The 60,948-nt window shown below is 52.8% G+C and overlaps 1 protein-coding gene across 2 annotated transcripts; it reads left to right on the forward strand.

Moving 5' to 3' along the window:
- Window positions 1–12,186: 12,186 nt before the first annotated feature.
- MASP1 (MBL associated serine protease 1) lies at window positions 12,187–58,810 on the forward strand. Of its 2 annotated transcripts, XM_067561079.1 has the most exons (11): window positions 12,187–12,300; window positions 15,337–15,562; window positions 31,359–31,536; window positions 33,454–33,585; window positions 34,420–34,616; window positions 35,434–35,581; window positions 37,154–37,272; window positions 38,495–38,573; window positions 45,834–45,971; window positions 48,876–48,950; window positions 57,649–58,810. In XM_067561079.1, the coding sequence occupies exons 1-11, from the start codon at window positions 12,296–12,298 to the stop codon at window positions 58,542–58,544; spliced, it is 2,193 nt and encodes a 730-aa protein (XP_067417180.1). In that variant the 5' UTR covers window positions 12,187–12,295; the 3' UTR covers window positions 58,545–58,810. The 2 variants fall into 2 exon arrangements, with proteins under 2 accessions (XP_067417180.1, XP_067417179.1); XM_067561078.1 differs by lacking the exons at window positions 45,834–45,971; window positions 48,876–48,950; window positions 57,649–58,810 and adding an exon at window positions 40,380–40,756.
- Window positions 58,811–60,948: the final 2,138 nt, after the last annotated feature.

The following is a 60,948-nucleotide window of genomic DNA, read 5'->3' on the forward strand; positions in this document are numbered from 1 at the left end:
GATTTGACTGAGTGACGAGGAGGAAATCAGCAGAATTCATTCGTTCTTTCAGTTGTCACTTACATCCCCTGCCAGGGCTGGCTCCTAGGAGAGGAAGACCAGTGACGGGCAAAACGGGGGAGCCAGCGCTACTGCGGCTGATGCCAGGGTTCGAAGCCAGGCAGCCTTTCAGGCCAGGCACGCGCTGACTGGCTTCGTGATCCCCCCCCTTCGCACGCGCCGTGACGCTTGAGCTGTGCTGCTGATGCGAACATGGGCATGTGCAAGGCCGCAAACCTCGTTAAGTCCCGCCAACGGCAGAGCCTCCATGAAAACGCCCCCGCTCTCACCAGCCTCCACTGCGCTTCTGCCCAGGCAGGAAACAGACACGGCACAAGAGAGTTGGGTTTAGGGTCCTTCCAGCTCAGCCACGTGCCGATGCCTACTGAAGTCATTCTGAGCTCTCGGGGTCCTCAGTGGGCATCATCCCGTCTCCTGGCAGCTGGTTTCAGCTCCAGTGCGCTTGTGCTGTTGGGTTGGGAGACCCGGGGTCAGTCCCTGTCGACGTTTGCATGCATGTGGCCGTAGCATGCAGCAAAAGAGAGGCCTGAAATGCAGCGGCGTGGGAGTAGGTTGCCAAGCCGAGGGCGTGTGTGATACGCAGCTGAGGGGTGTGGGATCCTATCCCCCTCTTGCGGCTGGCCCGAGGGAGGCGAAGAGCCGGCTAGTTGCTGACAGCTGACGGCATTACTCCTGCAGCTCTGCTGGTGGGCGCTCAGAAGGAGCGCGGGAGTGCAGGGGGTCGGTTCCGCTGCGTTAGAGGGCACTAAAGTGCTCACAAGCGACCCAGCTGAATTTCTAGGCCGGAGACGTTTTGGACACGTACCTGAACAGTGAGAACCTCTGAACCCCCGGAGGGTCTCCCATCACTGACTCAGCAGCTCCCCAAGTCAGCCCGGAGCCAGGCTCTGAGGCTAAGGGGCTGGGCTGTGCTCTCCAAGGGGCAGCCTTTCCCGTCAGACATGAAACCAAGGTCTTGCCCACGTGTGGCCACTCCTGACCCCCGGGTATTGGGATATACTGACACTGGCGGGCGTAGGGCTGGTGCTAGCGACTTGGCTGAGCTACGTTCTCCCCCTGCCGTTTCAACAGGACACCGTATTCTTATTAGCCTCCTGTCTTAAGGTCGCATTGCAGTTAAACAGCAGCCACGTTCCACCCCAGAAGGGGCTGCATTCCAGTAGCAAGCGTGACGTGATTACTCCAAGTAAAGCACTTAGGAATGAAAGGTCCTGCACACATGGAGGTCATGACTGTCGCTGTGGCCCAGGGTTTTTCCTTCCCAGTCTCCATGAAGAGTAACATGCTGACAGAGATGCTCACATCCCTAGAGAGGGAGTCAAAGGCTGGGCTGATTGAACACTGAACCATTCAGCTGCCATGAGTCTGCCTCCAAGTTCCATCTCCTGAGTCTGAAGCCACGTGTCACGGTCACCCCTCGCCATGCGCCCGACTCCCTTTACGTCTGTTTCCAGACTTTTGCTCAGAGGGGCGTACAACATGAGGTGATGCCATCCATCATTTAATACGCTTCCCATCAAAACCGCGGACAGGGGCCTGCGCCAAAGCTAGCCTTGTCAGAGCGGGTTGTTTATTTACTGGTGATCAGTTCACAGGTGCGTGACTAACTGCCAGTGAGCCACTAATGCCAACGTTGAAGCCACACAGACCAACCCAGCAGTGGTGTAACCCTTTTGATTTCAATGGAGGTGAATTTCTCCCCTCGTGTTTCTGAGACCAGACCTTACAGCTGGATCATAATCTTTCACTGTGATGTTTTCCCTGCATGTCTCCCCACCTGGAGAGCTCTCCCAAGCAGCCTGGTATCACAGACCTGGAGAGGGAACGAATTTAGCTATGCAGCGCGTCCCATCCCAAGCTCTCCACACTCCACGCGGGATTCTGCTATGTATTCTCCAGTGTCTAGTCCAGTTACGGTTCAAGCGTCCCAATGGATGGGGCTGCCGGCACTTTCCAGTCCACAGTCTCTTAGCTCACACTGTTAGCGGCCATCCCGCTGCACACGGACCAGATGGGAGGAGTCCCTCCTTTGTTAGCTTCCCGGCTGCCACGAAGTCTCTCTAAGACTCTGCAGGCATAACGCGCAGTAGAAAGGACGTCTCTCTAGTGGCTGCAGCATTTAGAAGATAAAAGTCTACTACAGCCGCCAACCACGCAAGTTACTCCTTCAGTTCAAGCGTCAGCAGAGACCTGTTCTTTCCGTCCTGAAGGGCCAGGGTTCAAGCCCCAGCGACGACACAGGCGGTGCTGGTTATGCATACCAGCAGCTTCAGAAGGGCAAGCCCTTCCCAGGTGGGGAGCTGACCCGGTCCCCCTAGAAGCCCTGGCTTAGCCAAAGGAAAGACATTGCAAACAAACTGTTGATCCAACTAGCAGAGGGGTTCGACTGGAGCTGAGAGTCCCTCCCTAGCAAATGCTACAGCTTTGCTCTCATCCCCCGACACCCGCGTAATCGCGTCAGTCATGCCAAGCTCTTCCACTGCTGCAATTTCACGGCTCCTCAACCGGGGGAAATCGCTGTGATTTGAGCTTGTCTCAAAGCATTAAGGTGCTTTGTGCTTCCCTTTAAAGGGATGTGGGTGCGGGGGTGGAAGTAGGGATGTGCGGGGAGGGAGCGTCTTGCTCCGGCCCCTGGCAGAACCCAGCAATACACTTTCAGCGCGGACAAGGCAACATTAATCCGAGTGCAGGGCGGGGAAGAACAAGCTGTTGGGTTGGAAATCAGCCCCAAAGCGTTGAGCCGGCCCTGTGTATTGCGTTAGACGGGAGGGAGGGAGGTTGTGTGGCCTAGTGGTTAGAGCAGTAGCCTCTGACTTAGGAAATCTGGGTTCAACTCCCTACTCCCCCAGAGACTTCCTGGATGACCTGGGGCAAGTCACATAGCTGCTCTGTGCCTCAGTTTCCCCATCTGTACAATGGGGTTGATAGTATGTTGAAGTCTCTGAGATGTGCCAATACCATGGTGATAAGGACCATATGGGTACCATAGATAGATGGGGGTGTTGGCCTGGTGTTTGGCCAAATTCTACTAAGAATTGCCTCTTTCCTCCCTGAATGCCATGCTCTTGTTCACTTCCTGGCCTAACCCATCATGTGGCATGGTGCTGTTAAGCCGCTACCACTCTCCACCCCAGAATTAGCTCCATTTCCATGATCAAAGATTCTTCTTGGTAAGTAAAACCATGACAAATCTTTGGCACCCAGGACCCAGCAGCCGGTGCTTCTGCTACCCCCCGCCCCCCAGCCATGGGGAATTGCACAACCACAGCAGGAATAGAATTCAGCCCCCTTCCCCCCAGCTCCAAATCACAGGTTGCCACCATGTGCGGTGAAGGAGAATCCCTTTGAACACTTACGAGTGCAGGGCCTATAACACACCTAGCTGCACCACTCGTGAATAACAGAGTCATCCAGGATTCTTGGAGAGAAAAGCTCTTTGCCACCCCTCACCCCACCAACGTGCTTTTGCCGTAGATGGTATTTTACAAAGCACACATTTAGAAAACTCCCATGGGCATCAGTAAGAGGTCTCATGCGCAGGAGGGTTTAAATCTGGAGAGGATAGGGCCTGGAGCTGGGGTCCTCTATAATTGTAAGGCCTGGTTGTCATCATCATCCTTCCAGAAGAGGGATAACACTGGGTTTAAATGTCGGCACAGAAGTTCTGTACCGTCAGTGGCAGGTTGCAGGCTGATGGACTCTCCGGGCTCAGCTGCTAGAGGGAGACATGGCCACGGGTGCTAGCGCATTACATCTGAGCCTCTGCTTTCTGTGATGTTATCAAAAATTGCACTCCACTTTCCCAAAGCCTCCTTTCAGGCAGCCTCTTCCCCCTCCCGATCCTCAGCCAATCCAGAAGTTCACACTGATGAACTAGCAGGCAGGGCCAGGTGGACAAAGACAGCTGGGGTTTCCGCATGGCTCACTCATGAGTGTCCTCTGCCGGTTCCGAAAAGCAAGCGTGTCTGCTGGGATGTCACTTCTCTGCTAGCCAAGAAAGACCAGAGTGGGGCAAAGGGGGAAAGGAAGGATTGCAGATTTACACCCGCATCATAACAGATCTAACGATCTTTGACAGCCAAACGAAGCCTAGATTTGTTGGGAATAACTCCTGGGTCCTGTGGACAGTGAGCTAGATATAAAAAAGGGGCCATTGGATCAGTGCTGCATGTCGCCTCAAAGTGTCCCCTGTTTAAAGGGGATTGGGCAGCGTCTCGTCATGGTGCTATTTGCATGGGAGATGCAGAGATGTGTTACTGAAGCATCACCCTTGGCTTGTCTCTGTGGTTTGTGAGGTTATGGGGTGGGAGGCGGGCAGCACGCAGCTTGCGGGTCCCTAACAATCAGTCCTGCTTTAAAACTCCAAGCAGATGCGTCCACCTGGCGGAATTATTCTTGGGAACTCTTTGCACCGAGCCAAAACCCACCCAGGCGCCACCCACTGCCTTGGCATCACAATCAGAGAAAGCAGGCGCTCGGCCTCACACGGCGGCACTCAGCAATCGGGCCCTGCTTGTCTGCCCAACATCCGTCACTAGAAAGCGTGTTTTCACACCTACCGGTTTGTGGGAACCGCTTTCCCCAAAGCTTCAGGTGTTTTGCTCTTGACTTGGTAACGCCAATCTGACCTCAAAAGTCCCACAGTGAGCACGTAAGCCCAGTCTGTTATGTCAGCCAGGGCACAATCCCATCCATCAGGTTGGTAATGAATGCCACCTTTCGCCCCCAAGGATCCCACATGACTTTGCAAACCACAGATGTAAGAACCATTAGGCCCACCACGGGAATGCAGCCACCTCTGGGGTGGAGAGTGGCAGCTGTTAACAGCGGCCCAGTAACTCTGCGCAACCCTTTAGGACTGGAAGTGAGGGATGCAAACTTCAGCTGAGACCACAGGGGAACTGAGGGAGGCAGAATGTAATGAATCATACGGAAACGCAGCCAGGACACCCTGGCCAACACCCCCCCACTCTTACCCAATGATCGCCGGTGCTTTGACCCTCAGCTTTACATCACCCCAGCCACCCCCAGCCCCATATTAGGGTGTTTGTCCACCAGCCGCACCTCTTTTCCTACAGGTCTCCCGTCCAATTCTGCTTAGCCTGTGAAATTTGACCAGAGCACAGCCCAAGGTGGGATGACATTGTACCATGAGTTTTGGCCTGGAGACTGTTTTCATAATCTGATTAGAAAGTACAGGAAAGGGGGTAACCTGGGGCAGCCCTTAGCCGGGATGGGTCAGGGTGAGACGCTCACTTTCCTAGTGTGTAGGGAGAGTGAAAAGACAGGCTGGCTTCGCTAAAGAGAGATTAAAGTGCCATCTAGTGAGAAGAAGAAGCCCCTGCACCCCTGCAAGATTCACTGCCTCGTATCAATAGCTGACTCATAGACTCTACGGTCAGGAGAGACCTTTACGATCATCTAGTCTGACCTCCTGCACAACGCAGGCCACAGAAACTCACCCACCCACTCCGGTAAGAGACCCCTAACCTCTGGTTGAGTTATTGAAGTCCTCAAATCATGGTTTAAAGACTTCCAGGGACAGAGAATCCACCAGCAAACAACCCATGCCCCATGCTGCAGAGAAAGGCAAAAAAAAACCCAAAAAAACCTCCCCAGGGTCTCTGCCAATCTGCTCTTGTTCCTGATATTTCTAAATCTAGAGCCCGCAGCAATGACAAAGAAATAATCCCTGAGTGCTGGAGGCTGTAGCGAGAGTTCAGTGAAGGGAGACGTGTGCCGAGAAGGTCGCTTGTCATTTTTATCTGGCCCCCCTTTGCTGTAGTGTCTGAGCCCCTCACAATCTCTAATGCGTCTAGCCTCACGCACCCCCTCTGAGGTCGGCCGGTATCCCCGCCGCACTGCAGGCCACAGGCCTTGTCTTTCCTGCTGAAACAGGTGCATTTTTGTGCCCCAGGGTAATGCGCGCGGGAGCTACCCTGAGGTTAAAAACACGCAAGACCCTTTCGTTGTCCCATGAGGTAAACGAGGCGAGGGCAGGGCTGTTTGCCCACCTCTGGTGCATTTTCTTCCCTGTGGTTTCGCTCGTTGATTACCCCGCGGCACGAAACACACAGCATTTAGCAATGCAGACGAGGCCTAAGTGGCCTGCCCCCACAGTGCTTCAATGAAAGAGGTGCTGGGACTATGACCTGCCAGGCCCAGAGGTGCCAGGGGTAGGACATGCCAGGCCCGGAGGAAAGGCCAGGCCCTGGCACAGATTAAGCCCTGCTGCCCCAGCTCGCACGAGAAGCCTGTGACAGAGCGAGGAGTTGAGCCCAGTTCCTACCCTGGTGCCCTAACCCCTAGGCCACCCTCCCTCTCTTCACTCTCATAATACAAGACAAGGAAGCTAGGACAGGAACGTCCTGCCCCCCGCCCCCGTGACCTTGACCCGAGCTACCCGTGTTCACCCGCGTCACAGCGCAGAGGCTGCGCGAGACGTCCCAATGGAGGGCTCCAGATGGAGGTCAAACGCTCATGCTGCTATTGTTAGATCTGCCGGCCGCCTTCGATGCGGTTAGCGCTGAGGCCCCTTGGGAGGCCTGACCAGGACTTTGGACCCAGCAGCACCTGGGGAGGGACAGCACCTCCCCAACCCACCCATAGCGGGTTGTGTCCTAGCCCAGCGTATGCCGGGTGTTTGGGAACTGAGTCAGCGCTCGCTGCAGGCAGGATCAGTGCTGCTCATAGTGGTGCTAGGGCCTCAATGCCTTGGGAGTCACGGTGGCTGGCTTGGCTGGCTCCTCCGGCCGACCCAAGGGCTGTGATGTGCAGATGCCCCTCCGGCCCCGCCCCAGCGCCGTCCTGCAGAGAGCTGCGGGCAGCAGCTGGGAGAAATCACGAGCTCCTCCCGGCAACGTGCCGATGACCCTGCTCTGTGGCGCCGGAGCCTGCTGGGTCAGTGCCATGGAAGTGAGGACCAGGGTGGAAAACATCTGGCTCAGGCTCAGCCCTGGAGAAGAGACGAGGAGGCCAGCGGGCAGAGGGGAACTCGCCCCACGCAGCGGGCACGTGCTGCCCAGGGCAGGCCATGGCCAAGCTTCCACTGCACGTAGACACACAGAGGGTATCACACTCATACTCTGGACCAGCTGCCAATCCCAGACAGGGCCTGCCTCTTCCTGGGGTCCCAGGTCCCCGTGGCATCCCGCTTGGGCTAGGATCGCAAAGCAGGGTCTCCTGGGGGTGGAGCCGGGCCCTGGAGCATTAGTGAGACAGAAAATGGCCAAGCGCTGGGGGACCCCCAGACTTTGGTAGCCTCTTCAGTGATGTAGGACTCAGAGACTTTAAGGTCAAACGGGACCATTATGATCATCTCGTCTGACCTCCTGCCCAACGCAGCCACAGACCCTCACCCACCCACTCCTGTAATAGACCCCTGACCTATGACTGAGTTACTGAAGTCCTCAAATCATGGTTTAAAGACTTCAAGGTACAGAGAATCCACCAGCAAGTGACCCCATGCCCCATGCTGCAGAGGAAGGCAAAAAAAAGCCCCAATCTGCCTGGGGGGAAAATTCCTTCCTGACCCCAAAGATGGCGATAAGTTAAACCCTAAGCATGTGGGCAAGACTCACCAGCCAGACACTGGAAAGAATTCTCTGTAGTAATTCAGAGCCCACCACATCTAACATCCCATCACAGGCCATTGGGCATATTTACCACTAGTCATCAAAGATCAGTTAATTGCCAGGTTAGGCTGTCCCATCAAACCATCCCCTCCAGAAACGTATGCCAGGCTCAGTCTTGGAGCAAGCTGGGTTTTTTTTTTATCAACATCCTGCTGACACCGAAGTCATGCCCAGATTCCCTGGACGAGTCTATTATGGAGCCCGTACTGGTGCAGGGAAATCAGCAGCAGTTTTGGGTATCCATGCAGGGGCTGGATAAGGAATGTTTTGCCCAGTTTGGTTCTGGGGCCTAGTTAGCCCGCAGCTCTCTACCTGTGCCACCCGGGGGGCTCCTTGACCAGGTTACACCTTAGGAGAGACTCCAGCAGGGCCCAGCCACACCTTGCCCAGAGCTCACCCAAAGCCAGGCTAACCGAGGGTGCTGTGCGCCCTCAACCGCCGCCCAGCTCAGTGCCAGCTTTTCATGCCAAGTACAACACCGGTGCCTAACGTTAACCCCCACGTGACTCAGTTTCCCCCTCTGAAAAATCAGAAGAACTTTACCCTCTCCTCCCTGCCAAGCTGCGGCAGGGAACAGGCAGAGGGAAAGGGGCAGAGCTGTAGCTGGCATTGGTTGAAGTCAGCTGAGGCTCTGCCCCAAAGCTCTTCTTGGCAGGACGACCGTCTTCTCCTCGCGCAGCAGGTTTGCCCAGCACCCTCAGTGACGTTACTCCTGATTTACACCATTGTCAGGGCGGGAAAAACCGGGCCCCAGAAGTTAAAGAAATGCCTGATGAAGAGCAGCTGGGTTTGCACCATCATTTGCACTCGTGGTTGTGATTTGCTGCAAATGCTGGTGCCCTTTTAATGAATCTAGCACCGCAGGGCAGACTCGTGGGATAATGACTTTTCAAGACACACAGGAGTGACACATCATCGGAGCTTTTAGACAGTGGAACAGCTGAGTCCATTCAAAAGCTTGCATGCAACTTGGAACTTTTTGCAGGCATGTGAGTTGCAGAGGGAATCTCAAGAACATCTGCTCTGAGACGTGATGCTTAAACAGCCATTGGAGAAGGCTCTCGCCATAACCGGAGACCTGCAAAGGGATTGGCCCTTGTGCATTTTTACAGTGGGTGAGAAAGGCCTGGACAGTTTAAAAACTAAGCATGAAAGAATCTAGATGTTTTGACACTAGACATGCAAGTCTCCCTCTATCTTTTTTATTCTAGATGAGTCGATTGGGAGGCTTATGACATCCCAGATGCCAAGGAAGTTAAATATGAGCTGACTGAAAAGGGAAGCGATTTATATTCAGGCTGTTCCAAGTTCTCCTGTTTGATTACTATCATTTAACTCAAATGTCATATCAACACTTAGGAGAAAAGCTCTCCTTGTTACAGATTCATCCAGGCCATTATGGCTTAGGGCTGAGACAGCTGCTAAAATACATCTATGTCCACCGGCAGGACAGGGCCAGTAAGACTCAGTATTACTGGTATTTCTAAGATTAAAAAGCAATTTAAGAAAAAAATGGCCAATTTAAGAACATAAGAATTGCCTGACTGGACCTGACCTAAGGTCTATCTGTCCCAATATCCTGTTTCTGACAGTGCCTAGCACCAGATAATTCAGAGGAATCATAGAAATGTAGGACTGGAAGGGGCCTCAATACGTCATCTAGTCCAGTCCCTTGTGCTGAGGCAGGAATAAGCAATATCTAGACCATCCTTGCCGGGTGTTTGTCTAACCTGCTCTTAAAATCCTCCAGCGATCCTCCAGCCTCCCTAGGTCATTTGTTCCAGTGCTTAACTGCCCTGACCATTAGGAAATTTTTCCTGATGTCTAACCTAAATCTTCCTTGCTACAATTTAAGCCCATTGCTTCTTGTCCTGTCCTCAGTGGTTAAGGAGAGCAATTTATCACCCTCCTCTTTATAACTTGAAAACCATCATCATGTCCCCCCTTGGGCCTTGTCTACACTAGCACTTATGTCAGCAAAACTTTTGTCACTCAGGGGTGTGAAAAAATACAACCCCAAGCAACGTACGTTTTGCCAGCATGATCGCTTGTGTGGACAGCGCTATGTCGGTGGGAGAGGCTTTCCTGCCGTCACAGCTAGCACCGCTTGTTTAGGTGGTCTTATGATGTCGGTGGGGAGCTCTCTCCCATCGATATAATGTGGTTACACACGCGCTCTGACAGCGGCACAGCTGTACCGATACAGCTGTGCCGCTGTAAGTGTAGACTGGTCCTCCGTCTTCTCTTTGCCAGACTAAACAACCCCACTTTTTTCAATCTTTCCTCGTTGGCCATGTTTACCAGACTAGTCTGGGAATGGGGAAAACCTGTTCCTCAAAGACAAAGGACGAGTTGACACCTCTAGCCAAGTGGCCGTTCACCTGTCAAGTGGCCGTTCTTTAGCAAAGAAGGAGGGCAGGAACACACGGAACTGTGTCTGAGCAAAACCTCTTTTACCACAAGACTCCATGTCTCCTTCCTCACAGCTGGAATGAACTTTACCCGGGGCAGTTCCCGGGCAGCCAAGAGTCTAGTGGGCTGAACTACTGGCTTTTCACACCGCAGAGCAAACCGCCCTCCCCACGGGTGTGAAGAGCAGGGGATTCAGAGCATTTCAACCTGCAGCGTCCCCATATGGTGTGGATCACAGGACTGTTTGCACTTCCATGTAGTGACCCGGGAAAGGGTTCATATTCATTCTTCCCTGCCTCACAGGTCAGACAATGGGCTAGCTCCTCAGCTGTTACAAATCAGCATGGCTACATGGAAGTCCATGGAGTTCCACTGATGTGCACCGGCTGATGGTACCCTCAGAGGAAAGGCACCTAGAAGTGCAAGGTATCACGTGCTGCCGAGACTCCCTCCCAAGTATCCATCTCCTTGGGGGCTGTAGGGCAGGCCTGCCACCCTGAGAGAGATGATGACTTGGTTGGGCGGGACATCGGCCACTTCCAGTCCGCTCAATTCCAAACCGAGTGAGTCGAAGGCGCTTCAGAAGACAAAGCGCCCCAAATGCGTGGCGCGCTTCCAAACAATCTGGCGTCGTGTTGTTGTGGAAATGTGAACGCATCAAGGTCTGACCCGGCTACACGGACAGAGGAAAAATGGGTTACCATCTTGGGATGGCCCAGCCAGAGCACACACACCCACCAAAAAACCTCACCGCACATGGCGCCTTGTTTGGAATAATAATAAATTCAATAGCCTTGACTAGGTTCATAAGTATAGACCAAATCCCGGTGCTCATGTTACGATGACCTGTTAAAACTTCCTAAATAAAGAGTTATTAGGAAACAAATAGAACAACTACAGATCCTCCCTCACAGCCCCCTGCTGATTTCTTTGTGGTTTTCTTATTTAAAAAACCCACAAAATTACTTCTTCCCTGGCTGCTGTACTTGTATTTAACATGCTGCATGTGTATCCATACCTGCCTCTGGGTGTCTGCAGGATTTACATTAACCGGATTAAGCAGACACTGGTAAACAGCTATGAACATTTTACTCTGAAACTCTCACAGAGTATTTTGTGTGGCAAAGGAATGGGCGCTCCCTTTGAGTCCCTGATGACGGTCCCCTTGTTTGCAGCCCATAGAGATTTTATTCCCATTAACGGTTAGAAGCAAGTCATTCCTTTTGTTCAGAGAAAGGGGGAAATGAATCGATTTAGGCTGGGAAAGCATCAGGGGTTTTTTTGCATCTGACGAAGTGGGTTACAGCTTATGCCTGCAGAAATTAAATTTGTTAGTCTTTAAAGTGCTACAGGACTCTCGTTGTTTTTGCTGTATACAGACTAACATGGCTACCCTCCTGGAGGGTTTTTTTGTTTGTTTCTTTTAGAGGTGTGTCTGGATCAAAGCCCTGTATCCCTGAGCTTTAAGGGGTTCTAAATTCAGAACCAAATCCACATCTGAATGTTGCCGTTAACTCCAGGATAAGAAACTCATAAGCTTTGTGGGGACTGGAAACCTGGATATGCGCCTAGATCTGGCAGTCATGATTTGAACCTTTCTCTGGAACCCCGAACTCTGAACAACTTTGGCGCTGTGGTGGGGAGAGGCTGAAATCTGGTCCCGAACCCATATCTGAATTCCAGAGCCTGGGCCCAAGTCTAATTTCACTTATTTATATTGGACAGTTTTATGTGTCATGAGTTCCCGGCTTGTGTTGTGCTGGTGTATCTGCAGAGTGCCCTGTTGAGAAGCAAATTTTAGCCATCTGGCAGAGCAGCCTGGAAAAAAACTTACCACACAAACACACACACACATAACCTTGCAGATTGAGAAAGACAAAAACCCGAGCTGAGCCCTATGGCTTTTGTTGAAGTCCGTGAGACAGCCCTGCGGAGTGAGAGGAGGGACTGCGAGAACAGCCTGGCTGAGCAGAGGACAGTTTCAACACAGTCAGGTTTGTGTGTGTAGAACTGTAGCAGACAGAGGAAGGCGTGACCTGCATGGAGAATGCCAGACAACTCCAGACACACACACACACAAATCTCTATTGAACAAAGATAAGGCAGACAGCGGAGCATTTGGGACAAGGCAAGCCTGTACCAAAAACACCCTCAGCCCAAGCAAATCAGAAAACGCCAAGAGCAGCAAAATGAGGTAAGTACACATCTGGGAAACTGACAAGGAGATTCCCACGCTATTTGGGCAGGGCCGGGGAAGGGGATTGGTCTCTGGAAAATACTTTACTTTGATGATTGCTTTTTTGATGGCTTAGTCTGCAAGGCAAGCAGTAAATAAAACATTGCCCCTGTCTCGACTCCATGCCAGTGCTCGGATTGCGTGCCGGAGTCCGCAGGAATTTCTAGCTTACTCTCTATGCAGGCTAGCTTTTTTGGGTTGCAAAGAAAGCGTGTGATATTATTGCCACTTAGTGCTTTATTTACACAGCCTTCGCTGGGATTCTGAGAAGTGTGAGTTTCAGCAGAGGCGTTACATGCTGTACGTGTTTCTGTTTCTCTGTTCACGCCGAAGTCATTTCTCTCCCCTTCCCAAGGATAAGACTTTCCTGGCATGGCAGAGAAGTTTGATCTTATTTTTTCTCCTCCGTTACCAAAAAAGCAAAGCAAAGACATAACAAGCCAGATCTCTAGCTGGTGCAAATCGATATAAGTCCGTCAAAGTCAATGGAGCTACATGGTTTACACCAGCTACAGATCTGACCTTTAGAGATGTATTCCAACCAGAAGAGAAACAGATTTTCCTTTGCACATTTTTGTGGTTTCGGAGAAGCCATCAGAAGGTTGCATGTTAAAACTTACTTGGGTGGAGAGAAAAATTGATCCATATTTCTTAGTTCTCATTAACTTTCTCTGCTTCTAAGCAAAATCTGAGGAAAGTGACTGTGGTACATGAAACCACCCCAGATATCTACTGCCCTGCTTTTAAAAGGGCACCATCAGGTTAAAAATAATCCACAGATGCAGTTTTAATTTCTTCACTTGCATAGCTAACTCAAGGCCTAATCTTGCAAACATTTATACACACTTTGTGCCTAAGTAGTTCCTCTGGATTTAATGGCTTCTGAAGGGCAAGGCCTGAGTATCTAGTTTTTAAAATTTAAATAATATTTTTAATGGATCTGACTTTTTACACAGTCCCTTTATTGGTGAACTTTATTTACTCGGATAATGGAATTAAACTGCTTAGGTTCTGGTCAGTTTCAAGCCCTGCAGCTGCAGGATGTGTAACGTCAAGTTGATCTCCTGGTTTCACTGGGTCTGGTAAAAAGACATACTGGATTAATATTAGATTTTGTGCAGAAGAGAGGGCACCGGGCTGGCTGGGTTATTAGCGTTCATTTCTTGGGACCTGAGACGGGAGAAGAATCCAAACTCTCTTGTGACTTTGGGCAAGTCACCTAGGCCCAGAGCCAGAGAGGAAGCCTGAGAAATACCTGCATACCTTTGAGGATCTGGGCCGTAATCTTTCTGTGCCTCAGTTTCCCCATCTGTAAAAATGGGGATAATACCTCCCTGCCAAAAGAAAGAGAGAAAGAAAAGTGTAACTTTAGCCTCCCCTTACGTAAGATACGCAATGTCTATTGTAGTACAGTTATGGTGATATATAAGCTTGGAGAGTCAGCGCTGGCCTGCCCTGGGAACTTACAGCGTCTGAGAGACGAAGCTATGTCAGCCTAACCCCCAGCGTAGACAGCGTTAGGTAACCAGAAGAATTCTTCTGTCGACCTAGCGACTGCCTCTAAGAGGTGGTAAGAGAACCCCCCCGTCAATGCAGGTAGTGTCTACGCTGTCGTGGTTTAAGTGTAGACATACCCTCAGTGATCCAAGTTTAGTGAGGTGAGGGTAAGTAATAATAACAGTGCTTAGCTGATATAGCCGTGAGTCTTTCATTAAGTCTATTTAGAAAGCTCCATTATTTTATTAAACTTCCGTATGTTTATCCTCTCATAACATTTCAAATTTCCTGACCAAAGCAGCCGGGGACTTTGCTGAGATCTGGCAGCTCCTCAGAAAGTGGGCGGTACAGTGGGTTGTAAGGAGGCCAGGTGCCCCGTTATGAAATATTAACCCATATTGCCAGGTGTATTGCCCCTGTGCACCGTTTCTTTCAAAGAGACTTGCTTGCCAGCGCGTCCCTTTGAGTCAGCCCGGAGCCCGCACTCCCAAGTGGGGAGCTGTGCCGATGGGGTGTCCACTGTCTGGGTGAGGTGAGGCCCTGACTGCGTGTGGTCATTAACATTTCTCAGCAGAGTGAGATTATTTGCCCCGGTCTTTCAGCAAATCCCAGTTTGGAGTCATGACTCTCTGCCTAAGGCATTTCCCTGGCAGGGGAGCAGCCATTCCTAATTTCATAGCGTTTAAGACCAGAAAGGACAGACAGAACATCTCAGCTCCCCTCCTGCCCAGCACGGACTGTTAAATTCCACCCAGTCACCCCGACCTTAAGCTCAAAGGATGGTCCAGCCGTTTCAGCGCCATGGGCTGGATGCTAGCTGTGATACAGATACACATACAGAGATTATGGGCTCTACAAAACGGCAGCCTTCATGTGGCGTGACCTCGCACCTATGGTGCAGGGGAGGTCACGCCTCTCAGAGGGCGCCATTTTGTAGAGCAGGGTCTGCCTAGGGGGGCAGATGCATTCAGGGGCTGGATGGAATCATTCCCTGGGCTGGATCTGGATTTGGACATCTGCAGGAGACTAAACCGTGCACCACAAGGAGAGAACAAGCGAGACCGAGCTATCACCAAGCCCCCTGCACTGGCAGGGAATTGGTAAGTGAGACGTGCCCAGATGAGTCTGGCAGGCGAACCACATTCCATGCTGCAGAGAAAGGTGAAAAAAATACCCAAGATCCCTGCCAGTCTGACCTAGGAGAAAAAAATCCTTCCCAACCCCAAATCTGGTGATCACGTGGACTCTGAACATGTGAGGCAGAGCCAGCAGCTTGGCATCTAGAAAGAGGGTTCTCTGTACCACCGCCGAGCACTGGGCCACCCTGTCGTGTTTCCTGTCTCTTCGCTTTCCAGCCTGCACCCACAGGGTACGGGTCCCAGGCACTTTTCAGCCTAGAACCTCCCCGGCACATGGGGCAACCCAACAGATCATGTCATTGATGAGTTTTAGCCTGGGGAGACAGACATTCATTTGATCTTCATGTGTGTTTTGCAGGTACCTCCTAGCCTGGTCCCTTTGCGCCTTCCTCTTCAGTGGTGCGGACGCCATTGAGTTGACAGACATGTTTGGGGAGATCCAATCCCCTAACTTCCCAGATTCCTACCCCAGTGACTCTGAAGTGACTTGGAACATTTCCGTGCCCGACGGATTTAGAATCAAACTCTACTTCATGCATTTTGACCTGGAGTCCTCCTACCTCTGTGAATATGACTACGTGAAGGTGAGGTGCACAACGTGCTCAATGCCATTGCCGTGGTGTGTCAAACTGAGAGCCCGGAGGGCGTTCAGGTCGGCCGTGCTGGAAAGCGTAGCGTAGCAAGAGCATGGGCGCGGGATCATTTTTTTCATTCACGGGGCACAGGAGTTGCCTTTCCTAGTTAGGAAACAAAGCGGAAGCCGAGCTGGCGCTTACCAGCCAATGGCAAACGGGACAAGGGCAGAGGAGGTGTTGCTTTTTACTGGACTAACAAATATGTGGTGAGGAGGGACAGGCAGGACGTGCACATACAGGGCTTAGACGCAAAGTGTGAACCTGAACCCAAACGCCAGCCCACTGTGATGCTCATTAAGGAGAATCAGTGGTGGCAAATGCACCAGAATCAGGGCAGGGGGCAAAGAAAACACAGAGGTGATGCCAGGCCACCCCAAGATGTAGCAGCCAGGAGCATGGATGGAGGATGCCTTTCATTTGGAAAGGCTTTTTCCTGCGCCTTGCATCACATCCTGAATGCTAACTGCTCCTTGCAGGCTTTGCCTGACCTTCTAGTGAAGGAGAACCCTGTACCCACTGCAAACTGTATCCAGTTCCAGCAGAACGGAGTTATTCGATATGGGCTTGAGCCACTAAGTTTGGAACTGGTTGCAGAATTAGACCCGCAGGTTTCGTCTGGTCCATTATTGGAACAGGGATTCGCTGTTAAAGTTTAGGCTATCTTTCACAATCATCCCTATTGTAGATAGGACTTTATGATTGACATCCCTCCTTGGTCGCTATTACAACCCTGAGCAGTCCAAGACTTCAGGCTGACACCTCCTCTGAAAGAGAGCATCTCCAGCCACACAGCATTTCCTTACTGCCGTCCTGGGGCAAACTGCTGCCTCAGAGCACCACAGACCGAGCTCTGTTCTGCTTAGCTTCTCAGACATGAGATGCTCCCAGTGCAAGGCCACACACCGGTAGTAAAAGCCCCCTTTCAAGATTCCTCCTTGCATACAGGAATGGACATATGTTACCATTACCATAGGTTGTCTCTGGTTCTAAACCTGGCCAACCATTGAGCTGGGTGGAGTGTGGATCTGGAGTGGAATTTGACACCTCAGCCCCATCTCTCCTTTTCAGCTCATTTAGATTTCTGCTTGAGAAAACAAAACAAAAGAAAAACATTTGTATTTTTTTTTTCTGCTTTAGTTGTTGTTTTAACTCCTCCATCCTGCTGGCACCATTTCCCTTACTAACAGCGCTCACTGTTATTTGATTAGTTCTCTCTGCTTTCCCTGGATCTCCTCCAAGTACAAAGGTCAGAGACCGATAGATATATGTTACTTTACAAAAAAGCAATGAGCTTTAGGAGAGAATTTATTGGAAACTCCTCAATTCCAAGAAGTACCCATCACTCCCCTTTTAGCCCCCACTTTCTCGTCACAACGATCCCTTTTATTTACACCTGGTGCCATTTGGCATCAGAACTCTTCTTGCTCCTGTTTCCATAAGAAGCTGGTATTTTTCACAGGGATTTAGATCTCAGCTGTATAAATTTGCTCCAGGCTGAAATTTAGCCCGCAAAGCTGCAGCCAGAAATGGCATTCTTGCTGTGAAAGGCTCAGAAACATCCATCTGGCTGTTTTGATGGTGACCAGAAAACTATGCATATGTATTTAGATGAAATAAGGACAAAGTTCTGAGCTGAGTGACCTGGCTAGGAAAAGTTAGGAGAGCATCCAAGAGGCTGTGAGAACCTATGGAGATTTCCATCCTTGGCTCATCTCTCCCACTTTGGTTAATCTCAATGAATTTTATGAAGGGGCCGTGAGCTCTAAAGGCCCATTGAACTGCTTGGTAGACACTCCATTGACTTGGATGGACTTGGGACCAGGCAGGAAGACACGGTTCAATGCACTGTACAACATCATCATTGCACAAACATGTGGGCTAAGGACCACTCTGCTGATAACATGGTGACCATCACTGTAACACAGAAGAAGAAAATCCTGGCTCAGGACAGGGAGAGAAAAGCCATGTGGTGGGTCGGTCGTTTGCCTCTATTTACCTTCTCAGAGGTCAGCCCGCCTGAGGCCGAGCCATGTTAGCCAATTAGCTGACGTGGGCGAGGGCCTCCCTGATGGACAGCTGCTGAATTCAGGGCAAAGCATTCATCACCTCTGAGCCAATCAGAGAACATGACAAATCACTGCCTCCTGACTGGCTCGTCAGAGGCGAGTAATAACTTTTCCAGCACTCTAAATCCATTCATAGTTTAAAGCGATAATTGTAAAAAAAAGAAAAAGAAAAAGAACTTGCTGCTGTCAAGGAATCGGCAAATTAGAGGAGGGTTGGGACCAGTGATGAGCCTGACCAAGGATAAGGAGAATTACTCCTACAAAGAGCGATTGAAAAGATTGAGATGTTTTACCTGAGAAAGGAGACACGTAAGAGGGGCCATGATGAAAGCACATGAAATTATACAAAAAACTACACTAAAGGAATGTTAAGGGTTGCAACGTCAGGCACTCGGAAGCTAGGAGATACCAGAATGAAGGTGGCCCGTGCAATCTTAATTCAGCTGCCTTGCACATCTGCATTATGGTATAGTCTTTAATTGTATGAGCACGCGCTATTTTTCCCACAGTATCCCTGCCTCGTTCGGGGCACGTGATGGTGGGGTGCACGTAATGAGCAGCTATTCAATATTTTCTTTTATCCTCATTGTCGAGTGGGCCGTCCCAGCTCTTGTATACTGCTCACCGTTCCAGCCCGGCTCTGAGGACAGAATAATTAATTTCCTCATGGGTTTTCCTCATGGGTGCTTATATCTAAGTGCTTCACAGGCGAAGTAAGGCCGTGATATTATTCGTGATTTAGGCCGTGATTTACAGATGGGGTACTGGGATGCACAGAGACATTAAGGTCAAAGGTGTTCCCTAATTTGGGGGTCCAATTTGAGCCACCCAGGACCTGATTTTTCAGACCACTGAGCATTATATAGCACTTCATCCATTCACAGCATTGAAGGCTTCAGTTGTAGCTGTAAGTGTGCAGCCCTTCTATAAATCAAACCCCAGCGTCTCAAGCCAGGCACCCAGAAAATGAGGTGCACACAGCTAGTGACCACCTGTGAAAAGGCTGGTTTAAGGAACTTGCCCAGTGTCACATAGGAATTCTGTGGCAGAGGCAGGGCCAGACTCCAATTCTCCAGCACAGCATTCAGCTACCTTAGCCATGAGTCCATCGCTTCTCTTCCAGCAGGCTCCTGCCTTGTTCACTGCACACCTTCCAACTTCTGCAACAGACGAGGCAGAGACCCTACGGACAACAGCCCCCTTCCCTACAAAACCCCGATTCACCCCACAGCACGTCTAGCCTGTCCCAAGCTATTCTGTCCCCCACGGACACGGGTCTGTCTCTTGTCCCCTCTGCATTCGCGTCAGACAACTTCCTACACCACATTGGGACGAATCACAGAATAAGGTACTCGGTATTGCTTAGTGTGAATGGGGTTATTGGAATCTGGTCCTCCTGGGAAAATCTGGCTGTAGTTCCAGGTGAACTTGTGCAGATGGGCAGTGGTTTTCTGCATAGTTCCACCCGAAACTAAGCAAAATGTCTCAGCTTCGGTGGAATTTCTCAGTTTGCTCAAACCCAGAAAATTAAAGTGGAACTCACAAGGACATGACTCCAAAGTAACAATAGTTTTGTATTGTCTCTTACGAGCCAGACCTAGCAGCATCACACAGCTCAGGACAATTGATCTTGTCAGCGCAGCTTGACATTCACCATAACGAGTCAATTGTTTATGTCACCTCAGAGAGACCCATGGCACTTTACAGGCAAATGGGGAGTTTACTATGCTGGGTTGAGATTTTCAAATCTAACTTGTGGATCTAGACACACAACTTCTGGGATTCTGGGAAAAGCCCCTCGCTGGATTTGAAAATCTCAGCCTAGGGCCCCTTTTCCTGCAGTTTTATGCATGCAGCAAAGATTTCTGGCACAGAGGTCAGCCTGGGATATTTGACAGCTGGATCAGGGCTGAGGTTAGATGTCCCTAACATCGGTTTTATTCTGTGCATTTCTTTATTATAATTAAGAGTCAACCCTTTGAATGAGTCAATTGCATTGCACTCTGCATATCACGAATCTGTGTACCCCACACACCCCTTCCCCGTTCCTCACACTCAGCCCTGATTCAAGAGATCATTTAAGCTTGTACTTAAAGCCTGTTGACATCTGTGAGATTTCAGCATGTGCTTAAGTGATTTCTGGAAGTGGGGGTGTCAGTCTGCAACCCCCACATGTTGCATCTTGTGTCAATGTAGAGTGGCGCAAAGAGAGTCTCTGGGGGCTTGTCTACCGACTGACAAGCTATTCTGGAATTGCTCCCCATGTGAACACTCTATTTCGGAATAAAAATCACTCTGGATCCGGAATAACGAGTGCACTCATAACATTTATTCTGCGCTAGCTATTCTGGTTCATTTCCCCACGTAGACAAGCCTGTGCTGTGTGTTCACGCAACACCCAACACAAGGGAGCTCTGAACTTCTGGGGGATACAGTCATACTGAGCAACAGAGGGAGGAGGGGTGACTGGAAGGTAACGTCAGGAGACTTTTAATTGTGGAGAGCAGGTGTGCCTCCAGATTTTGCATTCAGAAACAGATGCAGAGGCAGGAGAGGCCAAGCAAAAGAAGGGAGCTGTTAGGAGCAGCTGGTGGAGAAAACCCGGGTGGTTAATCACATTCGATCAGGGAAGTTGCTCTGTAGGGGGGCTTCATGAAAGAAGAAGGTATTTTCATTGATCCCAGGGGGAAATTATTGTGTTGTGATATTGATGTGATTCCCCTGAGGACGGGATCTGCATCCAGGGCAAGTGATGCAAAGGATGATAGGATACAGGTTTGCCGTCCTTAGCCCATAGGGAGTGGAAGGAACAGGTGAAGTCCCTGCTCTTGAGAGATGTCTCCAGTGAAGTAGATTGCAAGCCCAGAGGACAGGCTGGACTGTGGAAAGGCCCCATGGCGCCCCCGTGGCGTGTTTTGAGATGTTGTTTCCCCAGCCATGAGCTCTGCCATTCTGCACACTTGCGTGGCGTTTGGTGTGTCCCACTTACGTATTCCTCCGCTCAGAGCTCAGATCACAGAGCGGTAAAGGAACGTCCGTATTTACTGTGTGACGTAAGCCACAATGTTCCTAGAGAGGCTCTAGCAAAATGTGTGCTGTGGGTCATATTCATGGCATGCAAATTCCTGGCCGATCCAGATAATGAAGATTCCTACAACATGAGACTATCCTCTCGTGACAGACAGTTACTGTCCTATGTCACCCACCCCCACCCATAAAGGCCACCGGCAGCAGCCACTCTATTCAGGACTGGTGAGGCTGCATCTGGAGTATTGTGCCCAGTTTTGGACCCCCCCCCCCCCCCCCCACTATAGGAAGGATGTGGACAAACTGGGGAGAGTCAGCGGAGAGCAACAAAAATGATGAGGGGGCTGGAGTACGTGACTTATAGGGAGAGGCTGAGGGAACTAGGCTTGTTTAGTCTGCAGAAGAGAAGAGTGAAGGGGGATTTGATAGCAGCCTTCAACTACCTGAAGGAAGATTCCAGGGAGAATGGAGCTAGGCTGTTCTCAATGGTGGCAGATGACAGAACAAGGATCAATGGTCTCAAGTTGCAGTGGGGGAGGCCTAGGTTGGATATTAGGAAAAAGTTTTTCACTAGGAGGGTGGTGAAGCACTGGAATGGGTTACCTAGGAAGGTGGTGGAAACTCCATCCTTAGAGGTTTTTCAAGACCTGGCTTGACAAAGCCCTGGCTGGGATGATTTAGCTGGGGTTGGTCCTGCTTTGAGCAGGGGGTTGGACTAGATACCTCCTGAGGTCCCTTCCAACCCTAGTCTTTTATGATTCTAAGTGATACAGCCCAGGGGATGGCCAGGACACCTCTGCATCTGACTGATCCCTGGCTGATATCCTGGCCATTAGCAGTCAGGATAAGACAGAGTTGCTTTGTCTTTATTACTGGCTCCAGGGGTGTGTATCTTTGCCCTCATCCCACTCTCCATTCCTCCCAGCCTGGGCTTGCAACAAACAGAGCCCAGCCAATCTAGAGAACCTGGGTCTGTAGCTACAGTGAGACCCTAGCAATACATCATAGGTGTTTTTAGAACCTTTTCTAGACCCTGGGCTGAATGACCTGCTGGTGAAAGGACATTGTGTCCATCTACACTAGTGGCAAATTTGTCCATAACGGTCTAATTTGTGTGTGCACATTTGCATGCTTAAGTACCTTTACCGTGTATGTAAGTACCAGATTTGGGCAAGCACATGCGTATTTTAAAGGACAATTTAGAAAACGTGGCCTTTAAGAGGTATATGCATTCAGAATCTTCATCAAAACCACCTGCTGGGGTAGTGTGCCAGGGAACTCCAGATTTAACAGCATGAGTGTCAGGAAAAAGCAGATGTTTTCGGGAAACCATCTGCTCCATGTGCAGCAGCAGCAGTCCCAAAAGCTAACTGGATGTTAAGAACCATTAGGAAAGCGATAGATAATAAGACAGAAAATATCCTAGTGCCACTATAGAAATCCAGGGCACGCCCACACCTTGAAAACGGCCTGCAGCTCTGGGTGCTCCCATCTCAGAAAAGATAGATTAGAACTGAAAAACACAGAGAGCGGGGCAACAACAATGGTCAGGAGGATGGAACAGCTTCCAGACGAGGAGAGATTAAAAAGTCTGGCACTGTGCATCTTAGAAACGAGACAACTAAGGGGGGTATGAGCGAGGTCTATAAAATCATGAACGGTGTGGAGAAGGTGAATAGGGAAGTGTCATTTACCCCTTCATATAACACAAGAGACAGGGGTCACGCAATGAAAGTAATAGGCAGCAGGTTTAAAACAAACCCAAGGAAGTATTTCTTCACACACCCCACTGGCAGCCTGTGGAACGCTTTGCCAGGGGATGTTGTGAAGGCCAAAAGCCTAACTGGGTTCAAAAATGAATTGATACGTTCCTGGAGGACAGGGCCAGCAATGGCGGTCAGCCGAGACGATCAGGGATGCAACCCGTGCTCTGGGTGTTCCTAACCCTCCGAGTGCCAGAAGCTGGATCTGGATAGCAAGGGATGGAGCGCTCAGTAATTGCCCTGTTCTGTTCATTCCCTCTGAAGCATCTGGCACCGGCCACTGTCAGACGGCAGGATACAGGGCTGGATGGACCCGTGGTCTGACCCAGTGTGGCCGTTCTTATGTCAGTGACCGGGACGTGGGTGGTCACACCCAGTGGCTAGAGCAGGAGTCAGTTGTCAGGAGTTGGCGCCAAGGCTCGGAGCTGGACTGAGAGGCCGGATTCCAGAGCTCAGGGTCAGCACCAAAGTCAGAAGCCAGGAAATGGAGCCACGGGTCAGCCTGGAGTGAGGCAACAAGGATCGGTCTGGGGCGGGGGCCGGGCTGGGAACAAGCAGGTCCAGGAGCTATCACAACCATGGGCAAATGCATTGAGCAGCTGCTAAACTGCTGCGGCTGCTGGGATTAAGAGCCGGTCTGCTGGCTCTTCCCACGGCATAGCCAGTCAGGCAGCCTGCCATGGGCCAGCTGCGCTCGGTAGGTGGCCAGGGACTGGCTCTGTGGTAGCCCTGATTCTTGACAAGGAGCCTCTATGGCTTGGCTAACAGGCAGACTTTGTAGCCGGAAGCTGTAACACACCACGTCCTGAATCAGGCGTACAGGGGGATGCATGACGTGCCATGACCCACAACAGCCGCAGCGGCCTGGATTAGCCTTTGGAAAGGGGACCTCTGAGGAGCACGTAGCTGGCACCGAAGAGGTGCTAGTGGTTCAGGAGTTGGTGCTTCCTCCTCTGAGCCAGCGCTGAACCGATTTGCCCCGTCTGACGCCAGGGCTGGTGGAGGTGCTGCTTTTTGGACGTCACATCAACCAGCTCCCAGCCCTCTTTTAGCCATTGCAGACCTCATGGTGAGAATAAGGCAGTCACATTCTAAACGGGGTAGTCACGCCCCCCCTGCGGTGTCTGTTGGATGTACTGCAATACCATTCCCACACCAGGTTTCACTGTGTGTGCCTCTGTGCCCGCATGAGAACGGTCTTCAAGTCGGTCAAAGGTTACCATAAAGAGGACAGTGATCAATGGTGCACCACGGCCTGCGATGGAAGGACAAGAAGGAATGGGTTTAAGCCAGTGGTTTCCAACCTTTTCGGCTCGAGGGCCACAGATGTCATTTTCGCAACCCTGAAGGGCCACCAGTCTACAGGAGTTCAGTGCAGAGGCTGCCTCCCTCCTCGCTGATCTCCCGTCCCCCTGGCTGCCGCAGGGAAATTGCACCCGTCCTGTAGCCCCGTGCACTCCAGCTGGGTCCCTGGGCAGTGGTTCCCTTCTGCAGCCAGGTGGACAGGAGATCAGTGCTCCCCTCCCTCTAGCTCCAGCAGGGACCCAGCACCTATGGACCCAGGCGGAGCACTTTGCTGTGCTCCCTGCTACAGCCAGGGGGAGGGCAGCGCTGATCTCCCGTCCCCTTGGCTGTTACAAGGAGCCTGCACCGGTCGTGTAGCCCCACGGCAACGCGCTCCACCTGGGTCCTTAGGCAGCGGCTCTCTTCTGCAGCCCGCGGGAGGGGAGCAGAGGGCCACTTTGAAAAACCCCGCAGGCCAGGGGTTGGGAACCACTGAGTGAAACAAACACCTGTCAGGGATGGTCTAGGTATACTCGATCCAGCCTCAGCACTGGGGGGTGAGCGAGATGCCCTCTCAAGATCCCTTCTAGCCCTGCATTTCTAGGCTTCTATGTCTAGAACCAGAGCCAGAAGCTGGAATCCTTCCATGCAGTGGCTTTTCCTCCCCTGGCTCGTCCCACGGACTCCAACGCAGAAACGGGCTGGCAGAAAACAGCAGCACCTTCCACGAAGTAGTGATCTGTGACTCTTTATCTGCGATGGACTCCATCCCCTCCAACACATGGCGCAGTGACAGGCCTCTGGCAGGAAAATAAACAGAAAGGTCATCATCCCTGGTTAATATTTGCTGCGGCTGCTGAGGACAATATACTTTTCATAGATCATTTACATCCAGAGAGCAGGCTGGTAATTAAATCTTGGCTGTTTGTTTGGAGTGTTCCCATGCAGGGTCATTATGTCGACATTTTCACTAGAGAAGATGTCTCCCTTAGGGAAACGTCAATTGCAGAAGAGAAATTCACGACAAGAATACACTGAACTTAATCCTTGTTTAAAAAACAGCCACATTCTCGCTATTGCGTGTTAAACCCTCTTAAAAGTTGGACAACAAAATGCCGTTTGCTTCTACCATGTTTTCCAATTCAGTCACCCGTGAGTCTGTAGCTCAAAGCCATTTGCACCCAGATCCATCAGGAGCGTAATGACTTATGAGCATTTCAATGGCATTTCTTCTTGGCCGGTTGCTGAGCGCTCCAGAAGGAACGAAGTCTCCCAGGGCAAACAATGGAGCAAGAGATGCATCCTCTGCTCCGTTGAATTTCATGTTCAAGGCCAGATTCTCAGCTGGTGTAAATCGCCGTCGCTTCTTTGACTTAGGCAGAGCTACAAAGGTTTTGCTGAGCGCTGAGCCTGCCCTTTGCATGGCACCAGCAGAAGGATAAACAGGGTCAATGATACCTCGGGGATCTGCTTTGAAATCACCAAGTTCATGAAATTTCGTAAGCTCCTTCAACGATAGAAATATCTGCCACAGGAAAGCAGTACAAAGCAGGCAGTAAAGAAATGCAGCCATCACCCCTTCCGTCGCCCTCCCAGGAATGCACTAATTGGACTGATGAGAGCAAAACACACTACTTGTAACGTATATAAAGGGCTCATTAGGCACCGCAGTCGGGGCTGAAAGCACTCTGGGAACATGACATCAGGAGGGGCCATACCAACAGATTGGAAAGTGACATTCCACAGCATCTGCAGAGCTTCTCTGCTTGTAACACATGCAGCCTTTTCATATCAAAGAAGTCACAGATTATGTTGGACAAAGTTACCAAAGATGCTTCTTATTATCAGAGAGGAGGCCAAGCAGGGACATGAGACCCAGCCTGCCTCAGTCTCGGCAGATCTGAAGGCGGCGGGACAGGTTCCCCTCTGCATCAGTACCAGAACATCAGATCTACACCTCTCAAAGCTTTGAGGAACGTTGGATCAGAACCGATGGCGGCGGTCTGTCTTCACTCATCCATGAAATCTGATGGTTGGGAGGAGAGGCATTGAGTTGCCATTTCAGCTGCTCTTCTCTTGTGGCAGTGAGTTCCCCAGTCTACGACCAACTCTTGGGAAGGTTCCTGTCTCAGACACTCGTGACCCTCCCCTTGTTGGCGGACAGATTCATTATTCCCGGGCAACAGAGCTGTGGTGGGAGAGCGCGGCTGCAGAGGGCTGCAGGTAGCTAAAGTCAGTCCCAGAGAGGGCAGAGGCCTGGCGAGGCAGAGCAGAGAGCAAAGTGATGTGTGCTGGCTGAGTTTTGTACCACCTGGAGCTCGTGCCGAGAGCTTGCATTCTAGATATGCAGCTGGTTTTATGCTGTGTGTGCAGCTAGCGTTCACACTGGATTAGTCGGACACGGACGCCAGCAGAGAACTGGGCACAGTGATGTGACATTATATATGCCCTGATGCTAGTGGAGTCTGTGCCCCGAGTCTGGGTTAAATCTGTCCAGGGCTGTAGATCGGCTCCACTTTTGCATATTTTCCCTTCATTTAATCAGAAATCTAAAACTATTACGGTCCAAATGCTGCCTCCTTTCCCTGTGGGCTGTGGCCCAGCAGAACCGGTGCCATTGAACTGCAGAAAGGAGGGGGCCTGTGTCCCACCGGGGCTCCCTGCAGCCCAGAGTTTGAAGGGGAGGAGGTAGGCCTGGGCTCGAAGGAGGGAGGCTGGGGCCCGGGGAACATCCCCGTGAAATCCTCCAGCTCAGGAACGGGGAGGGCACGGGCCCCCAGGGCTGCTGCTGCCTTGAGGCAAGAGAAATGGCCCGGCGGAGATGTAAGGGGAATGGATGCCAGGCCCAGCTCGCCGCCCAGTCTCCCTCTCAGCCTGGCTCTTCCCCCGGGGTGCTAGATTGCAGGAGTGGCACCACGTGAGGGGGAAAGGTTTTGCAGCTCTGCACGCTGGCAAGAGCGTTAGGAACACCTTGAAACCTCCTGCCTGTCACGTTCACAGTTTTCACACACACACACACACACAGGCATACACACAGACCTCTCGCTCGCACAAACACCGCCCTGCCCAGCTCCCCACCTCCCACGCACCCATTCCCCTGACTTCTGCAAACACACACACGCAATCGCTGCAAGCACCCATTCCCCGCACACGCCTGTCACACTCACAACCCCCCTCGCACACACACACACGCACTCATTCCTTGCACGCTCACGCGCCCCTCTCTCATGCCTGTCGCACTCTCAGACCTCGTCATTTTGTTGGCGCGGGGCCCCCGGGTCACACCCACCCCCTGGCCACATCCCAACAGAGACAGGAGCGCTGTCCACCCATCCCCACATTCCCAGGGCAGTCCAGACCATCCAGACCCACCCTGCAAACCCACCGGCATGCAGAGCTGTCTCCCTGTGGGGCTCCCCCGTGGGAGCCAGCCATGCCCCAAACCCCAAGAACAGAAATGCCTGCAGAGGAAGGGAGATGGAGACATCACGACAGCCTCGGTGCTGACTCCATCCTCCGGGGGCCGGCTCCTTTAGTCATCTCCCCTTAATAGCATTCACGTGGCACGAAAGGGAGCAGCACAGCTCTGGCATGATCTGGGAAAGCGACCACTCCCTTCCCCGTTCGGGGAAAGCAGGGGAGTTATTCCTATTCAAATCTCCTCATAGAAATGCAGGCAGGATGCTGTAAACAGCAGCTGGAAGAGGTTACAACGCACAGACCAGCATGGAGCGTGGAGCCGAAGGAGATGAGCAGCCGACAACACAAAGCCATGGCAGTGGGCCTAGATGGCTTTACCGCAGCGGCGTTCATCGGGGGGTCTCTCCCTGTTCTGAACGGCCTGGCGGGAAATCAGTGCGCGCACACGCCGGTTTCCACTGAGGCTCTGCCAGCCCTAGCGCTGGCGGTGTCGTCCCCAGCGTGGGTACATGGCTCCCACCGGCTCTGATGGAGACAGCATGCTAAAAATAGCCGTGTGCTGTGATCGGCCTGAGTGAGCCACCCCAGCCCAGATCCTGGGGACGCACTCGGGGTAGCTCACCCCTCCCGCAGCCTTGGCTCCACACCGCTACTGTTCGTGCATCTGCTCCATCAGTGCTAACATGGGTGCGTCCACCCAAGATGGAAATGGTGCCTCCCGCTCCAGCGTGGTCCAGCAAAGGCTTAAGAGACCGGAGTCAGACTCTGATCTCAGGGAAATGTAATGATACCAGCCTGCTGATACCCTGGGCTGAAAAAAATCATTTAAAAGGATCCGTTTGTCCCCCTTTCATCGAGAGATCACAAAGAGGAACATTTTCTGAAAGCAGCCAAGTCCCATTTTCAAAAGTCACCTGCAGGACTTTCAATGGGACTTACTTAGGCTTCTTAGCCTTTCAAAATTGGGACCAAGGCTTCAGAAAACTTTACCCAACACCTTTACCAATTGCTAATGAATTTAGCCTCCCTGCCCCACTGAGACTCAGGGATTAGCTCCATTTTACAGAGGGAGATGCGGAGGCACAGAGCAGGAACGCGATTAGCCCGGGTTCAGTGGCAGAGCAAGGGCAGAACTCAAGAGTCATCTCTCCTTTGCCAAGATGCCTACCACAAAAAACCTCCCCGGTGGTTAGGCAGCTGGTGGACCGAGATCTCCCCCTCTTACGTTGACCAGGGTTGTCTCACGGTTGCCTGGTGCGCCTCTGTCTGTCTGTATCTCTCAGTATACTTAGATTGTCAGCTCTGCGGGGCAGGGCGGCTCATTTCTGTGCTGTGTTCGTACAGCGCCTACGCTACCGCAGTATGAATAAATAATAATAGCAACAGTCACTGATAGATGAAATAGAGCTGGCTGAACGTTTCCAGTTAAATGACATTTCCCTAATATCTGCTGTTTCATCGAAGCCGAAATATTTTGTGGAGACATCTCTGTTCCAGTGAAGTTTCCATCCAAGTGGTTTTGAGGTCTCTGGTTATTTCTGATCAGAGAGAGAGCATGAGGGCCATTTTGACACAGTTCCATCCAGCAAAAATGTTCAAAAGCTTTTGGTTTTGTTCTGACACGTAATGAAAAGAAATGCCGAAACCTCCAAAGTAGGATCGAGTTGTCATCCTTAGGGCAGGTCTGATAAGCTCTGTGCACCCCACATAGGCGCCAGGAGGTTAGCATGCAGAAACACAGGCATGCAAATCCAGAGGGGAAAGTTTGGAGACTGGGCTGGCGGGGGGGGACTTGGTCCCATCTGCTTATTTAAAAAATCTCCCTGTCCCTATTAATAGTCTCGCTTTCCGATAGGCAAACTGAATGCAATTCCACAGGCTCCTGAGGCAGTTTGTTTGCTTATTGCACTTCGCTAAGACAGTAAAACTCGGCTGGTCGGTTTCACTTCGGTTTGTAGTCAGTTGCATGTTTTGGATTTCATCCATAGGACAAATCCGTTGTGTTTGGGTCTCCAGCACTGCAGGGGAACAACCAAACACCCTCCCAAACACTTCTCCATTACATTTTTTAAAAGAAGCATGTAGAAACCTTTGGGTTTGTTTTTTCAACAAAATCTAAGTGCCGGGCCTCCCCTGCCTTGATGGCCTCCGCTGAGTTTGCTGATTGGAGCTCCCCGCTGTCGCCCTGTTACTCTTCCTGTTTGAACAGCCCTCAGAGCTGAGGTCGCTGGCATTACCTTGGAGTTCTGAATAAGCTCCCAGTACTAAGTGCAGAGAAAGATGAAGTGGTGCCTATTGAGCTCTGATCCGCACTTAGGCAGGGGATGGGCGGGGGAATCTTCCAGAGGTGAACAGCTGTGAATATAAATGGCACAGCTTGGCTCTAACCTTCACATTGTCTCCTCCACCGTCTGTCCTGCTTCCCTTCTCCCCCCCACTCCCAAAGCAGGCTCACCTCCCCTTTTCTGTGTTATGTGTAACTGATATTATTAGGCCTTTTGAATGTCTCCCTCTGCGTGATGAGGTGGAGCAGGTAATATCTTTAGTGGGCCAACTTCTGTGGGCGAGAGACAAGCCTTCAAGCTTACACAAAGCTCTTCTCCAGGTCTGGGAGTTTCACATTCCTCTTTATTGCAGGGATTACGTTTGGGTGCCGAAGGCAAGAACAATACTAGAGAGGAAAGGGGGGGAAACTGCAGCTGCAAAAATTCAAGGGACTGTCATTTAACCATTTGCAACGCCAGCTTGGAAGACACAGGAACAACCCCCTGATTTCTGCCCAGGAAGAGAACACACACGAGAGTCTCCCTGACCCTGCGTGTGTGTGTCAAGCGGATGTTGCATTATGTCACTTTGATGTTGCATCTTAGGGATAGAGGAATTACCACACTGCCTCAGATCAATGGGCCAACTCAGAGTGGCTGCGGTTTCAAACATCCATAAGGGACAATTACAGAACAACCTAGCCTAGGGGAAGCTTCTTCTCAATCCCATGCAGCTGGCTTTTGCCACAACTACATCATGAAAGAAGAAACCTGGCCATGAGCTCTATGGGTGGGATAGTGTATGGGGGAAGCTAGCAGTGTCCTTGGCAGCAGAGGGCCTGTTAGGTGGTTAAGTAGAAGAGTTCAGTCTACAGGGCTGTAAATCTGGCACCTTTCAATCCGATGGCTCTTTGGCAGCTGGCAAGAAAGGAGTTTTTGGTTTCTCTGCTTCTACGTGTGTAGCCTCCAGCTATATGTGGCATCCCATTCTCAGTCTCAGCAGAGAGGTTAGAATCAGATGGATCATGGAGAGTGGGGCTACCTCTCTCTGTTCCCGGGAAGACGAGCAGAAAGTTCATCCAGATGCTGTGCAGATCAAGAGGGAGATTCAGCCTCCAGCAGTGTTGATCTGACATTTCCCGCTAGCTCTTTATCCTCTAAAATACGGATATATATATTTTTAAATTAAAATAATAATAATAACTGTAGCCGGGAGGTGTGGCCTCCCTCGGAGATGGATGGCGAGGGAGGGCCGCCAGCCCCACCCACAACAGGGGACCTTTACATAACCCTATGGAAACTATTTTTCATACCTCATGCGAGAGTCATTCCTCAGCTGTTCCTAAGCACTGTTAATTAAGACAACCTGCGGAAACATTTCAAGTGGTGGCATGATTGATAGTAGCTGCCTCTCAGCTAAGCTGCTGCAAACAGATTTTCAGTTAATAGGCGGGGGACTTTAGGTTGTTGTAGGCAATGGGGCAAGCTACTCAGAGCCGTCGCAAAGTTGCCAGCATTGGAGCACTTCAAAGCTAATCTCTTCTTCATCCCTTGGAGATGCCTTTCTCAGTGTGCTTCAGTTCTGCCACAGTTCAGTCGTGTTTACTCATCCGGTTGGGGAGAAAAATTCCCTCTGCGACAGAAATGACTGGGTGACATCCTGTGTAGGAGGTTTCACTGGCCGATCGTGGTGGGCCCTTCTGGTCTTCGTGGCTATTAAATGGGGGGAAGGGGTAGGAAGAAATCTAATTTGCCACGATACAGGCTTGACTAGACACCTCCTTTGGTGGCCGGAGCCCTTTCCTACCAGTAGAATGGCGTCTGTGAATACTGCGCCCCAGGCTGGCTGCCTGGATGGAGCAGGCCGGTGAGCCTCCAGCCAGGGCTTGTGTTAATGGATTCTTTCTTCGGCTTTTGACAGGTTGAGGCCGAAGACCAAGTCTTGGCAACGTTCTGTGGCAAGGAGACGACAGACACGGAGCAGGCCCCTGGGCAGCAGGTGGTCTTGTCTCCAGGCCCTTACATGGGCCTCACATTCCGATCCGACTTCTCCAACGAGGAGCGCTTCACTGGCTTTGACGCCCATTACACAGCAGTGGGTAAGTAGCCCCTCGGCAGGGAAGGAGCAGAAACAAGTACGCTATGATATTGCTAAAAACCTATACTGCCCTCGAGGTCCTAGCTCTGATGATGATGGAGGCCATGGCTACTCACAGCTCCATGGCTCAAGAGGGACTAGAATTCAGATCCTTCTGCTCCAAATGCACAGAGAATTTCCATCAGCTGTCAGCAGTACAGGGCCTATGGCAGCTGGGTGAGCAGTTCTGATTCCATCCAATAGGAGGCGGTGATGCACATCCTCGCGAGCTAGGTCATTACAATAGTCACCATGGAAAGCGTTGAGTGTTAGCAGAGCCCTGGGCGGGGGGCTTCCACTGGAACTCAGATAACCCCAGTGGAGTGCTTTGTCTATTGAGACATATCCAGGGTGGGGCAGTAGGAAGTGTGGTGCCCACTGCTATGACCCATTGGTACACAGCAGAGGCTCCCCAAGCTGCGGTCTGCAGGGTGGAGAGCTGGCGGGTCACATGGTGCTGGCTTCTCCTCTCTGTTCCCAGCCACTAAACTGCATCAAAGACGGTTAAAACTTCACTCACATTCTTTCCTAACGTGACTTTTCAACGAGAGCACTTGCTGTGGTTTCTGCAGCGCTGTCATGGCACTGTGAGTGGCAGGGGAGGTGGCCTGGGAATTTGCCCATGAGAGGAGAGCTGTGCAGGAGACAATCTGTGTATGAAGATGCGGCGCACCGCACACTGTGAACGAGCGTGAGAGCCTCAGCACGCAAGTCCTCGCTCCTCCCGACTTGGCTCTCCATCATTCTCCCGTCTTTGTCCTCTTCTGTTTTCGGCTGGAGCCCTGCAGGGGCAAAGTCTGTTGCATGCACCCTGTGCTGGGCAATCACAGGAGAGGACTCCATGTTGCTAAAGCGATACCGGTTGTTTCGTAGGAGAACTGTTTACAGACATGCTCCGGCTGCAGCTAGCATTCCAGCCACGTGCACACAGACCGACTTGCTGGTGCCCTTCCAAACGCTTACCCCCCTGCAACGTCTGTTCCTCCCTCCAAGTTCCATGCAGGCTGCCACAGAGTAACTGCAGATTGTCAGGGTGGTTGGTGTCTTTCGCTTCCCAGAGTCCCCCCAGATTCTGGGAATCGGGGCTTCAGACTCCTACACCCCAAGACTGGCCGGTACCACCTTTCCCTTTCATACTCTAAGGAATCCCCCAGTCAGATTAGCCTGCCATCAGCCCGCAGTTTTGCGGGGCAGGCTGCAAACCCCTCCATCCCCCCTTGCATATCAGCTGCCTTTGGGGGGAGATGGCGAGGACTTTTAAAGGAAATCGTTCCAGCTACCATTCATTGCTGCTTTGAGCTACTCTGACACCAGGGTAACATCGTGCAATTACTCCAGTTATGCTGGTGTAGCTGAGGGCAGAATCCAGCCCTAAGTGTTTCGAAGGCCATACAAAGTCATCAGATCACTAGGAAATGGAGGGAACAACCCTGCGCCGTCAGGGAACAGACTGAGTGTGACCACATGCAAACACAGCCCTAGCGCCCAAGTCCCCACAGTGCGGCAGGGGGATTCCTGCCCTGCGGGGGCACTCCGTGAATATGATCGGTGGCCGGCTGGAAGTGTCAGGCTGTAGGTTCATAACTCTCCATCGTCCCACCCCCTACGCAGTGGGGCAGGTGCACGGATTGCCACGGCAGGCTGGCTCCTGCTTTTCTCACACCAATCAGCCCCGTGTGAACCCGTCGTGGCTGCGGGCTTTTGCTTCAGGGCTTTACAGCCCAGCCATGCCATCTGGATTCAAACCATTCGGTCCGAGTGCATCCTAGCTACTTCTCATTGTCTGTGTCCAAACGCCCCCCGGGAACGGTGCTGGGGGGGGGCTCCCAGCTCAGCGCCTTCCTTTCTAACGCTCTGCTCCCCTCTCACTTCCCCGCAGACGTGGACGAGTGCATGGAGAAGAGCGACGAGGAGCTGGCCTGCGACCACAACTGCCACAATTACATCGGGGGGTACTACTGCTCCTGCAGGTTTGGCTACATACTGCACTCGGACAACAGGACCTGCAAAGGTACGGCCTGGCCCGGGGCTCTGCACACGGGGCAGCTGGGGCAGCTCATGCTGCGCTCTCTGCAAGCCTTGCGTCTTTAGACGTTAGGGCAAATCTGCCCTCCCTTGCCTGTGTCTTCACTGGACCCAGGGCTCCTTTTCCCCTGCCAGCCCCCTGGCCGGGACTTGGCAAGCATGCTGGCCTTGCACTCTCTGCCCGGAGTGCCCGAGTGGGTGTTGTCGGCCAGCTCTGCCCTTGGCATGCGCTACTCCAAAATAAAGACCGGCCTCGGCCCAAAGAATGCATTCACTGCGGCCCTGATCTCTGCTGCACACCAGGGGCTCAGCAGGCCTGTATGGGGCTCCCCGCAACTGAGCAGCCTGCGGGAGCGATGGCAGGGCAGGGCCAGTGGATCACAATGACCCAGATCCACCAGCCAACCCTCCTGGGAGCGTGTGCGGGTTGGAGCAGGGACAGGGGATGTGACAAAGACAGCAGAACAGCCTGGGGGTGGAGCGTTCCTTCCCTGGATCCCCATCAGTCCGCCCCGCCTGCGTCCAGCACTTGGATGTGCAGAACACTTCCTCTGCACAGAGGTGGGCCCAATTCCCCCCGGCTCGCACCAGTTTGGACACTGGTGTGTGGAGATCAGAATCAGGGCCCTGTCAGTGAGGTTCGGTCTAGGATATTCTGACTGGAGGTTGCCCAGGGCTAGGGATACGAATAACGCTGGGTCCACAGGCGCGGCAGCGGCTCTGCCGGGGCAGCAGGTGGAATTTTAACCCTTGGCTCCTTCCGGGACCAAGGATCTAGCCCCGAGCGGCCGGTTGCTGAAGGTCCCTGTGTGCCTTTCAGTGGAATGCAGTGACAATCTGTTCACCCAGAGGAGCGCGGTGATCACCAGCGCAGACTTCCCCGGCCCCTATCCCAAGAGCTCCGACTGCCTGTACCGCATTGAGCTGGAGGAAGGCTTCCTCATCAGCCTGCAGTTCGAAGACAGCTTCGACATTGAGGACCACCCAGAGGTGTCCTGCCCCTATGATTACATCAAGGTAAGCCGGCTGGGCTGGCCGGGGCCAGCGGGCAGCCCCTGCTCGGGAAGCTCTCTTTGTGTTCTCCCAGGACTCACCCCCACTTTACTTAACCTCCTAGCTCAACTCACTGGGCCAGCTACGACCCAAGCTGACGGCCTCTTGTTTCCATGCTAGGTCTCTGTAGGAATAGCCGCAGGCTGAGATATCTGTTTCCAGGACTATGGACATTTCAGCAAACTGGGCCCCCTTAGCTTTCTCCATGGCTTCTTATTTCTACGCCCGGGCTCTCCTCATGCAAAATATCCTGTATGGGTTCCCTGCAAACAGGGCTTAAATCTCATAGAGTATTTCCTGGCTCTCCCCTCCCCCTTCAACACCCTCCAACATGCTGTAAAAACTCTAGGGGGGTGGGAAATATTTATCGGAGCTCCGTTCCGGACAGCTCCAGCTGAGTTTAAGCCATGCCTACAAAACTAAAAGCCAAACACGGAAGATTTACTCAGGTTTTACTCAGGCAAACTGCCTCATGCCCTTCCCTGAGTAAGACCAGAGCCCCAGCCCACCCCCTGTTTGCAGCACCCCCTGCTAGCCAAGCACTGGCACCCTCCTTGCACCCCCAGCTTTGCCAGTGCATCCCATTCCTGAGCCATCAGGTGGCAATTTGTGGAGCCTTTGAGATTCACTGCAAAGATTCACTGGAGACCAGTGAGAGGTGCCCCCCCCAGGCATTTCACAGAGGCCCTAAGACGTATTTATATCCTCAGGGCCTCAAGGTGTAGAGAGACCCCAAGGGACCCTAACTCTCTGCGCCATCTCTTCTTGTTTCTCCTGGCAGATTAAAGCCAGTCATAAGGAGTTCGGGCCTTTCTGCGGGGAAAAGTCCCCAGGACGTCTTGATACGCAAAGCAACAGCGTTCAGATCCTGTTCCACAGTGACGGCTCCGGGGAGAACCAAGGGTGGAAGTTATCATACACGGCAATCGGTAACCTGCTCTGGCTTCCTTCCTTCACCATGCATGCAGATAGAGACCAAGGCACCATCTGGTCCGGGATCCTATCTCTGACAATGGCCAAAGCCAGAGATGTCAGTTAGGAGATGGGGTCGATCTTGCATAACAAATTTAACTGGGCAATCCTGTCCTTTGGATGGGGACTTCTCCCTGAGCCCAGCTATGCCCTCAAATGTGGGGACAGAGATCCCCTGTGATCCTCACTAGCAGTGTCACTGCACATGCTGCTGCTATTCAGACCAGTATCAAGCCCTCTTTTCTGGAACTTACCGAGCTATTTAGTTTCCTCACTAACTTCCTGCAGCAGCGAGTTCCACAGGTTAACTGCACGTGCTAAAAGGGCTGCCTTTTTAATTTCATGGTGCGCCCTCCCTCAGTAACCTCACTCCGTGCCATCGCCACAGCGGTAGTGAGCTAGGCCTGGGTAACGGATGGAAACCTGCCCGTTAGCACAGCCTGGACTGGCACGCAGGAGCCTCCCGGCTTGTAGGTGTAACCCGCCCCCATTCAGCGCAGCACCCTGTCCCCCTCGAGCGCTGGCGGGGCTGCAGAACTACTAATACAGCATGGTGGAGGTCTGAGCTCAGGTTCCCAGGTTCATTCGCTGCTGCTGGTCCCGTCCCCCCCTCCTCCGGTGGGGGCCCAGCATTGCACGGCGTGGCCCATTGGTGGACCTGGGCTGGTTGTGTCTCTGAGGGGTTCCAAAGGCAGCAGCTCTGCCGAGATAGCAGTGGGGGGAGCATTTGCTGGGCGGCGCTAAAGCCTGTCTCTCTGCACAGCTCCTGCTGGAGAGTTCCCTGCTCCCTCCGTTCAGGAACTGAGGCTTTGGCACTAGCTCTTCCCCAGCCTTCCTCCCTCCCTTCTCCTCCTCCTCTGCCCAGGCCATCCTCTGAAATCAGGGCCCGGGCCGGCCCGCAGGTGAGCTGAACGCTGGGCTCCAAATAGCACTTGCTTCCCCCATTGACTTGAGCCTGCTCTGCCAGCGGGGTGGTTCAAGTGACAGTCTGATGCCCGGCGCTCCAGTCACATTGCCGGGACAGCACAGCCTGGCAGCTCACCACGGGCATTCACTTAGCTGCAGGGATGACCCCCCCCGACCAACTGGCCCCGCCAACAAATAGTATTGGGGGCTGGGAAAGCACCTGGGTGTACCTGCCTCTCACAGCAGCAGTGCTGAGCACGGAGCAGCGCCACGCACTGGGAGAAACAAGATGCCTATGCTGAGTCTCAGCGAGTCTGCCATCGTAGGGCCTCGCTGCATGCAAAATGTGCTGGTACGTTGGAAACCAGCCAGGCCAGCGAGCAGGCGAGGCAGACCAGGAGGGGGGAAAATCATCATGAGATCGCTGAGAGTCCAAAGGCAACCCCCCCTTAGGAAGCAACAATATCTGTGTCCCCTGTGGCATTCCCCACTGCCTGCACGTCTAGCCCAGCGAGATACAGCTGTGGGCACTGGAATACAAAGCAGCCTCCACTGGTTGGCTCTCCCCGCACATTCTGGCCGGTTAGTCAGTGCGGTCTTTTTTTTTTTGTTCCCCCCCGAAGGAAACCCATGCCCACTGGTGCAGCCGCCAATCAACGGGAAAATCGAGCCCTCCCAAGCCCAGTACACTTTTAAGGACCAGGTGGTCGTCAGCTGCAACACGGGCTATCACGTGCTAAAGGTACAGGCGCCACCGGCTTTGATCTGCGTGTTTGGGGCGGCGGGTCAGATTCTCCTCTCCCTCACCCAAGAGGAAACCGGGCGTCAGGCCAACAGAGTGGAGGGATTCCCGCTCCACATGCCTGGCGTTCGAGCCGGGGCATGGCCATATTTAAGGACACATCCGGTGTTCTGCGGTCATGATCCAAAACACGGGCCCAGGAGGTCAGGCTAAATGGGCGGATGCTCCCTTCTGCCTTAAACGCCCTGAAAAACTCACATGACAGGCAGCATTGCCCCGGGAGGCTGCAGTCACACTGTGCAAGGCGCCAGCGATATGCAAGCACGCCGCCTCATTGATCTGTCTGGGCCAGCTTCTCCGCTGGTCTGACATTACTGAAATCAATAGTAGGTGAGCCGAGAATCTGGCTAATTCACTAAGGGGTTCCCTTCATTTCAGTGCAACTGGGCTCTTCTGTTATCTCATTTCCTTTCCGTGGACAGGGCTTGGGGTAAATGAATCAAACAAAAGCCCATCCAACTCTCCCAGGGCAAGGGCACGATACACTTAGAGCCACAAAGTCACCACTAAAGAAGTGGGAGGCAAGAGAACACAGCACTTCCCCCAGCCACCAGCTAAACCTGTCGCCCACGCCAGCAAACGAACTTCCTGCAAATATGCCGGACGCGAGGCGTGGCGTCTTCCCAAGAAAAGGAGGCAGCGAAAGCACCGGGTGTGCTGTTCTGTCTGCGATGCCCCTCTGTGCTCTCACAAGCTAAGCAGGGCTGGTCCTTTGGTAGGTGACCTCCAAGGAGCATCTGGTAACTGAAGGAAGTGCTGGATGGGCCTCTTCCCTTTGAATCCGTACGGCGCGTGCCACCCCCAGCTCCACATACCCCATCCCGAGGGCTTCGTAACATGATCTCTCTCACTCTATGTATCTAATCTGTCTCCAGCCTCACTCCTACATCCTGGTGCGCTAATATCCTACTGCAGGCTGCCCCAGCCTCCTGTCTAGGTTCTAATATAATATTTGAAAGAAACTCGTTCATTTCCTAAGCTTGTTTCAGACTCCATAAACCGAGGAGTTATTAATAAAGAGGAAGGGCTCTTGTTTAAGTCTGACTTTTCCAGTGAGCAATGCCCAGTTAGGCCGACTGAGAAGACGAGTTTCTACAGGGGGAGGGGGAGGTCCTTTGGCTGGGTGGATAATGGATCATTTCTGCTTCTCCCTTCCGCACAGGACAACGTGGAGAGCGACTCTTTCCAGATTGAGTGTCTGAAGGATGGAACGTGGAGCAACCAGATCCCCATCTGCAAAAGTAAGAAACCCACCCCTGCATCTTGTTCACTCACTGACCACTAAATTATACCTCTGCCGAAACAGGCTCTTTCTCCTAAATGGAACAGGGTTTGTGCCAAATGCCACAGGTTGGATGTTTATTTTTTCCTTAAGTGACTTGCTAACGTAATCGGATTTCCAGCCTGCTCGACTTTCTCACGTCTCAGACTGACCAGTAAACCGGAGCCTGGCTCATCTGAGTAAGTCTTCAGCCAGTCATTACAGCCTGAGCCAATGCCCGTTGACAGCTGGGGAAAGGCTCCAGAGGATTTTGCTAGGAGCTAGATCAAGCCCTAAAGCTGCTAGTGATGGGTGGGTGAATATGAAATGGTTCAGGTGCCAATTAAGACCTGATCAGAACTTCTTTCATCAACAAAATCTGGGGGGAGATCTCATCAGCGCAGTCTTCGGTGTGATATTTCAGCTCCTTTACTTCTACTCATCGCTGTGGGAAGCCAGCTGCCAAGTTCTGGTGCGAATCTGGACTTGCCCGAGTCTGGGAGATGTCTGGACCTGGGTGTGTGGATGTGGTTATTCTGCTACAAGGGCCATTTGTAAAATCTGAGTATAGGTCTGAATTTCCTGCCAGTTTTGTGGGTATTCGGATCCAAGGCTTTGGTGTGGTCCTGTCTCTAGCCAGAACTAGGAAATGCAGAGACGAACGAAACGAATTAGAAAAGCGGGTCAAATATTTTTTTGCAAACCTCAGAAAAATGAAAAAGCTCCATCTGAAAGGCTGAGTGAAGTCTCAGACCATGTCTACACTACAAACTTCGGTCAGCACAAGTTACGTCAATGTTCAGCTGCCAAGTTCGTAGAGCGCTTGTGCGCGTGTATACCTGGCTGCTTGCACACAACAAGGGAGGGCTACTGGTGTGATCCCCAGGCCGGGCGTAACAATTCGAGGAAATCGTTTTTCTGTGTCACCACAGCAGGGCACTTATGCAGGCCAGAGACCAATTTGAGTGTCGATGCCTGCACAAATAGATTCATGCAAGGCGACTTATGTCGACCTAACTTTGTAGTGTAGACCAAGTCTCAGATCAGTTCTTGTGCCTTCTGACCCAGTTCTCCTGTCTCTGAAACCAAACTAATGAAATGCACTATTCACACCCCTCATTGCAATTATTGTTTTCCTTCAGCCACTGACTTCTTTTCTGCAGCATGCACAGCTATGGCGATCGTCACGACTGCCTGCCTTTCAGACCAGCTTTCTGGTTTCTCAATTCCACGTCAGGCAATGTATAGACCACTTAAACCCAAATTTCTCTGCTCTCATGTGGTCCACAGTTGAATCTTACAGAACAGGAGTAAATGCATTCCAGGGCTGGAGCACACTGGTACCAGATTGGCAAACTAGGCTCACACTTGTACTGCAGCTGAATCTAAAAAGGGAAGGTAATCGTCCCCCGAACGATCAGCTGCGTGAAATGGTCGAGATTAAAAAATGAATGCCAGGCTAAGGAGCCTTTGACTGCAGGGCTTTTAAAGCAACAGAGGGCTTTTACTCCTCTCAGGCAGGTGTGCCCATAAGCACATTCCATTGCTACATAGTACCTATATATTTTTAATATAGATGGATCCCTGTGCACAAATCTCCAGAGTAGCAGGGTCCGGGTGTATAACCCAAGCTGCCTTTCATGCTTGCCGAATGGATACTGGGTGTCATTAACTATTTCTGGGGTTATTGGGCTGTGTTTCCTGCATGGACTTTCTCTGCTCATCTACTGATTCTGCTTTCTCTCTGCTTTGCTCTTTCCCCCTTTCTCCTCTGCCTTCGGCGCAGCTGCAGAAACAACCGACCCCAGGCCAGAGAGACCAGCTGAGTTGGACCAAGCGACAGCATGATCCCGGGGGGCCAGCAAGCCACACCTCTTAGAGTGGGCAGAGTGTCTCTTAGACGTATCAGGGAGTCCTTAGGGCTCCATCAGGGCGCCCCCCCACCCCCATCACCCTCCCAGGTCTGTATGGGACACAATGGAAATGTCCTTTCCCAGTGTGAGCGGTCAAAGCCATCACTGCTGTAGGTACGGAGGGGGTTGGGCTCTGTTAAACCCTTCCTGCCCGGCACACACTTAACTCCAACTGGGTCTCCTGAAAGGGAAAGAAAAAACAAAACTGAACTGAATTCAAATGATCGAGCCCTCCCGTAGGAAAAACAAATAACCCTTTGGGCACTGACTGCTGTTGGGAGCCATAACACTGGCATCATGGCGCTCTCCGTGGACACGCTGTCTCCTCCCAGCCCTGCTCCCCACCGCAATGAAAATCGTTATGCAAAGGCTGGCTGCTTGGTCTGTGCTTTTTTTGTTTGCTTGTTTTAATTTAACCCCTTGCTGCCTTCTCTCTCTGGGCCAAGCAGGTAAATCGGGGCATCTGTTTCCGTGCAATGGATCAGAAACATGCGTTCCTCTATTCAAATATCACGGGGGCAAAGAAAAGCCAGCCTAGGTCGGCACGTTCTGGTGCATTTCAACCCCTGCCCCCAGCTCTTTGGGACTCAAATGTGCTCACATGAGAGAGACACAAAGACGTCTACGAGCACAAGTCTCTTTAACCGGCTCTGATTTTGCTGAACTCTTCATGGCCTCCCTGCTGAGGTTTCCTTCTCCTGGCCACCCACCCCAGATCTAGCAGAGACCAGCAGCAACCTCCCAGGCCAGAGAGCACTGGCCGGAAGGAAGTGTGTCAAGGGCAGGGCTGATATAGTGCGACTGGGGGCAGAGAGGGGAAAGAGACTAGAGCAAGCCGGGGAAGGAGCAGAGAAGGGCTGGTGTTGAGAGGGAAGGGGCTAGGAGGTTGTGACAGAGCACGAGCCGGGGGAAATGATGGGCCTAGTGGGGAGAGAAAGTGGATGAAGACAGGGGTCTTGGGATGGAGAGCTACGGGAACACACACAGAGTGAGCCAAAGTCCACGGAAGTGGATGGAAATCTTGGCTCAGGCCCTGTCAGAGCAGGGTGTGGGCAGGTGACCGACCTTGGAGGGGAGAGAGAAGAGCGGGGGCTCCAAGGGCAGGACGCCTAACCAGTCTGAGAGTCAGCACCCAAAAAGCGGCCGTGAGGGGGAGCTTGCAGGCGACCGAGGGAGAAGTGTGCAGGGAAGGGGATGAAAGAGAGGAGCTGGGGAGGAGAAGGCCAGGCATGGGGGGCAGGGGACCGGTGGGGGTGCGGCAGCGGGGGGGGGGGGCTGGAGGCGTCGGGCAGAGCTACTCCGAGCCCAGGGGAGCCCTGGTGCCCCGCGCCGAAACGCAGCGTGACTCCTGGCGGCTGAGCGGGGCCAGCCTGAGGCGGAGAGGGGCCCGTCAGTGGAGGGAGGCCTGTGGCTAGCAGCCGAGAGGGAGAAAGCCTGGCCCCAAACTGCAACTAGCAGGAACCAGAGAGGAAGGGGCTGAGCGGGGAGAACAGGGAGAGGGCCTGGCATCCGAAGCGAGCGGACGCTTGGGACCAAGCCCCAGATGCAGCCCAGGCTACCTCAGCGCCCTGGCTGGAGCGTAGCCACACCTGTAGCGTGGCCTGGTCTGGATGAAAGGAAGGAATTACAGGCAGAGATCAGCTTCAGCTGGGCTGTTTGCCAAGAGATTAGCTCAGTAGCCGTCAGGGGCTAATGCACAACCCCAAGCCCTGTGTGTCCTCTGCCCAGGAGTGAGCATTGCTGGGAGAAAATAAGGCTCCGGAGTGGGGATGGGGGGGATCAGAGGTCAAAGGGGGGCGAATAGGGCGAGAGGCTCCCAGTCCAGATCTGAGGGGGACAAGGTGCCCACACAACACCGAGTCACCAGGGCAGGCGCTGTCCGGCCCCTGTGCCTTAAATCTCAGCAAAGAGGCCGAAGTTTGGCTGGGGCGTGGAGTGTAAACTCCCATCTCACCCCCTTAAGATGGTCCAGGCTCCAGGGACACTGGTGGGGCAACACAGGGAAGCTAGGCCTGTCATTGCCCACACTGGACGTGTGCAGTCTGTGTCCCACCGCATCCCCCTCTCCTCCACCCCAAGTGCATGGAGCAGGGGAAGGTATCACTGGAATGATTTGTACAGTCCTTGGCAGTAGCTGGGTGACGATTAGAAAGACTCTGTTTGTTTGGCAGGATAAGGCATAAAGTTTTAACGGTGAGACGAATTATTAACCATGGGAACAATTTACCAAGAGTCGTGGTGGAGTCTCCATCACTGGCCATTTTTAAATCATGTTTTTTTCTAAAAGCTCTGCTCCAGGAATTACTCTGGGGGGCAGTTCTCTGGCCTGTGATATACAGGCAGTGGGACGAGAGGATCGCGATGGGCTTGGGATCTGTGAATCTATGACCGGACAATTGTCTGTAGGAGGATGTGCTCTGCCTTCTCCCAGACACGCCGAGACAGCACATGCTTTCTCAACCTAGGCTTTCCAGCACACGCTCTTCCTGATGGCACATCGATCCTTGCGGTTCCTACTCTCCTCTTGGGAACACGCAGCTGTTGAAGACACTCAAACACAAATCAGCACAGATGAACCCTGGCAAATTTTGGCCCAAATCAGCAATTTTATCGGGAGACTCCCCCTGAAGTTTTGCAAATGTTTCCATCTCTCTGGTGCGGTGGGCCACTTCCCTGGCCTCCCTTCCCTCTATGTAGGTTCCCTTCACCTACGCCACATGGGAGGACCAGCAGATCTGTCTTCTCTTCCCTGCCATGGGGACCGGCAGCAGTAGAACCCACGGAAGGAAAGCTACAGAACTCATAACTACCTTTGCCCCAGGCCAAAGTCACTGTCCTGGTCAAATCTATCTTCCTGTGAAAGCCCCACAAATCTGGACATATCTGCTGTGTCCCCATCACCGTCACTCTGTTCCCAGGACTCCGCCTCTGCTAGGTTGCTAAAAGAATGTTCGGAACCATAAGAAAAAGGATAAATAATAGGACAGAAAATATAATGCCACTATCTTAATCAATGGTACGCCCACACCTTGAATACTACATGCAGGTCTGATCTCCCCGTCTCAAAAGAGATCTATTAGCATTAGACAAGGTACAGAGAAGGGCAACACGAATAATTAGGGGTATGGAACAGCTTCCATAAGAGGAGAGATTAAAAAGAGTGGCATTGTTCATCTTAGAAATGAGACGATTAAGGGGGGGTATGATCGAGGGCTATAAAATCATGTGGAGAAAGTGAATAGGGAAATGTTATTTACCTCTTCATAGAACACAAGAGACCGGGGTCACCCAATGAAATTAACAGGCAGCAGGTTTAAAACAAACCCAAGGAAGTACTTCTTCACACAACGCACTGTCAGCCTATGGAACTCTTTGCCAGGAGATGTTGTGAAGGCCAAAAGTATTACTGGGTTCAAAAAAGAATAGATATGTTCATGGAGGACAGGTCCAGCAATGGCAGTCAGTCAAGATGGTCAGGGATGCAAAATCATGCTCTGGGTGTCCCGGTTCCTTTGACTGCCAGAAGCTGGGACTGGACGACTGGGAATGGATCACTCAAGAAATTGCCCTGTTCTGCTCATTCTCTCTGAAGCACCTGGCACTGGACATTGTCAGGAGACAGGAGACTGGGCTAGATGGTCACCTGGTCTGACCAGCCTGGTCATTCGTATGTTCTTCGGTTCCCGTGGACCACGCTGTGACACAAACCTCAGTGACTTTAACGGCCTGCAATCAGCATTATTGTGAAGCCTCAGAGAGTTCCCCAAAGGGGTCATGCCAGGCCTGTGAAAAGGGGTCTTCGCATGACTAAGAATCAGACCCCTTGAGTTTAACGTCACTTCATGCCCCCCTACCACCTCCCTGCAAAGACAGGCCTGAGGCAAACCCTCTGTGTACAAGTCACAGGGAACGACGTTCTCCGTCCATCATCCAGTGCAAATTCTCTTCATAGCACAGGTACCCTGGAGGGCCAGGAATCAGTGCAGGCCATTCTTATGGCCACAGTTTGTACCCGGCCATCTCATCCAGTGGCAGCGGGGGCAGGGAGCAGGCACTGTGCTGAGTGTGCAGAGGAGAACTCGATCCTGGCATTAGATTCTGCAGATTTCAACACCCTGAGAAGGCCACATCCTGGGGCCATTACTGCCAGCGCCACCATGCACCACCCCATGGTTCATGAGGAAGGCCTGTTCCCATGCACATCTCTGACAGCTGAAAGACCTTGCTAAATAGGATGTGCTGGCTGTTACACTCATGGGGCTGCAATACTCCCCCTAGTGATTGACTTGCTGCCTGGCAATTCTAGCTGTTTCTCTACCAGCAACTGTGCAGCCCGAGAAAGCTATGGATGTTTGGCGTGGTGGGCTCAGCCCTAGGCTGGGACTGGCTGGTCCAGGTTACATCAGTGCCTGCCTTTCGCTGGCTGCGAGGTGAATGAATGCTCCTCTGGAAGCAAGGCAAAGTGGAATCACTGAGCGTCTGCCTGATTAAAAGCCCTGAAGACGGTCAAATCTTTTGAGAATCAAAGCACAGCCCAGGCAAGCCAGGCGCATTGCTCATTTCAGACCGGTCCAGCAATGGCACGGACCGGTCACGCTTCGTTCCCAGGGTTCCCGCGATGTCACCAGAAGCCCTTTGCCAGGCGTGTCTGGCCAGATAGCTCCTGCTCACATGGGCCAGCTTTATCCCCTAACCTAAACTCTATAGGGATTTTATGATAACCAATCCCTAGCTGTCCAGTGATTGCAGTTAATACTACAGTACACACCACGGTGTCTCAGACTTTCCCAGCAACAGCAGGACTAGAACTCACATTCTCCTCTTCCCAAAGGCCAGGCCAGGCCCTGCCACTGGAGCTAAAAGAGAATCTCCCTTAGCTAATAGCAGTATAATACCGGCAGGGTACCGGGCAGGGAGGGTAATGTGTGACATTATGGCCTGTGGAAATCAACGCCAAAACTTCCATTGACTTCAATAGGGCCGGGTCTTCAATGGGGGAAGGGCAGGAGCGCTTCCCATGGGAAAGGGCTTAGATGGCCCATTGGAAGGAAAGAGAAAGACAAGGGATTAAAGACAGACGTACTCCCCTTCCATACCCTAGAGGGTTAAAATGGTCTCACTCGCTCACGTCCCCTCCTGCTGCCAGCATAGCTCTGGGGAAGCCGGCTGGTATCTGAGCCCCTTTCGAAGTGTCCCCGGAGCAAGCCATGCACTATCCATGCAGCAACGTGTCCCGTTCCTCCCTCCCCCAGAAGCCGTGGGCAGAGGGTGCCAAGAAGGGTCACGTACATAGGCTGCTAAAATCTCCTTTCCTTGTGGACTTTTAGTTGCTGACTGCAAAGCGCCGGCGGAGCTAGAACACGGCTTCGTCACCTTCTCCACGAGAAACAACCTCACCACCTACCGCTCGGGGATCCGGTACGCCTGCCAGCGACCCTACTATCAGATGGCCCCAAATATCACTGGTGAGGTCATCCGCCGCTGGGGGAGGAGCTGAGGGGCTGTGGCGTGCAAGTGTGCGAAGGGGAGTGGGTGGCACGCTCGTTGCTGTGATGGTCAGGGTGCGATAGGCTAGTTTTAATAATAAACATTTATTTGCAGAGTACTGTGCAAATAATAATCGAGTGTGCATAGAAACTTGCATATTGCGTATATTGAATCTCTGCCGTGGCCGGGTCACACTGGCCATGTTGTGCTGCAGAACAAGGGGAAGAAAGAACGAGCCACGGACTGCGATTTTATCTTGTATCTCACAGCGGTTGCTAAAAGCAGAGCAGGCCATTGAAGTGCAGTTCTTCTCTGCAGGGTGCTGCCCAGATGATCAGTAGCCCTCTTCCCTGGTTGTGCCTCTGTCCGTGCTGCTGGGCCCGAAACACTGCTTTACTCCTGTTCCATCTTGTTAGCACTGCAGGGCCCGTGCAGCTCTGGGAGCTGGATTCTATTCCAGGCAGAAGCGTTTCCACTAAATTGCAGCTGCACAGCCAGTGGAAAATGGAGTTGCACGTCTAAAGCCCAGAGCAGAGTGAGGGTATAACTGAGAGCAACCTAAGGCTCGTCTGGGTGCAGAATTTGCCCCAGTTTCACGAAGCCCGTGCCGAGCCCTCGAGCGGACATGTATTTCAAACGAAGAGCGCCTCCTAGCGATGTAATTCAGTCGACTGTGGCCAATCCCCACAAAGCGCCCTACTGACAAATCCAGAGCGTCCCTGTGCGAGGAGGGCACCGATGGAACGGAACAAGGTTTCCAAACCGTCTCAGTTACATCAGGGCTGCGCCGGTGTGTGAACCAGCCCGCACTGGTGACCCAGCCCAGGCAGAGCCCAGCCTGACGCGCACATCTGCGGAGGAGCTTGCCCGGATTGATCCAGGGCCTGATTTGCAGAAGAGCCGAATGCCCAAGTCAATGGACACTGGGGGGGGCCAGCACCCCTCCAGGTCTGGGGAGCCACTGAGAGACAATAAAACTGGCACCTCCCTGTGACAGGGTCGGCTTCCTCCCAAGCCCCCCCTCCTGGCCAGATGTGGTCCTGCGGCGCTCTGCCTCTGTTTCCCGTCTTCGGGGCCCTTTAAGAACTCCACACACAAACTCCTCTCCAGCTCAGGAACACCCCTCCGTGGGGCTGGATTTCTTATACTAACAAAATAATTCCCAGCACAGAGTTCTCAAATCCCCGTGAAGGCCACGTTCCAGCCTGCCCTCTGGCGTTCTGAGCAGCCATTCCCTGCCATGGCAGACCCCTGTCTCCCTCCAGCTTCACTCCAGTGCCTCTCCCTAAGCAGCTCTGCTCCTCTGCAGCTTCCTTAGAAAGGAATCAGCTGATCCGTGCTCACATGTGCCTCCTGAGTGGCTAGGCTTGGCTGGCCCCAGGCCTTAAGGGGCAACCCCCCCGGTTACGCTGTTTTCGGAGCAGAGCCGTAATTGAAGATTCCCTTTCCGGTCCCTAGCATCAATCACATCTGCGTGTTGGGTGCCCAGCCCCGGACAGTGCAAGCGTCAGAGCTGGCCTGTGAAATCGGCTGCATTCATCAGCATTCACAGCCTTATCGGGTGTGTCTACACTGTGACCAAAGAGCTGTGCCTGGCCCCAGATCAGCTCGTGGGACGCAGGCCTCAGGGCTATAAAATTGCCGTGTAGATATTCAGGCTCAGGCTGGAGCCTGGGTTCTGAGACCCCCACGAGGAGAGGAGGGACCAAGAGCCCAGCCTGAACAGCTACATGGCAATTTTATAGCCCCCCAGCCCCAGCCAGAGTCAGCTACCCCGGCCTAGCAGTGGCTGTGTGCTGGGTCTTTGATTGCAGTGTGGAAAGACCCTTACTGCACAGTGGTCGGCGCTCTGCTTCCATCAGCAGCCAGCTAACATCTCTGTCACTCTCCCCCATTACAGCGAGTGGTCTGCAGCCACAACAGCTCCCAGCATGCAATGCTTCCCGCTTGCTCTGAGCAGCATTGCGGTCTGCAGAGACTTACGCCCAGATCCTCAAAAGGTGCCTAACTCCCCTGGATTTCAGGGCGTGCCAGGACTCTGCTCTCCATACTCTTAATGGCCTTTAGTGATGAGAGGGGCCACAGGGTGCATTGCAAACCTCCATCAGCCACGTTTGTGTTACGGGCCACGCTCGGGGCAAGTCATCCAGCAAAACAGACCTCCTGCTCCAGTCTGGGAGTGGAGATCTGAAGAATTTGCTGACATTCCAGCTTCCTTCCCTCCCCCCCCATTCATAACCCTGCTGCTACCCAGTCAGCCTCCCAGCCTCATGGTGCAATAACCTTTGGCATGCCGGATGCTTGCGGGGGGCAGGGTTGCTTCATGGCCCAGCCCAGCACATCTGTCATGCATTGGGGAGGGAGAAGCAGATCACAGCAGAGCACAGTGTACGTATTCCCTTGGACAGTGCAGGGCTCAAGGCACCACCTGTTTCGGCACCAGAATACCAGACAGTGACGTGCCACAAACATTCTGAAAGGGCCGCAGGGGAACCGAAATCCCCATAAACAGCGGCGCGTAGATGCCCCGAGGTGCAGGCTGATTAACTTCCTTCCTTTCTCCCTGCCCTGCAAAGTCATTTCCGGGGGGGCAGGCAGTGGAGGGGCCTTTCATACACTCCATCTCTCCTCTGACAAACACATAGGGTCACATTCCGCTGCCGGGGCACCTCCGTATGCCCAGTGGCACTGGTGGCACTGGGGACAGACTACGGCCCCTGGAGTACAACCCCCCCATAGGCTGCATGTTTGAACGTGCGTGACGAAGCCACGGCCGCAGCTAACGGCGCAGGCACCCGATGCGTGTGCAAACCCTGCGCATTCGTATTGGCAACAGGCCGCTGTGCGTCTGTGCGCTCAACTCACCTTTTGCTCTCTTCCAGGGACGTACACCTGTGATGCTAACGGGGTGTGGAAGAGCGAGGAACTGGGGACCAAGCTGCCGTCCTGTCGACCAGGTACCTAGAGAGCTCTGGCATGATGCACCAACACATGCCACGTGCCTGCCAAGCCAGCATGCGCGCTGCAAGGGGTAACAGATCATGATGCAATCGGTACAGGACGGGGCGGGGGGAGGAAGAAGGGGGGTCCTGTTCTGCCCAGCTTGGCTGGCTTCACTCCGCGGCTGGGGCAGTCCAGTGCGTTCGCTACAGAGCAGTGCCCCGGGCTGTGATCCACAGGTACGGCACCTTAGGAATACCTGAGCAGCCAACAGCGACCGCGAGTGTCAACAGCAGTAGTCACCAGGCACGAGGGCCCTAGCTGCTCTAAAGGACAGAGCAATGAGCCAGATCTGTGTGTCCCAGAGATGGGGCTGGGCTCTGAGCTCCCCGAAGTCCACAGGAGCTGAAGGGCAGGGGGCTGGTTCAGGGCCATCTCTAACGCCCAGCGGCCAAACCCTGCCCTTGAGGTCTCCTGAGGGGTCAGCGAGATTGCCCAGGGGGATCTTGGCCTTGGAACCTGCCTCAAGCAACCACCCAAGAGCCCACAGAAATTGGACACCCAGCAGGGGCGGGTTTTTAAATAACGGCCCATCAACACCACACTGGAACCTCTGGGGGGGGCGCTTTGCTGTGCCCCCCTGAGATCCACTCCGGCAGCACAAAGCGCTCCACTGACATTTGCTGATTCTTCCCCACGAAGCCCCTGGGTGAGAACTAGCCCCAGTTTACAGCTGGAGACGCTGAGGCTGAGCGGTTTAGGGAATGGTCCCAGGCCACAGGGAGAGGCAGTGTCAGAAGGGGGAATTCGATTCAGCGGCTCCTAGTCCGTACCGTTGCGTAGGTGGCCGGTTACCTAGTGCAGGCAGTTGTTAATGCCGGTTATCGCTGGGCACACACAGCCAGGCTGCAGTGCTTTAGAAACAATTAGAGCCTGGAGTCTGAGCCACAGAGAGCGGCAGCAAAACCTCCGCTGGTTCCTGGGGGAGGAAAGACACGTATGTCCCTCTCCTATCTCCACTCCTGCTCCAGCTCACTGGCCTGCTGTGTCCTTGGAAAAGACCCTAGAGAGAGACCCAACGCCCGCCCTCCCTCTGATCTGCACACACAGTCTCGGGCGAGGATGCGGCTTGCTGACGTTGCACTGCAGCCGAGCGTGCTCTGCCTTACACACACACCTCCTACGGCGCACGCCGCCATCTCCGGGGACCCTGCAGGCCAACCACAACAAAGCTCAGCGGAAATGAAACTGGCAAATATTGCACTCTGCTCAAAGCACACGGAGTGCTGGGCAGAGCTACGTGCCCTTTAGAAACACTCCCCTTTTCCCTTTCCTTCTCACAATGCGCCCAGCCCTGCCCTGGGGCTGGACAAATTCCTGCAGATGGTTTTCTGGGAATATTTGCTGGGACTACTTCAGGAATCCCAACCGCCTTAGGGGTCGTGTCCCGAGAGTCAGGATGCGCTGGCAGGAATGCTTGTGGCCGGTGAGTTTCCAGGCCCAGCTCACAGTTAGTCACTGACAAATCACAGCTAACCAAGAGAGTGCAGAGGTAGCACGTTTCAATGACACGCCGTTCCTGGGTTGATCCAGAGAGTCAAAACACAGCATGAGCCCCCGCTGTGCAGCGAGGTTCTGCATCTGCCTTCGGAACCCACCCCGCTTTGGGATGTTCGGCTTCTTCAGATTTTGTTCAGGCCTTTATCGCAATAGGCGCCAGGGGTGGAACTTGGGGTCTAGGCTGGGATTCTGAATCAGACCCTTCAGGCACTAGATCTCCACGGAGGTTGGTATCCATTTCTAGCGCCGATCCGGGAGTCTTTCAGGAAATACAGAGTGGGTGCGGCACCTCCTATCCCGGCCCCTCTCCTGTCTGCTCCCACAAGCCCAGCAATACTTTCCCGGTTGGCTCTCAGCGCAAGGGAGTGGCCAGATAGCTCCTGATTACAGGCTTCTATCACACGGCCTTGCCTGGCTGCGCAGACACTCAGCCAAGTCCCAGCTGTAGCCCACGGTAGAGGTGACCTGTGTGGGTCAGGCTGGAGGCTTGTCGGTGGGTGATGCGGTGCCTTGCGGCACACGCTGCTGTACCTGTTCTGTGGATAGACAGAGGGCTCCAGTCCCCAGGGCTTTTAATTGTCAACAAACGCACCGATAAGACACTTTCCCTTTATCTGCAAAGGACCAGATTCTGCTCCCAGTCCGGCTGGTGCAGACCCAGAGCCACTCCCCTGCTTGCAGTGGACTGACTCCATCATAACCAGATCCACTCCTGACCCCAGAACGGTCATGGAGCATTCGTGCTGAAGCCGTAGCTCATCTCAGAGGAATGAAGGGCTCTGGCCTGGCTTTGAAAGCTGCTGCCAGGCTTGGGAACCGCTCCTCCCTGGCAGATCCCCAAGGGACCTTGCGTGCAGAGCACGCGGGAAAGCAGAGTGTCTCCTGCAGCACCGGGGGAGCACGCGCTGAGCTGGCGGGTCAGAGCAAACATTCCCTACGGCCTTTGCTCCAGCAACCTCCCATGCAGGTCGTCTGCCTCTGTTCATAGATTCACAGATGTATAGGCTAGAAGGGACCATTGGGTCCCTTTAGTCCGACCTCCTGCCTCACTCGGGCCAGAGAATCCATTGTGTACCGCACAATAGCACTGGTGATTTTTGCAGTATGGACATGAATGACTGGAGGGCATCCACTCCCTGGGCCCAGGCTGCTAGAGAGCAGCCAGATGGTGATGACCTCAATTTGGTCCCTACCAGCCGAGCTGGGTTCAGACCAATGACCTAGGAGTGAAAATGTCTGGTTGCCATTCCTCCACCTAACCAATGCACCACAGTCTGAGGGGTGAAACAAACACGGCCGTGTTAATTTCAGTCCCATTCATAAAACTGTTATTTTTTTTTAAAAAAAAGCCATACATTGTTAAATGGAAAGGGATAAAAGCCAGAACACGTGCCCCTCCACACACCCACCCATCCAAGGTTCAAGGACTTCAGAGTCAATGGAGAGTGAAGAGGATTGGTTACACTAGGGATATGTCTTCACTGACGGCAGCAAATTCGGCGCCGTCAGATCGATTCTTCGGGATCAGCTGAGCAGCCGTGGAAACCCGCTCAGTCGATCCGGAAGTCGATTTAATAAATCCACCCACCGGAAAAAAGAGTAACGCTGCGTCGACGGGAGGGCATTTCCCATTGGCGCAGCAAAGTGGGGACGCCGCACTAACTAGAATTTAGGAAGTCGACAGGAGATACGCAAGCTAATCTACATAGCTAATGTATCTCCCGGCGACTGCCACCGCATTTCACGGTAAGTGTAGACCAGGCCTAGATGTGTGTGTTTTAAGTACAGTTACGGACCTCAATCCTGCACTTGCATCTAGATGGGCAGCTCTCTGGGTGGGTGCAGGGATTTGATTGCAGGGTTGAGGCCAAAGCCAGAGAATAAATGATATTGTTGCTCCATATTTACTCTCTCTTAACCACTCCCAAGGACACAGGACCCAGTCCAGTTCAGCCCCTCAGCCTACCTATTCTAGCAAGCTCTTTCCAACAGTGGCCGCAGCAGATGCTCCAAAGGAAGGCCTGAGAACCCCATAAACTCCCCTTGGGCATAGGAAACTCAGAGATGGGGATTGTAGCTGGGACTGGGGCAGTCTCCTCTTTTGTGGCCGCTCCTTGCACCCCGACTGGGAGCATATGGTGACAAAACAGACATTTGGACTTTAGTCCTTGGTGCTTTTGTTTGGGCTAATGAGGCAATGCAGGCAGCCTTCGTGTGTTGTTTCCAGCTCTGATGGAAGCCAGGAGCACATAGAGACCCAGGGAAAACAAAGAATGGCAGGGGGGAGAAAGCTACCCAAATATCTGCGTCAGTTCAGCGGCGGTTAGAATTCTCTCTCCCTTTGACTCAAGCCAGTTTCCCATCACCGCTCATCACCTCCCTCAACGCCTTGTCTGCACCCTCCATCTGCCATGAGCAAGAGCATTTCCAGGACTTTCAATGTTCCTTATATATTTTTATTAAAATAAATATTTGGCTGGACAAGCTTCCTCTCAACTTATCCCATCTCCTTAGGAGGAAAGGCAGCTTTATGGCAGCCTGACAGCTGGACAGAGCTGGGAGACAGGAATTGTTTGTCTAGAAAATTTTATATTCTTGATAGCATGTGACAAGGGAGAGAACCTAAACGCACACACATGCACGCACACACACGCCTGCTCACACACACACACACACACACACAGCCGTTTCCGGGAGGTTGCGTCTTTACAAGTCAAACTTTCCCCAGTGCTGGACCTAACAATGTCACTCAAGTGTCACAAAATTGGCAGCCCAGAAGAAAGAAGCTGATTGCGTCCCTGTTCCGTATCATGGAGCTCAGCATTTTTGCGCTTCCTTCAATCACCCTGGACGTCTTCCGGACAGGCAGAGCCGTCTACTGGATTTACACGTGGCTGTGAGCTATGAATCCACCTCCTCCTCTACTTCTGTGGCCCCCTGTCACCGTGGTCTGCGAGCGTCTGAGTCTGAATCCCAGATCTGTGGCTGGCTGGCTGTGACTCAATTTCCTAGGCGCCCGCCATCCCGAACCTCAGAGATCTTTCCTCCCGTTGCTTTCTTTTATCTTCTCCACTCAGTTAAACGCATGACAGCCTCCCTCGGAAAGCCTGGCTAGAAAGCTGAACTGCCTCTACCGGGCACCTTTCCCTCTCAAATGGAGTGAAATGAACTGGGTAAATAGCTAAGGGGATAATTCACAGGCATGTAAGTAGCATATTAGGGCTCTTGAGAGACCAACGTGGGGCCTATGGACTACAGTGGGCTATTGGATCAGGCTCTTAAAGTCTAGACTACAGTTCTTGGCAGGCAAACATATTAGCTTGCATGAGCCGGCAAAGTGGGATGGTTGTTTCATGGCCAGAAATGTGGCAGGAGGGGGTTGGAGAGGAATAACTGCTAGTGGAGTCATTAAGAGAAGACAGCTGTGTGAGAAGCATCAGGAAACTGTGTGTCCTCCAGACACCGAGGCGCCCGTAGGGTTTTCTTAAAGAGCCACTGTATCGAAAAGGTCGTGTGGCAAGGATCCGATCCGGAGGTCAGAGCATTCCCACCACAGACGGGTGCATTGTGAGAGGGTCTGAGCTCAGCCACACTGATGCAAATCTGCCGTTACACTGTGAGAGCAGGAACCGGCCCGATGGGCGTGTCGCACGAGTAAGGGCTGAGGGAAAACGGCACGAGAACGTCCGGCTTTCACAGAATCAGATGCGTGAGGCTGGAAGGGACCTCAAAGGTCAGCTACTCCATCCTCCTGGGCTGCGGCAGCACCACAAACACCTTCAACAGCCCTGGCAGGGTTTGTCCGACTTGTTCTTGAAAACCTTCAGTGACAGGGATTCCCCGACCTCCCTGGAAGCCTGCACCAGAGCTTAGCTACCCTGAGCGTTCGAAAGCTTTTCCTAATATCTAACCTACATCTCCCTTGCTGCCAGTTACTTCTTCTCCAATCATCGGTGGATATGGAGAACATTTTATCACCATCCTCTTTATAACAGATTTAACGTATTGGGAGACTGTTATCAGGTCCCCCCCTCAAGACTATAAAAGCCCCGGTTTTTTTAACCTTCCCTCGTAGGTCAGGGTTTCTAAACCCTCTCTCATATTTGTTGCTCTCCTCTGGCCTCTCTCCAATTTACCCATTTCTTTTCTAAAGTGGGGTGCCCAGAACTGGACACAGAGCTCCTGCTGAGGCCTCACCAGTGCCACACATAGCGGGACAATTTCCTCCTGTGTTTACATACGACACTTCTGTTAATACGTCCCAGAACAATAGTAGCTTTTTTCGCAACAGCATCACATGGTAGGCTCAGTCTGTTTGTTATCCATTAAAGCCCCCAGATCCTTTCAAACAGCACTACCACCCAGCCAGTTATTTCCCTTTGTGTAGTTGTGCAGTTGATTTTTTCCTTTCTAAGTGTAACTCGGCACTTGGCTTTCCTGAATGTAATTTTGCTGGTTTCAGACTGAGTCTCCAATTTGTCAAGGTTGTTTTAAATTCTAATCCTGTCCTTCAAAGTGCTGTCCCTCCCAAGCGTTGTGACATCCGCAGATTTTAAAAGCATGCTCTCCCCTTCATGCTCCAAGTCACTAATGAAAATATTGAGTAGCACCAGAGCCAAGACTGACCATAGCGGGACGTCGCTAGATACGCCCTCCAGTGGGACAGTGAACCATTGATAACTTCTCTTTGAGCACGGTCTTTCAACCGGTTGGGCATCCATCTTATAGTAATTTCATCTAGACCACATCTCCCTAGTTTGCTTAAGAGAAAGTCACATGGACTGTGCCAACAGCCTTACTAAAGATATACCAAGTTTCACTTAAGATATATCCTGTCTACTGTTCCCGCCCCTTCTCGCCACGAGGTCAGTAAACCTCTGGCCCCTTTTTATTAATATTTATTATTTCTCTCTTTTATTTCTGAAGAGAACAGAAAAGTGAGGGGGGATTTGATGGCAGCCTTCAACTACCTGAAGGGGGGTTCCAGGGAGGATGGAGCTAGGCTGTTCTCAGTGGTGGCAGGTGACAGAACTAGGAGCAATGGTCTCAAGTTGCAATGTGGAAGGTCTAGGTTGGATATTAGGAAAAAGTTTTTCCCTAGGAGGGTGGTGAAGCACTGGAATGAGTTACCTAGGGAGGGGGTGGAATCTCCATCCTTCGAGGTTTTTAAGGCCTGCCTTGACAAAGCCCTGGCTGGGATGGTTTAGTCGGGGTTGGTCCTGCTTTGAGCAGGGGTAGGACTAGATACCTCCTGAGGTCCCTTCCAACCCTCATCTTCTATGATTCTGTATTTATTTTGCTGAATCGGGTCTTTATTTAGCATTACTTTACTCCTGACTTGTTAATAGCATCTATTAAAGCACTGGTTTAGGGTGGCCATTTACATTGCAACCTAGTTTGTCACTGAGACCCAAGGGACGGCCCTGCAGATCTAGGACACTGCAGAAGACGTGTAACGTGGGCCTGGTATTTTGGGGTCTTAGCATAAGTGGGATGATACCCACCTACATGGTTCACTGATAAAGACCAGAAGCCTGAGGCTGCTCTCAGTGACATGGGAGCAAGGCCTGAGTCAAGTCAACAGACTCCTCACACTTCTGAGGTGCTTGTGGCATTGGCCGGCAATATGTAGGATGCATTAGGAAACTGAATGCTTTTCTTTTGAGAGCTGCAAGAAAACTGGTTGCCTGTTGTGGGGACAGAAGATGGCCACACGGTCTCCAATGGCGACAGAAGGAAGGATATGGGGTCCCGGGTATAAGGGTGTCCATCCCATTAACCGTTTGAGCCAGGGGATCAGTTCGACTTCATCTGCATGTGCATTGAATCCCACCTTGCCTTGCTCAGCATGTTGATGGAAAGCAAGGGGCGAGGGGGGTTCAAATTCCACAGAACCCTCCATCCCCGCTCCGGGGCTGGGGGGCGGGATGGCACAACGTGTTTCTGTTCTGTCTCATTGCCAGCCTGGGCTAGAACCGAAGACCTTCCCATGCTGGGCGGGGTGCGCTAGCAGCGGGACCCTGGCAGCCTCCTTCAGTGTGTGTTGGGGGGACGGAGAGAGTCCAGGCTCTTCCCACCCCACCCCCACGAAGGTATTCTGGGCTTCGAAGGCGCAATGATGGATGGTGCTAGGTAGCGTGCATGCATCATTGCAGGTAGATTATGCCATGGGCTTGTCTTTGGTGATGCTGAGAATACGGCACACTGCCTGCTTAGAGCATGTCCTGTCTACAGTGTGAGGCCATCCTGGGTGATCAGACACCAAAGAGGAAACCTGGCCAGCAGCTGCAGGTGTAACACGTGCATTGGTAGTACGGTGTAAGGGTAGTTCATGCACCAACTCGCGGTCCAAATAGACATGACAGCAAAATAAGGGGAGGTGAAACTGAGGCACGAAGTGAGACGTGACCTGCCCAAGGTACACCTGGGAGATCAGCGGTGCAGGTGGGCTTAGACCCCCAAGTCTCCTGAGTCCCACTCCAGGGCCCTGTCCACTGAACCACTCCGACCTAATGCTGGAAGTCGTGTGGTCCTGCTCCAAAGCCCATTGAAATCAATGGACAGACCCACAGACTTCAGCAGACTTTGGAGCAGCCCAGGTAGGCCCTGACTGACATTAACGGAGGCAGACTCAGGCTCGGTGAATGCTAAGCGATTGTGGTTATTATCACTATCATCATCATCTCTACTGCAGCACTAGAGGAATGGACCAGGGTCCTCCACTAGGAGTTCCCCTCCTGACCCAAGTGATTCCACCTTCCACTAAGCTATGGAGGTACAAACCAATGGAGCAAGTGACAATCTTTAGGAACTGAAACAATGTATAAAAATGTAGGTACCCTTCTTCCGGACGTAATGGAGAGGGTTCATTCGGGGCATAGATTTGGGGTGCCTGTGTCATTTAAAACCAGCCTACTCCACGTTCTGGTGCATATATCACAGGAACCAAACCTGCAGTGGCAGAGGGGGTTGGGTCTTTCCCACCACTGATGTCCACAAGACAGAGGATTGTCCCCTGGGGACAGAGATAAGAGTATTTGGTTCTTAAGAGACCAATCCAAAGTGGCATAATCTACTGGAGAATCACTTTCCTGCTGTTTCCTGTTGAAGTGCTCGCCCATGTTCGATTAACTGTCCTGTCATTTCTCTCACCAGTGTGCGGCCAGCCATCTCGCTCTCTGCCCGGGATAATCAAGCGCATCATTGGAGGGCGGAATGCGGAGCCCGGCTTCTTCCCTTGGCAGGCCCTGATCGTGGTGGAGGACACGTCCAGGGTCCCCAACGACAAATGGTTCGGCAGCGGGGCCCTCCTCTCCGACTCCTGGGTGCTGACGGCGGCTCACGTCCTCCGCTCCCAGCGCCGGGACAACACCGTCATCCCAGTGTCCAAGGAGCACGTCACCGTCTACCTGGGCCTACATGACGTGAAGAACAAGAAGGATGCCATCAACCGGACGGTGGAAGAGATCGTCCTTCACGAGGGTTTCGACATGCAGAACTACAACCATGACATCGCCCTGGTCAAGCTGAAGGAGAAGGTGGCCATGGGAGCCCACGTACTGCCAGTCTGCCTGCCCCAGTTTGAGCATGAGCTGGAAGGGCCTCACCCCAACACCTTGGGCCTGGTGGCCGGCTGGGGCATCTCCAACCCCAACATCACGGTGGACGAGATCATCAGCTCAGGGATGAGGACGCTGTCTGACGTCCTGCAGTACGTCAAGCTGCCGGTGGTGCTGCACGCCGAGTGCAAGACCAGCTATGAATCCCGCTCAGGCAACTACAGCGTGACGGAGAACATGTTCTGTGCCGGGTATTATGAAGGCGGGAAGGACACCTGCCTGGGAGACAGCGGAGGAGCCTTCGTCATTCAGGACCCCAGAACCCAGAGGTGGGTGGCCCAAGGCCTGGTCTCATGGGGTGGGCCGGAAGAGTGCGGAAGCAAGCAGGTGTATGGGGTGTACACCAAAGTGTCTAACTACGTGGACTGGGTGGAGGAGAAAATGGGGTCCTCACACTGGCAGACAGTCCTGGATCCTGCATTGGAGAGATGAGCTTACCCCAGCCAGCAGGCACGACTCTGGTCTTTTGCAACCGGTAACAGCAATGCTCAGTTCCCCCTCCAGCCTTCCTTTCACGGGCTTTCCTTGGCATCACGTCCCTCCGTGTGCTGTCACAGGAAACGTCCACTCGGCAGCTCACGGGAAATGAACTGGCGAGTCTCAGCCAGGTTCCTTCGCGGGACAGGTGTCCGTGTCACCCCACAGATGCCACCGCAGCTACCTGGCCCCTGTGTTGGCAGCTCAGCAGAGGGGCTGCAGAGACTGACCTCCACCCTCATGCCGGCCGGGGGTGTGGTTCCTTCAGGTCAGGCTTGTGGCAGCCTCATGGGGGAAGCCATGCACCACCGCTGCCTGGCCTGCACCCAGTGTTGTGCACAGAGGCCATCAGCGCCCAGAGCTGTCACGCCAGCACATTCCACGCCCACTCCCCCCATTTTTGAAATTCCCCCGGGATGGGGAGAGGAAGGAAAACCCAGCCTTAATGACACGTGGCCCACAAAAGCCCCTCACCCTGACTCTAGGCAAAGAGCTCCCCCTCCATGGTGGCAATAACAGGGAAGGGGCAGGGGTTCTTGCTGATGTCTTTCTCCTACTTCATCTTCAAACCAAATTCCTGCTGGGACTGGGGGCTCCATCCAGCACCAGGGAGTCAATGATGTCCTAACATCGGCCCAGAATAAAGGCCGCGGTTCCACCAGGGCTTCTGGCTAGAACTGGCTAGGTCCAGTCACTAGAATCTGGAATCAGGCCCGGAACCAACATGCGTTTGAGGGATGCGGGGGCCATCACTGACCAGAATCCAGAGTGAAACAAGATATCCCCCCTCTGTCCTCTGAGACCTGGGGACTCCTACCTCCCCCACATGCCCCACCCCTCGCCAGCTCCCCGCACACGCCTATTCCCCCATCTCATGCCCTCCCCTGTCCTCTCGGCCTGCTCTGCTCTCTCCCCATGTTCAGAGCCAAGTGGCCCGCACTTGGTGGAAACCCCCCAGCTGCTCCTGTATTTTCACTTTGGGGGCAGCTGGAGTGGGGTTACAGCAGAGAGTGAGGCAGCTCGTTTTCTACCCTGCGTTCACGCTGCTCTCCACTGCCCTCTCTGGACCTGCCCTCTCTGCTTGCATGGCCTGAAGGACGCCCGTGCTTTGAAAAAACATTTACACATGCTTCTCATTTCAACTTTGACTTTAACTTTTGTCAAGTACGTTTGGGGAGTAACGAATAGCCAGCAGGCCAGCCCCTGATATCATTCACACGGGTGTAGATCCAGAGTCACTCCATTAACTTCAGCAGCCTCTGAATCAAGCCCCCTCTAGCTGAGGAGGTAAAGCGCACAGCACAGACTGCCAAGCAATGGCCTGGGCTGTATCCCATGGGGGGAGAGTCCAGGTGCGTTTCATGGCACGTGCTATGCATGGCCCTTTCCCTGCTCTAGAGTTAAATGGGCCGCATGGTCCCTGCTGAGCATGTCCTGGTGTGACTTGCACATGTATTGCAGCTTATCGCCATCAATGCCTGGCGAGAGGCCAGATCCCCCTTGCTAGCAAACCCAGCTTGTTCTGAGAGAGAGACGGGCAGAGGCTCAAGCAGAATAAAGCCAGGCAAGGACAGACACACAGACCACATGCTGCAATATATTCTTTCCTCTCTTCCAGAGCTGTGCGGCATGGCAGGCTTAGTTCGCAGCCGTTTGCAATCCTTTCCTAGCACTTGGTTTCCAGTGACACATGCCCCTTGTAGGTTCTGCTTTGAGTTGGAGGGTTCCCAAAGCCAGACTGAGTCAAACTTCCCATGTTTCCTTTGGTTGCACATTGAAGCCACATAAAACTCCTGGATTTGGATGGTTTCAGTGTGATTCCATAAACTGACCCATATTTCTACAGACTCCAACTCCAGGCTCCTGCAGACTCATTGCTGGGTGTGTTGCATGGCACAGTTACTGGGCAAACTGCACTGCCGACCCCTCCTGGTCTCTCTGAGCACCTCCCCCATCCCAAACCTCAGGCCTCCAGTCATCACCTGGCCTGGGGTGGAATCACGCGATTCTCCCACACTCTGATCTGGTCTGGGCCACAGTCCCGGGATTACATCAGTAGATCTAACTTACCGTCAGCCCCTGTGATGCTGTTCCCTCTAGGGCAGGGACGATGGTACCCAATGACCAGACCCCTCGTTAAAGCAAAGTATCATTTATTTACAACAAAGCATTTCAGAGAAAGACGACCTTAAAGACCAATCAAACAAACTGCCTGCGTTGCTTTGGCAAAACAAGTTTGTATAGCCTGTCAGAGGCAGGATCTTCAAAGCCAACAGCTTGTCCCGTTGCCTTTCCAGGGTCTACCTAGATGCTCTTATCTTGCAAGCCATTGTGCCAGTCCCGTTTGTTCTTCCCACAG

Source organism: Emydura macquarii, unplaced genomic scaffold (assembly GCF_026122565.2).
Source record: "Emydura macquarii macquarii isolate MOO-44397 ecotype Brisbane River unplaced genomic scaffold, CSIRO-AGI_Emac_v2 contig_2365, whole genome shotgun sequence".
Lineage (NCBI taxonomy): Eukaryota > Metazoa > Chordata > Testudines > Chelidae > Emydura > Emydura macquarii.

Coding starts and splice junctions, on each gene's coding strand:
- MASP1 (XM_067561079.1), top strand. Junction 15,563..31,358: donor GTGAATATGACTACGTGAAG/GTGAGGTGCACA, acceptor GGCTTTTGACAG/GTTGAGGCCGAAGACCAAGT. Junction 31,537..33,453: donor CGCCCATTACACAGCAGTGG/GTAAGTAGCCCC, acceptor ACTTCCCCGCAG/ACGTGGACGAGTGCATGGAG.